The sequence below is a fragment of the Vanessa cardui genome, chromosome W (assembly GCF_905220365.1).
Source record: "Vanessa cardui chromosome W, ilVanCard2.1, whole genome shotgun sequence".
Classification (NCBI taxonomy): Eukaryota; Metazoa; Arthropoda; class Insecta; order Lepidoptera; family Nymphalidae; genus Vanessa; species Vanessa cardui.
Genome location: NC_061153.1, coordinates 10540038 through 10612126, shown reverse-complemented (window position 1 = coordinate 10612126; position 72089 = coordinate 10540038). Strand labels below are relative to the sequence as shown.

The window sequence follows — 72089 nt, the reverse complement described above, 5'->3', positions numbered from 1 at the left end:
GGAACATATTCCACCACGCTCTTCCAATGCGGGTTGGTAGAATATACATGTGGCAGAATTTCTATGAAATTTGTCACATGCAGGTTTCCTCACGATGTTTTCCTTCACCTCTGAGGACGAGATGAATTATAAAGACAATTAAGCACATGAATCATCTCGACTCACTGAGATGGCCCAGTGGTTATAACGCGCATCTTAACCAATGATTGCGGGTTCAAACCCAGGCAAGCACCACTATATAAACCCCTTAACTTATCCTAAAAAGGAGAGGAGTCCTTAGCCAGCAGTGGGAAATTTACAGACTGTTACTGTTACTGTTGGATTTCATTATTTCTCTCAGGATATATAAATCATGACAGATCATTAACAATAAACTATATTGGCAAAATTGTAAGTAGGCAGTTCTAATATTGCTCAAAAGTTAGAACACCTAGGTCTTAACCAAACTATTATAATAAAAATAAGTATGCGTTATAAATTTTTATAAATTAAAAAAAACCGCCTTCAAAAATGAACTAAAAAGAAAAAAATAATCAGTTACATCCATATCCAATTTACGATTTTTAATCACCTCTCAAAGTCGGTGCCAACATTGCTATATATGCATATAGGTACATAATACATACATACAAAAACTAAATCTATTTATTGTATAGATGACACCATTAGACAAACCTTACTATCGATACAAATTAAATGATTTCTATATAGGAATTTATTTACTTTGTTGGCACCGCCTTCAAAAGGTGATTAAAAAATCGTAAATTGGATATGGATGTAACTGATTATTTTTTTCTTTTTAGTTCATTTTTGAAGGCGGTTTTTTTTAATTTATAAAAATTTATTTACTGCTTTTCAGTGTTGTTTTGTTATTTATAATTACAATTGGTAGTGTTTGTCATTCACTTTAATGCCGTTAATCATTGAGGAGTTCTCCTGGTAGTCCACCATCAGCTAGACTTCATCATAGGCATGTTTACTAACATCAATTGCTTGACGACTATCTTAAAGAAATAGAACTAAGCCCGTAAAATAGTTACTTACTAATAGGTTCTGATTACTAGTTGTGGTCTTCATCATCAGTTCCACTTCATCAAATGTCACTTTTCGTGAGCATATGACCAAGGCACTTTGAATAAAACCGAAATCACTATAGGTGTGCCTATAAAATTTGAGGAGTTCCCTCGATTTCTCCAGGATCCCATCATCAGATCCTGATCTCCTGACAATGGGACCACCTGTTAAACATGCCCTTTCAAACAAAAAAAGAATTGTCAAAATCGGCCCAGCCATCTTCGAGTAATTCGGTAACATACATAAAAAATAAAAAAAAAAAAAAAAAAAAGGCCCCGACGAATTGAGAACCTCCTCCTTTTTTTGAAGTCGGTTAAAAAATACAAAAACGCAAACTAATGCTACAGATTTTTTCGTTTCTAAACATAATAGCTTAACTATTCTGCATCAAAATATAGCTGGTGCCTTACACAAACAAGATTTTCTTGAAATCGCATTTGGTGAGCTTGAAAATAAAATAGGTACTATAGATATTACATATATGTTTAACCGAAACATTCTTAAAGAAAGGACATGAGTCAAATTTTAGAATTAAAAACTATAAATTAGCAAATTATTTTTCGCGTCCTAATGTAAAAAGAGGAGGTTCCTGTATATTATTAAAAAATAATCTTGAATTCTTGACAATTCACATCCCTAATATTATATATGAATTTGAATCATGTGCCATAGAATTATCACAATATAATCTTATAGTATTTGTATATATAGAACGCCAGGATCAAATGTAAATATGTTTTTTCGAGAATTGGAGTTAATTATAAACAAATACAATAGGAATTTAAAAAAACAGATAGTTATTTGTGGAGATTGGAATATTGAAATTATGAAAAAGACGAAATTGTCGAATCGATTAATATCAATATTAAACAATCACAATTTTAAAAACCATATAGCTAAACCGACAAGAAAAGAAGCATGTCTTGATTTAATAATAAGTAATTTAGAAAGCAATGTTTACGCAAATCTTCATTATTTAGCTTTGTCTGACCACGAAACTGCTCAAGTTATTAAGTTTGAAGTAAAAATAAAGAATGAAATAAAACATGATTATAAATTTTGGTTTGAAGAAAGAAGAGATTATGGAAAGGACAACATAAAAAAATTTTTAGATGCAATGTCAGCTTTATCTTTCAATTAAATTTATATCGAAACTGATGCAGAAAAGGCATTTAATATTTTTTATGACACTATAATTCTTTTTTACAATTTATGTTTCCCCAAAATATACGTAAAAATTTCAAACAAAAAATATCATAATAAATGGCTTACCAGTAGTCTTCGACGTTGTTGCGTTAAGAAGCGTTTTTTTGTATCTTAAATATATTTCGTGTAAGAGTAATAAAAGAAATAATAAGAAAAACTATCGGAAATACTCAAAAATTTTAAAAAAATGTATTCAAAATGCACAACGTATAGACAATAATCGAAATATAAGTAAAGCTAAAAATAAGTGTAAATCAGCATTACAAATCATCAAAAATAATTTCAATCACGACAATAAATGTAAAACAATACAGAAAATAAAATACAATAATAAAGATTATACAAATCAGAACCAAATTTGTGAACATTTCAATAGATTTTTCTTAAACATCGAAAATTCCTTAGCACCTGAAAGAGCATACGGTTACAATATCCCCTCCAATTCTAAAAGTTTGTTTTTAACCCCACTAATAATATAGATATTTATAAAATTATTTTATCTTTAAAAAACACGAATGCAACAGGATATGATGAAATAAATACAAAAATTTTAAAATATAGTGCTAGTATTATCGCCTTCCCTATTTGTCATATAATAAATTTATCATTGCAACAAGGACACTTTCCAAATCAACTCAAAGAGTATTTGAGTTGATTTGGAAAGTGTCCTTGTGAAGCCTCTTTTCAAAAAAGGAGATGCTACAGAAATTAATAATTATAGACCTATCACATTGATTCCAATTATATCTAAAATATTCGAAAAAATCATGTATGATAAAATTTTAAATTTTATTGTTTCTAGTAAATTATTAAAATCCGAACAATATGGCTTTAGAAGAAATAATTCTACAACAAATGCGTGCTTTTCTCTAGTTAAAAGTATTACTGAATGCATAAATGCGGGTATCATCCCGGTGGCCCTATTTCTTGACATGAGTAAAGCCTTCGATCACGTAAACCATAAAATTAAAAAATACTAGATAAACTGTATTTTAACGGCATTAGAGGAAATGCAAATAAATGGTTGGAATCATATTTAAAAGATAGGAAACAGTGTGTTGTACTAGATAGTATATTTAATAAATATAAAATAACTCATAGATCTGATTACACTAATAAGAATATCGGAGTGCCTCAAGGTAGCATATTGGGACCCTTACTATTTATTTTGTATATAAATGATCTTCCTGATCATATAAAGCAGGAATGTATTCTCTTTGCTGATGATACGACTATTCTAATTAAATGTCAAAATCATACGAATTTAAAAGAAAAACTAAAATCAGCTCTTGCAAAAGTAATTCATTGGCTTAAAGCAAATAATTTAAAAATCAATTTAAACAAAACTAATTTTATAACATTTCAAACTTATAGAAGTATATTACAGGCCATTAAAATTAATTTTGACAACACTGATATATTAGAAGCTAATAATACAAAGTTTTTGGGCATAATAATAGATAAATATTGTAACTGGAAGAATCATATTGAAAATTTATGTACCAAGATTGATAAATTTATATATGCGTTGAGGCGTATAAGCCAAATAGTTTTTATTACAGCTGCAATTACAGCTTACCATGGATATGTTGAATCTTTGCTAAGATATGGTATTGTAATATGGGGTAATTCTGTGGACTTGCATGTTGCATTTAAGACACAAAAAAAATGTTTAAGAACTATTTATAATATTAATTTCACCGAGAGCTGTGAACCCATATTTAAAAGTCTAAATATATTACCCGTTCCTTGCCTATACATATATGAAATTAGTATATTTGTTCATAAAAATATTTATTTGTTTAAACGAAATTGTGATGTAATAAATACGCGTAGCAGATTTAAGGACAAACTGTATGTTCCACCTCAACGATTAGCTTTGTATCACAACAATGTATATTGCATGGCCATACGCATTTACAACCACCTGCCCAGAAATTGTAAAGAATTGTCTCTAAATTTATTTAAGAATTTTTGTTTTAAATTACTTATTGATAAACTGTATTATAGTATAAATGAATTTTTTGACGACAAATTTTAAATTATAAATAATATTTTAATTTTATTTGAATTAACCGACGAAGAACTATTTATTTGTAATGATGATATTGACAATTATTTATTTAAATTGTAAAACTATAAACTTTATATTTGTAATTGTAGTAAATTGATTAATAGTATTCTTATTTTATTCAAAAATATTTGCACCCCAAATCGGCAGAATATGTTGGACCACTGTAAATATATGAAATACCTTTTTTAACCCATATTCGAGCAAATAAACTATTATTATTATTATTATTCTGCTTTAGATCAAGCAATGAACATCCTCTTGAGGCTACATCAGAGGGGTTATCTTGTGATTGTACATGATACCAATTGTGATTACCAATGTCTTCCAGGATCTTAACCACGCGATTCCTCACGAAGATATGTCATCGGGCAGGATCTCCAAAAAGCCAAGACAGGAGTATAGTAGAGTCTGTCCAGCTAATAACACTGCTCCACATAGTTCGAGACGGGGTAAGGATTTGGCCTTTATTGAAGCTACACGTGTTTTAGCTGCGATGATTGTAGTTTTTACATCGGCTGTCTCTGTCATTACTGTTAAATAGGCAACTGCTGCATATGCCTGATTGGATGCATCGCAGAATCCGTGAACTGACACATTTTTCATTAGGTTTTCAGTTGTTTGGAGCCATCGATCTATTTCTATATCAGGTAAGTATATAAAACTGTTTCGCAGGTCTATCCATTCGTCAGCTGTCGACTGATCTACTTCTTCATCCCAAGTCAGTCCTTGCATCCACATCCTTTTAATAAGTAATTTACAAGGTAAGATAGAAGGTGCTAACCAGCCAAGCGGGTCAAACAAACGTTGAATGTCGGCGAGAATTGTTCGCTTCGTGATTGTATTAGACAAGGTAGGCAATGTTTAGGGTATATTGAAATTTATCTTTGCCCATATTCCACTGTAGTCCTAGTGCTCTGATACTGTCATAAATTGTGATGTCTAGGTTTACTCTTGAACTTCTTTGATTAGGTTCGAATTGTTTCAGAAAGTCTGCGTCGTTAGAGTACCACTTTTGTAAGACGAAACCTCCCTTTCGTAAGATCATGTCAATATTCCTTGCAAGCTTTATAGCCTCGGGTAGAGTATCACTTCCAGACATGAGATCGTCCATATAAAAGTCTTGTTTGATTATAGCGGCTGCGTCGGGACAATTATAGCCTTCATCTTCGGCAACTTGATGTAACGTTCTGACTGCTAAGAAAGGAGCAGAAGTAGTCCCGAAGGTTACTCTTAGAAGACGATAATCTTTGACAGGATCAGCTGTGTTACTTCGCCAGAGAATTCTCTGTCGATCGCTATCTTCCTTCGTGACTAGAATTTGGCGATACATTTTTTGTATGTCTGCGACGAAACACACTCTTTTCATGCGCCATCTCAGAACTAGGCTTCTCATGTCATCTTGTAATTGTGGACCAACTAGTAATTCATCATTGAGTGATATTTGATTATATCCTTTTTGTGACACATTAAAAAGTGTTCTAACCTTAGTTGTTTAGGTAGACAGATGGATTGTTTATTTCGTGTTGTGGTACTTCTTCCATATGTTCCATGTCTTTGTATTCTTCCATAACCTTAATGTATTCCTCCTTCAAACCTCTATCTTTTTCAAATCTTTTCTCTAATTGATTTAATCTTCTTAATGCTATGTCTCTTGTTTTTCCTTCTGTTGATAGCAATGTATTTGTTTTTGTTGGTATCTTCACACTGGAAGGTACATTGTCTTCTGTCCTGGTGATGGTAGCTTTATACAAGGTGACTGGTGAATTACTATCGATACTTGAGGACGTGATATTTGACGATCATATATGACAAAATAAAAATTAATATAACATAAATATTAATAAACTTCTAAGTAAAGTTAACCAAAAGTTATGTAATTAATTACGCATCGTGTGAACACCCTAGCTGCGTTATCGACACAAAACAGTTATGTAGGTAGGTACATTTAGTTATCGCGCGGTAGTTTACCTATATCCAAACGCCGCGCGCCGCCGCGTGTTAACAGGGTAGCAGGCTACCTTTGATAAACAAAAATGATCCAATTCCCTTCATACTTTAATCCCGGTTTAGGACAGGCAAAAATACCAAGATAGTTCATTCGTTTAAGCAACCAATTTATTGACTAGGTAAATGGTGTGAACTTGACACAAAAAATAATATGAACTGTTTACCTATCTTGGTATTTCCGGCGTATTTAAAAATGGAATCATACTTATTTACAACAATTGTCAATCATTAAACTGCCTATTTACCTACATAACTACACTAACCTTAACAAATGTTCAAAGTGAGCTCCTTCTCGTGTGATACACAGTTCGGCACGTTTACGCATATTGTCTTTCACACGATTTAATACGAATGGGTCACTTTTAATAGTTTCGAAAGCACTAGTGATTTTTAATTTCAACTCCTCTCTGTTGACATACACTGTAGCATGCATTTGTGTATTGATAAGCCATACTTAATTACTAATAAGTAATAACGGGTCACACGCACACACGACAGATTAGGTATACGCGTAAGATCGATCGCAAGGCGCGCGCGCGGGAAGACGGAAGTACAGACCTTACGGCGGCGCTCGCCCGACTAATTAGCCACGGGCCGGGGGTTGGGGGTAGCGGAACACGCGTGCGGCGGCGTGGTGTTGTATCAGCACGCCGCCGCACGCGCCGCCGGCAAGGCTGGGAACGTGTCCACACTTTTATTTATTTATACGGAAATTTGGTCAAAAATTAAGTACCTATTTTTTTTACATAATTCGAATGAGAATCATGTACCGAGTATTCTCCTTAAATATTGATAGTAATTAACCAGTTATCCTGTATATCTCTTCACACTTTCTTTCTTCTGATGTAGGTAGTTTTTTTTTCATCTATATCCTTTTCCCACATTTGCTTTGACATATCATCCAGGTCCAGATTCAGGTGCATGCTTATAATTTCATCTCTATTAATCTTCTTTTGTATGCTTCCAAATAGAATCCAACCCAGGCTGGTATTTTGGGCACATGGAGTACCTGGGGGACCCTTGATTACTTCACTCTTCATAATTTGGGCACATACATCAACACCCATGCATGTCTACTCGTCCTGGTTGGTTAAAGCTTGGATCTGCCAGAACAAGACCTTCCAAGTGCAGCCAGGTGTTTGTCGAGATGCTTTGTGTTGGTAATTGCTTTATGAGTCGCGTTGGCATAACTAAGTCTTGATGTTGATTTTAAATTCTTCATCATATCTCGAGAAGATATGAACTTCAGTGGCATGTTTCACATTCGTTGTTGTAGAGCCAACACCAGTGATGGTTCCGTTGACACGCGTTCTCTTCAGACGTAATGACTGCGCGGCTCTCTCGCTTATGAATGTTGCTTGCGAACCGTTATCCACGAGCGCTTTAACTACGGTCGCGTTTCCATAGTCGTCTGTTATTTTTACTAAAGCAGTAGTCAGTAACGCTATGCTTGATTGTACACAGGTGCCTTGTGATTCGATGGTTGTGTTCACTTGTACCCTTTCTTCATTGCGTTGTGATGATATTGTCGGTTGTATAGATTCATGATTACCCAAAGTATAATAAATTTCTAGAAGTTGGCGATAGTTTTGAAAAATCTCCACAATGGCTTAATGTGTAACCCTTGCATTTTAAGCACACTTTAAAAGGGCTTGTGATGTGATAGACTCCTTCTTTCGATGTTCTTTTTTTTGATGTAGATGTTGGTGTGACTAATTCTAGAGTGCGAAATTTTGATTCTAAGAACTTCTTTAAATCTTCCCAGGTGGGCAACTCTTCTGTATTTTCTCTATAGGAAAATTCTTCCCACTGTCTATGTGACTCCGGGTCCAATCTCTGAACAACCAGAAATATTAATACAGGATCCCAGGAGTCGGTGTTGATTTTCATATTTTGTAAACTATTTAAAATTTCCGAAGTAGTGTCTAGAATAGTTTTTAAATTTTTAGCGGACTGTATATTTTGTTTCTTCTGCGAAAAGAGTCGTTTTAACAGAGAGTTTATATTAAACGTCGGTTTCCGTATCTGTTCTGTAGGGTATTCCAAGCGAGCGAGTAGTTGTCCGTTGTTATTTGTAAATGTTTTAATAAAGCTGCTGCTTCGCCGGTAATACTGGTTTTTAAATAGTGTAGTTTCTGAACTTCGCTAAGTATTTTATCTTGATGCACAAGTTAAATAAATAAATCTTGATAAGTTGGCCATTCTTCATAACTTCCCGAAAATGTCGGTAGTTGTATCCTCGGTAACATAGCCATTGCATGAACGGAATTATCCGAGTTACTCGTGTCATTATTTTCTTTGTTAATTTTTCTTTCAAAGTCTGATTTTAATGCCAACATATCCTTTAAATAGCCTTGCAAATATAAGTAAACATCTTCTTGCATATAAAATTCCTCATTGACAAAATACGGTAAAATTCCACGTTGCTCTTTAATTGCTGGCTGGTTGTACATTTTATAAGATTTTGATGTGCTTCTTTAAAAATATTCCAATAATCTGCGATACTTTTTACTCTTGATTCCAAATATCCTTTCGTAAGTCGTTCTTTAGTACATTTTATCAAATTAATTTTTGCCTTCTGTAAAACTTGCGCCGTATCTTCTAGAATGCTAGTAATTTGCTCCGGAGTGTTATTAGCCATGTTTCAATAACGTAAGAATTACTTGAATATAACTTGAAGCGTCGATTTGCAAGTAAACAACTTCTTATCGCTGATGGACTCCGAACCCTTTTGTTCGAGCGATCAGCCTTTTGTGTAGTTAATTACAGGTAAAAAAAAAACTATCCGGCTCGATTTTCGACCATATGTATATGCAATTAAGGCCTACTGCTCTTTGTATGGGCTTAGAAAATTGAAACGAGGTGTTGCTCGGGACGTGGTTTATTGGCGACTGTATTAAAAATATAATTTAAATCTATTAAATGCTTACACACACTAACGCATACATCTCACATTCATACGACAATGTTAGTGGCGTAAACACCTATATTTTTTAGAATCCTCCTAAGTAAAATGAAATGAAAAAAAAATTGGTTGCCTGTAAAGTCGGTATACGGGCGAAAGTTTTACGTGACAACGACTTTGAGTGGTAAAATAATTTTAATGTGAATATTCATTCGTATAGTAGGAAGAAGGATGAAATAATAGTAACAATTTAAAACATTTATTTATACAAAGAATCTCGTACTGAATTTCATATCAACAAAATTTTATTTTTTGCCTTTACACATATATACGTATTTATATACAAATATTTTTATGTTTGTCTCTCTCGCTCTTAGGCGGGCTAACCATGCCCGAGTGGAAGGGTCGCGTGCCTCTCACTCGCTCTCATTGTGAGCGCATAACGTGAGCGGAGCGTAACGCAGTTTCTTGAAGTGTCACCCGGCAAACCAATTTATAAGACGTTGTCACGTCAAAAATATTAGACTACTTAAAAGTCGATCTTTGATTATATACTGTAGTTATAATTATTGCTATATTTGGAGCCGGTGTTAGCCACGGACATGCGCCTCAGCAATCAAAAGAAATAAGCTATACGAGCCCCTTGAATGAGCCCCAGTATATTATCCTATAAAAGGTAATTTGTAAAAACATACATCTTTAAGTATATCGTATTAGTTTTTTGATAGATATACTATGGCGTTTTCTTGGCTGAAGGTTTTTGCGGTTTTTTTAATAGATAGTAATGAACAATATAGTAAAGAAACACTAATAATTTTAGAAGTTTGCAATGAGATGTCATTAATAAATAAATTCTGTAGTATATTTAGTATCAGTATTGTACCCGTGCGAAGCCGGGGCGGGTCGCTAGTACAGTATATTTATTTTACACAACACATTTAAACATGATTGCATTTTAATTTAATACAATGAACATTACAATTAATACAATAATCTTACCTCAAATGATTTTCGCCATCAAAACCCCAAACGAACCGAGAGTAAATCTATCGCGACAGTCGGTGCTAGACGTGCTTTCACTCCGTTTCTTAAATCCTAAAAAGTGGTATAAACTTGTTTATTTTAATTTAAACTAACATCATTGTATTCAGCATACTTCGATCTATTAAAGTAACACATTATTAAAATCTAATGGCGATATAAGTAATTATTCATTAAAAGTTGAATAAATTCCGTTGATCGTGTTTGAACTGTGTGTTAGAAGTGATGTGTCATAGTGCTTAAACAATAAGATTTCTGAGTAAATGACCTATCTTGACCCATTTATAAAACAAACTAAGTAGTGGTATCCTAATTCACAAAGATACTGTGAGCACTCAGTGACTCTGTGGCTTTTGCTTCAGCTTTGTGTCAACACGCTCAAGAGGCCGACAAAGCCCGAAAGAACATCGACTTAACCTTTTCTATATTTAATAAATAAAAATTTCTAAAACGATTTGTTCGGCTTGCAATAACGTTATTACCTCAGATGACTCGCTGCAGTGTTGTCAATGTCTATTACAATATAATGTTGGAATAATACAAAAACTCTCCTCACAATCAATACTTTATCTCTCCTGAAGTGGTTCGCAATCAAAACTGATACAAGATTGATTATTTTTGCTCGATCCTTCCAATTCGACGATTAAAGTAAGAATTACCATTTCTAGGCTTACTCCTAGTATTTAATGTTTACACGCCCCTCCTCCGACTGTAGCAACATCCAGTTTTGATTTATTTAAAAAAACAATTTAGTTTAGTCAAAACCGAATGTTGACAATCAACGTAAATTTGAACACCTATTTAAATCGAATTATTTATGCTGATAATACTTTAATACATTAAAACAATAAAATATGATCATATTAAAATAAATATGCTAACAGCTCGGCCATCAATGTGGCTGTAGGTTTGCACCAAGGGTCGGCTCTAAGTCCTTACCTCTTCCTGCTGGTTATGGACGCTCTAACGGCGGACATACAGGAGGCAACGGAAACTGGAGAATGTTGGCCTGAAAATCAGTAGAACGATGACTGAATACATGTTCTGCGATTTCGGCGGTCTCTTCAATCCTGAAGCCATAGCGCTTGATGGCGCAGCTCTTCCAGTCTGCTCCGACTTCCGGTATCTCGGTTCACTCATCCAAAGCGATGGCGAAATAGATCGAACGGTGAAGCACAGGATTAACACAGGATGGATGAAATGGCGGCAGGTTACGGGAACAATTTGTGACCCCCGTATTCCCCTTAAACTTAAGGGGAAGATCCATAGACCATGATCATACCTGCTGTCCTATATGGATCTGAGTGTTGGGCAACAAAAGGGATGACTGAAAGACAATTGCATGTTGCGGAGATGGGAATGCTGAGAGGAATGTGTGGTGTTACGCGAATGGATAGAGTAAGGAATGAGTACATAAGAGGAAGTTTGAAAGTGTCACCGATAGCCGAGAAGTTATGTGGAAGGCGGCTATCATGGTATGGGCATGTAATGCGGAGGAATGAGGGACATATTGTGAGGAAGGCCTTGAGCATGAATGTGGATGGATATAGAGGTAGAGGACGACCAAGAAAACGATGGATGGACTGTGTGAAAGACGATATGGTTAGGAAAAATGTTACTTGTGAGATGACGTCTGACAGAGAAATATGGAAGGAGAAGACATGCTGCGCCGACCCCAAATAAAATTGGGAAAAGGGCAGAAGGATATAATAGCTCGGCCATTAGACTTCCGGTACGTCCCCGTACCAACAGATATGAATAATTTGAATTTAATTGTACAGGTATATGTAGGGATAATACACTCCTATAAGGCCCTTGGTATTTAGCTAAAAGTTTTTTGATTTTCCATTGTTACTATTAATGACTTATAGCTTGCTACTAGATGTTTCGGAATAAAACTCGCAACAAACTATATAATTATTATATATAGATAAATATTAATTACAAGAGGAAAGTCGCGAATAAGAAATAAGTACAGTAGGCTGGTACACGAGAAAATTAGAAGAGAAAATATTTATAGGGTAAGAAAGTTAAAGAAATACTAATAAAGATAGGGCACGATAAAAACGGACACAGGTTCGATGCGGGGAAGCGATAGTGATCTACTGCGGCGGCCGTGGGTCGACTGATGCTCCGCGGTCCGTTGGCTCCGCCCATTTTTGCACGTCACACACTGGATACAATAGCGAGATCGAGAGGGCCAGTTTGCATCGCTCGCAGCCCGTCGATAAGCGGCCGCCACAGACTCTTTCAACTCTCACTAAGTCACCTACTCTATCATGAGGCGCTGGTTTCCTTTTTTCCATCAAAACGACTTTTATCCTTTATTTGTTGTATTTTTATACGGTCTCCGCTCTCCTTATTGTTTCTGTTCTCCTCATGTTTTATATTTCTTCAGATGACGCAATTATATTCATATCTTCCAAAACGTCATTTAATATTGATTCGGATATATTCATAACCTTATAACCAAAAAGAAGGTCACAAGGACTTTTTTGTGTTGTCCTATTTATTGTTGTATTAAGTCCTATTTGGACGAATTCATCCCATGTTCTTTCATCTCTTCCATGTGATTTTGTAGCTAGCGCGTCTTATATTGACCTATTGTATCTTTCGACTTGGCAATTTTGATCTTAGCGTTGCAACGGCGTTTAAAACATGCTTAGATCCCAGTACCTTGTATAAATTTCTTAAAGGCCAGGCTCGTGAAGCAAGAGCCACGGTCTGTAATAAGCCTTGTCCGTGTGCCAAAATAGGTTATGTGATCTTTCATTGTTCGCACTGTAGTTGTTGCCTTTGTATTTCTTACTGTAGTAATGTTCACAAACTTAGTGAAGCTGTTTATAATCACTAGCAAGAAGCAGTTTCCACGTTTATTACGAACAAAAGGGTTCAAGATGATCGGCGTGCACAGTGTGAAATGGTCTATCTACTCGAGGTGTAGGGTGAAGTAATCCTTCCCGAGGTCCACCGTGTGTTTTGTGATGAGCACATTCTAGACAAGCATTTACACTTTAATAAATCTGCGCATCTTAGGAAACCAATATGATGATTTTATTCGAGCTAACGTCTTATACAAGCTGAAATGGCCAATGTCATCATAGTTCTTCCTTAAAATTTGCAAACGCACTGCTTTTGGTACAAACTACCGTAATCCATCATTTGTGTTACGATAGACTCTACCATTCTTCAATTTAAAATTCTTTGCCACGTCAATATTTTCGTTTTTGCTTGAATTCTTGAGAATGTTTTTGATTGCTCATTCATTCATACGTCGTTGGTGGCAGCACAGTGTATCAAGTCGTCTCCGTAAAATAAAAGTTTTTAAATAGTTCCCGAAGTGTTATATAAGTGAATTTGCTACTATTGTGATTTAAAGTAGTCATTAGCATAGGACAATTGTTATCCACTGATAAATACAAGTAATTATTACGGTATTTAAAACTTTTCGGCAAGACTGTGATCAGTGTTAGTTTTTTTATTTTTGTGGATGGATCGTTTAACTATGAAAAAATTATAGAACAGTATTTAACAGTAGTATAGTTATGAACTCGAACTAAACCAGAGCTGAGCAAAGGAGAAAAACCTATAATGAGTCTCACATTCGCCCAAGCTGCAGCAAAACCGAAACCTTCCCAAACACCGAACCACACGTTAATCATCTCCTCAAAAGATCCTAAGGAGACTAGTGATAACGTGATCACAAAAATACGAGCCGCCCTGGACATCAAAAAAACAGGAGCAAGGGTCGACAGAGTCAGAAAGGCTAGGGATCAGAAAGTCGTAATAAGATGTGCGTCCAAGGAGGACATGACAATAGTAAAGAGCCGTGTTCAAACAGATAAACACCTGAATATCAGGGAGCCTGCAAATCAAAACCCCCTCGGTTGCGTGCGCGGCGTCCTGGCATGCTTCGCCAACGACGAAATAGAAGAACACATAAAATCTCAGAATAAACACCTTCTGCACGGAGTTGGCGAGGCAGACCTAAAAATGAAGGTCCGCTATAAAAAGCGAGCTAGGAACCCGCATGAATGCCATCCGGTCCTCGAGTTGTCCCCTGAAGTGTGGAGACGGTTAACGCAAGCCGGGAAGATTTACGTTGGATTCGGCCGATGCTCGGTAGAGGATCAGTTTCCCCTCATCCAATGCGCAAAGTGCCTGGGTTTCGGTCATACCACAAAACAATGTAGAGCTACGAAGGAGACCTGTAGCTACTGCAGCGGTGAGCATTCAGGTAAACTGCACACGAGCAAAAAGGGACAGCTTGGAGTTGGCGCACACTGCTTACAGTCCAGAGTGCCAGGAAAAACAAAAGTGGGACCATATAGCGAGATCCAGGGTGCAATACTGCTAAAGGCTCCATTGACATTAACACACTGGTCCCACCTCGAAATCCCAAAGAAGCAACGGGCAGGATCTTGTTTATACAAGCCAACCTGCAACGCTCGAAACTAGCCACAGCCGAACTACTAAAAACAGCTCAGGAAAAAGGGATTAGCGTCGCACTTGTCCAAGAACCCTATGTAGGACGGACAGGCGAGATGAAATACTACCCCGGCACTAAAATTATCCAGTGCACCCTGAACCGCCAAAATCCCGTCAAAGCCGCAGTAGTCGTCTTCGGTGACAAGTTGGAAGTTATTCATGACCCGCAGATCGTCACAGAAAATGTAGCGGCAGTATTTCTGCAGGCGGGACAGCTGAGGCTAGGTTTAATCTCGGTCTACTTAGAGGGGGACCATGACTTGCACCCTTACCTAACCCAAATTAGGGCAGCCACACAAAAGATCTCAACCAAAAATTTGCTAGTGGCAGGAGACGTGAATGCTTGGAGCCACTGATGGGGCAGTAACTCCGAAAACCGTCGCGGAGAGGAATTCCACGCCTTTATCACAGAAATGGACCTCCACATCCTAAACACCGGCAACGTACCGACCTTCGAAACATATCGAGGAGAAAGGTTATACACGAGCTGCGTGGACGTGACACTGACCAGCCAATCCCTGGTAGACAGAGTGGAGGACTGGAAAGTGGATAGAGGTCTCATAACATCAGACCACAACGCAATTACCTTCAACCTGCGCTTGGAGAAAGCCTTAGTACCCTTGAAGCCTGTCTCCACGCGCAGATATAATACCAAGAAGGCAAATTGGTCGGACTTCTCCACTTTTTTCAGAACCAAGCTCTTCGAAAGTGAAATCACACTGGAACGCGTCTCGAGCCTCACAAGACCTGAGGAACTGGAGGAGGTATTAAACATCTACACATCGGTTATCTACGGTTTGTGTGAAGACACGATCCCGAAACTAAAGGTGTGGAAAGGCAATCCTAGACCACCATGGTGGTCAGCCGTCCTAGAAGATCTTAGAAAGGATGTGCTCAGGAAAAAACGCCGAATACGTAATGCTGCACCCAGCAGGAAGAAACTCACAGTCGAAGAGTACGTACAGGCCAGGGAAGATTATAAGAGTAAAGCGTGCGAAGCAACTACTCAAAGCTGGAAAGAGTTTTGCTCGACCCAAGACCGAGAAAGCGTCTGGGACGGAGTCTATAGGGTGATAAGGAAGACCTCGAGAAGACGAGACATGCTGCTGAGAGACTCAGCTGGTGAAACACTGTCACCAGATCAGTCAGCTAAGCTTCTCGCGGAAACATTCTATCCAAACGACTTTGTCCTTGCCGAAATAGAACAGCAAAAGACCACGAGGGCAATCACAGAAGACAAAACTCCAGCGGAGATTAAAGACCTTTCGAAAGATGACCCACCTTTCACAACCGCGGAGCTGGAATTGGTTCTCTCGAGTCTCAATCCAAAGAAAGCTCCAGGTCCGGATGGGTTAACGTCCGATATATGCACCGCAGCAATAAATTGTAACAGGGAGGTATTCTTAGCATTAGAAAACAAGTGAAACTATTTATAACGGATGAATCGCGTATATTAATTATTTTTAAACATCCCGACGTTTCGAGCACTTTGCAGTGTTCGTGGTCACGGGCAGACTAAGATGACATTTGTCTATTTGAAGAACAAAGGAAATATTATTAACAACTACCGCCAACGATTTCTCAATTGATATCTTGAGTAACGTTCCGGTTGCACGCAGAAGGCACTAACTGTATCTTTAGGTCTTGCAGTCTGTTGGATTTGGGATTTTAAATTTTTAATAAGTGGATCCCAGGTGTTAGAAAGTCTCCAACCATCTTCTCTATTGAAGTTCGGATGTTTTTGAATTTCAATAGCCTCGCGTATCATTCTAGGAATGAATCTGTGTTCTCTAGCGAGGATCTGTGGTTTATCAAATCGGATAAAATGGTTAGGTTTATCCAGAGCATGTTCACAGACTGCAGACTTAGAAGAACGCCTATTTTTGACATCTCCTATATGTTCCTTGACCCTGGTACCGATACTTCTCTTTGTTTGGCCTATGTAAGATAAACCACACTCACATTCGAGTTTATATACTCCTGCAGTTTGTAAAGGAATATTACTCTTGATAGGTCTCAAGAACTGGCTCACTTTCTTATGAGGCTTGTAAACAGTTTTAATTGAAGCTCGCTTCAAGATGTTGCCAATCCTGTCTGTAACTCCCTTCACATATGGTAGAAATGCAGGTTGTCGCTCAACTGTGGGTGGCTTGATACGGCTTCTGCGATGCTGGCGAGGCACGGGCAGCTTGTTCTGGTGGAGTGCAAGCTTGACCTGACGTAGCTCGTCCTCTAGGTGTTCAGCATCGCAGAGATGGTGGGCTCTCTGAAACAAAGATTTGCCAACGGTAGCTAACTGGCTAGGGTGGTGGTGCGAGTCACCATTGAGGTATTTGTTGGTGTGTGTGGGTTTCCTATAAACTGTGTGACTTAATGTATTGTCAGGATTCTTGATAAAAAGGATGTCAAGGAAAGCTAAAGAATTATTTGCCTCTAATTCCATAGTAAATTGAATGTTTTTATTTATAGAATTAAGATGTACTAAAAATGCAGATGTCAGATCACTAGGTAATATTGTGAAAGTGTCATCTACATACCGTTTATAAAACCTAGGTGTTATAGGTCCGGAGCGAAGAGCCCTCTCCTCCAGGTCTTCCATGAATAAATCGGCGACCACGGGGGATACTGGAGAACCCATGGCTACCCCGTCAACTTGTACATAGAATTCTTCATTCCACAATAAATAACCAGATGTGACAGAGGCAGTGATGTAACAGCTCTGCATATTCAATAGGCATGTTGTGTGTCTGTAGTTTCCTCTTGACAATTTCGATGCAGTCTTGTATGGGTAAGCAGGTAAACAATGACTGGACATCAAAACTAACCATTGTCTCGTTGTTGGTTAATTTAAGGTCTTTGATTTCACCAACAAACTGGTAAGAATCCTTGACATACGCCGCAGTGTGTCCTCGGAGGGGTGATAATGCCCTTGCTATGTGTTGAGCCAATCTATATGTTGGTGTATCGATTTGGCTTAAAATAGGACGCAGCGGAGCACCAGTTTTATGGATCTTAGGTAACCCATACAGTTTTGGAGGCTTTGCACATGTAGGCACGAGTGATTTTTTATCCAGATTTAGTTTCTCTTGATGTTTTGATATTAATGCGGATGTCTTTTTAAGAATGTTATTAGTAGGGTCTTTAGTTACTTTTTTATAAGTTTTTACATCCGATAAAATCGCGGAAATTTTCTGGTTATAATCACACGTATCCATCACAACGGTCGCGTTTCCCTTATCTGCTCGGAGGACTGCGTCAGGGTCTTTATTGTTGCGTAAGTTCTTCAGTGCAATAGATTCATCACGAGTAAGGTTTCTTTTCGGTGGCCGGCTTCGACGTAAAACACTCGAAATGTCCTGTCGAATAGCTTCCGAGTCTTCCTTTGTGATGTTATTTTTGAAAAGACACTCCTCCACATTGCAAATAATGTCTTCAAACGGTATTTTGGATGGAGCCGGTGCAAAATTTAGGCCTTTGTTTAACACCGCAATAGTCGATTCATCTAAACTTTGTTTGTGCCTATCGCTATCGTACTTCCCGAAACAGTGGAAAGTTGCCCATGTTTGCATTCTCCGCAAACCAGGAAAAGAGGATTACACCCACCCTAAGTCCTACAGACCGATCGGATTATTACCAATCCTCGGTAAGATAGTAGAAAAACTTATGGTGGGCAGGCTTCAATGGCGCTTACTCCCCACTTTGCACCCGAGCCAGTACGGATTTATGCCACAGCGAGGAACGGAAGACGCTCTTTACGACCTAATTGACTATATCCAGGAGGAAGTAAGATCAAAGAAATTAGTACTTCTGGTATCACTTGATATAGAGGGCGCCTTCGACAATGCATGGTGGCCAGCCCTTAAAAAACAGATGGTGCGCAAACATTGCCCACGCAACTTATATGCCTTGGTGGCATCCTACCTACAGGACCGGAGAATAATAGTTTACTACGCCAGAGCGACTAGCGAGAAGGGAACCACGAAGGGATGTGTCCAAGGGTCCATTGGCGGACCCACCTTCTGGAACCTCATCCTCGATTCACTTTTACAAAAAATGGCAACAATGGGGGTGCACTGCCAAGCTTTCGCAGACGACGTAGTCCTTGTTTTCTCCAATCACCATACCAGCGGGTTGCAGACTACAGCTGAATCCACCTTAACGGCCGTACAGGAGTGGGGCGTCGAAAACAAACTGAGCTTCGCAGCGCACAAGACCAACGCGATGCTTATCACCAAGAAGTTAAAATTCGACACTCCAGTGATCCATATGTCCGGTACTCAGCTGAGTCTAGTAACCGAGATCAAGCTGCTGGGTCTCATAATAGACTCCAAACTCTCCTTTAACGCACATGTGGTCGCTACCTGTAAAAAGGCGGCAGAAATCTATAAACAACTAGCACGTGCAGCAAAGGTGTCATGGGGTCTCAATGGAGAAATAGTGAGAACCATCTACATGCCAGTTATAGAGCCTATTGTCCTGTATGCGGCTAGCGTATGGTCTCCTGCAGCAGAGAAGTTGACCTTAAAGAATAAGCTCAACTCGCTCCAAAGAGGCTTCGCCTTAAAGATATGCAAGGCGTACAGAACAGTATCTCTCACATCGGCACTAGCCCTTGCGAACTGGAGCGGAGGGTGGGTCCTTTGCAAAACCCCCACCTATCGTTACTCGAAACAACTGAGTATGTGCGCTTGGAGAGCCTGGACTCACAAGCCCTTGAAAAACATCATATAGTTGGCCCCCTTATCTTCACCGATGGCAGCAAGATAGACGGAAAAGTCGGTGCTGCTCTAACATGGTGGGATCAAGGAACAGAATCCAGATACTCCACGTTCCGTCTGGAACCGCACAACACAGTCTTTCAATCGGAAATGTATGCACTCCTCAGAGCTATCAAAATGGTCAAGAAATCGAAGTACCGTTCTACCAACATCTTGAGCGACTCAAGATCCTCGCTTGACCTACTAAGGTGTCCATCGGTAACACATCCCTTGGCCCTTGAAATAAAGGAGTGCATACGAGAAATCCAAGAGGAGGGAAGAACTGTTCGGTTTTTCTAGTTAAGGTCCCACGTAGGAACGCCGGGCAATGAAAGATGATGAGCTAGCCAAAAAAGCGGCTCTCACAAAAAAGACGGCACCTGACTACGATAAAGTCCCAATATCGTATGTCAGAAGGCAGATACGAGAGGAGACTGTCAAGAGGTGGCAGTTGCGATACGAATCCTCACAAACCGGAGCAGTCACTAAATTATTCTTACCAGACATAAAGAAAGCCAACAAATTGGTAAGAAAATCGGTACTAACACCAGTCGACACTCAAATTCTGACCGGTCATGGGGGATTCGCGGCGTACCTCCATCGATTTAAAATCAAAGATAGCCCTTCTTGCGTCTGCGACCCCGAATGCGAGGAAACCATCCTCCACATAATTTTAGAATGCCCAAGATTCGGTAGAAAGACTGGAACTAGAAATTAAGATCCAAACCAGACTAGGCCAGTCCTCTCTCTAAACCATCATGGAGAAGGAGACCACAAGAACACCGTTCCTCGCATTCGCCAGAAAAGCCGCCCAAGTAGCCGCAAAAAGAAATAGTTCGTCCGCTACATCATCTTTAACCCCCCCACAACCACAAACTCAAAACACAACGCTCTCACCAGCACAGACCACGTCACAAAACACACAGCACAACACTATCACTACAAACTCATTGTTGACTTCCCAGCCAATCCAGACCCGGGCCACCATTAATACCCTTAGACAGAAGCTACAGGCTCTCCCAAATACTCTTCGGGGATTGCTCGTAAAGAGAGACCAGCCCACCACGTCCAACCAACCCACTCAATACACTGCGTTCACAGAACTGTTGCAAAACGTGGGTGAACGCGGTACACCGGGCATCAAAATTAAAGGACTGGCTCTCTTTATGAGTTTAGATACAGAGATGGTGGGCATTGGATTCTGTCGCCCGGAAGGCTCAGATCGCTTGATAGTATCTCCTGGAGTAGCCTTACTCATTAAAGGGAGCACTTCAAAAGTGAGCATTAAGCGCACCACCATCGACGCGCTAACAATCCAAATGCCGGGGGCCTTGACCTGTCGACTGATGCGACTACGAAACAAAGTGGTCGCACTCTTCGAACGGGAAGAGGAAGCCTCCTTTGTAATGGCGTGCGAAATGCTCTCGAGGTTGGGTGAGTTGGACCATGGAGGGACCCATGTACGATAAGCGTGGACGCCATGAGAATCGGCTTTCAAAAAGGTGACATTGCAGTCCGCTATGGCTGCCTGTTAGCCTCGAAAAAACACGAGGTCATCGTATATGAGGATAGGGGAGAAAACCTGAGTTTCCTGAAACCAGAGGTCACAACACCTTTCCCTACCACAAAGCCGGCCACCATCGAGTCCCAATTAAGCGGATCTGAGCGCTTGCAGTTAAAAATAGCGGCGCAGAGAACAGCCCAGGCCCCGAAGAGCCCTCGGGACAGACGGCCGAGTCCTGTACCCACAGTGGCGGCGGTGACATGTTTAATCCGCGATCTGGTATCTCCAAAGAACAAGACGTCGCCCTTACCTCAATCAGACCCTGGGCCGTCGGGATCACCGAGTCGACAGGCGAAGGCAATGAGGGAATTCCTAATGGTCGAACATCCGGAAAAGCCCAAAACTACTCGCGCCCACCTAACAAGGGCCGATAAGGGTCAAGTTATACCACCAAAGCTGAAACCAACGTCTAACCCTCGAGACCATGCAGTGAATGCTTTCCTAGAGTTCCGGGCTATTGTGACGGCCACCCGCGAGGTCCACTTAGCCACCTGTAAAAAGATCATGCAGACCTACCGACGCGGTAACGAAAAGCTGCTGGAGGTGGAGCTCGAAGAAGCCGGGGCGGCCATATACAACAACGACACATCCCAAGTTATCAAAGGGAAAATGTCGGGGCGGTACATGGCAGCCTACAGCGCTGTAGATGGATTCGGTGGCCTGGTTGATGCGGAGGGGCGAAAAGACGCATTCCCTAGGTTCTTGATACACACAGGAGACCCAGTGGTAGTAGTGGCCAGATGCACGAGAGTAATGCTAGACGACAGGATACTCGTGATGGCAAAGTCCGTCTCAGAAGGTCCAGGCGTCGACGCACCTCTCATGGGTTGGGAGTTGCCACAGATATCGTGGATAAACGGGGTACCAGGATGCGGAAAGACGACTCACATTGTCGGGAATTTTGATGAGGATAACGAAGTGGTAATCACCTCAACAATCGAAGCAGCCAAAGATCTGAAAGAACAACTTACACACCGATTTGGCGAAAAAGCTAAATCAAGGGTACGAACTATGGCATCCGTGCTAGTAAACGGGTTCAACGAGAGCACAAAGTGCAACCGACTGACGGTCGACGAAGCCCTCATGAACCACTTCTGAGCCATAGTAATGGCGGCACAGCTGTCTGGAGCTAGTGAGGTGGTCCTTATCGGAGACATCAACCAGTTGCCTTATATCGACAGAGAAAATCTGTTCGAAATGAGGTACTGCCGGCCAAGCCTGACAACAAACATCACCCGCGAGTTATCCTGTACGCACCGAAACCCCCTGGACGTCGCATACGCCATTAGTGAGGTTTACCATACCATCTACTCTGCAAGCTCTATAATCCACTCCCTCAAAATGAAGAGATTCACTGACGCCAACATACCATCCGACCAAACCGAAACCCTATATCTGGTCCATACGCAGGAGGAAAAGAAACTCCTGATGGACCAGGGATATGGAAAAGGAGAAGGATCAGGCGTCATGACCATCCACGAATCTCAGGGACAGACCTACGGCGACGTTATCATAGTCCAGTCGAAAAATGTGAGGCTCCGTATTCACGAAAGTGTTCCTCACGCAGTTGTGGCAATTACTAGACACACTAAAACCTGTGTCTACTACACGGACGATGGTGACGACGCTATCGGCAGATTCATCGGCCGAGCGGCGGGTGCGCGTATATAAACGCGACATCAGAGTCGCCGAGGCCGTGCTCTCTCTGATCAAACGCGGACCAGGACCCGCTGGATTGTAGTAATTCGAACACATATATTGCTATATATTTTTATTTATATATTATTTATTATAGTTTATATATTATTTATTATACATTAGTATATATTATTTAATAAAAAAAAAAAAATCAGTGTGGGCCACGTCCCCCAAGAAGACGACAAAAATGATTTCCAGCGAAGATCTGCTGATGTTTAGTATAAATATAAAACGCCAAAATGTAATTGAATATAAAATGTAAAAAAAGGCACGGGCATCTGCGAGTCTGTGGATGTTGTATTTTAAATAAAAAAAAAAAAAAAAAAGATCTCGCTTAGTAAGGGTTGTCCTTAAGGCGTTGCAATCTGTATAAATTTTGAAGGGTTTTCTAATGAGATGTACGCGAAACCGGTTTAATGACGTAATAACAGCAAGTCTCTAATTCAAATGAATGTATTTTTTGCTCATCTATAGTTGTTTTACGGCTGAAATAAGAAACTGGACGTAATAAACCTTCTTTGTCCTTTTGTAACAGAACACCTGCTACGCCATTCTTGCATGCATCAGTATGAAGTTCGGTATCAGCGTGTGGATCATAAATGGCAATAACTGACCTGTTAATAAGTGCTTTTTGAGAGTTTCAAATGCTGTTACTTGTTCTGAGGTCCACTCCCACTTACAATTCTTGCGTAGAAGGTCGGTTAAGAGTCGTGCTATAATAGCAAAGTTCTTAACAAAACGTCTGAAGAAACTAGCAAGGCCCATAAATTGACGTACCTCGTGTTGATTTTTCGGGGGTACAAATTTTGCTACTGCTTCTGTTTTTGTACTACCGGGTTGAATGCTATCACTTCCTACCTCGAAGCCTAAAAAGTCAATTTTTTTGTAAAAGAAATTACATTTGCTGAGATTTAACGTGAGTCCACCTTCGCAAGAGTCCTAATACTTTTCGTAGACGTGACATTCCTTCTTCGAAGTATGAGCTGGAATAAGGATGTCATCCATGTAGATCATGGCAAACTTTACTTTTGCATCCGCTAACACTTTATTGATGGTGCGCTGAAATACAGATGGCGCATTAACTAGTCCAAACGGCATTCGTAAATACTCGAATTGTCCATCGGGTGTTACAAAAGTTGTTTTTGGTTGAGATTCCTCAGATATTGGTATTTGGTAGTATCCAGATGCGAGATCCAATGATGTAAAGAATATATGACCGGCAAGGAGATCCAGTTGATCTTCGACACGTGGTATTGGATAATGATCTTTCACTGTTTTCCGGTTCAAGGCTCTGTAATCAACACATAGTCTTTTTCCCCACTTTTCTTTTTCACCAAAACAATTGGGCTAGCATATGGTGATGACGATTCCTGAATAATATTTGAATCTAGCATTTCTTGTATCATGCCCTGAACTTGGGTTCGCTCTGTATGTGGCAGCCGATAAGGACGATATACGACTGGATCATAGTCTTTCAATTTAATTTGCATTTCAGTTACTGTGGTAAGTTCTAAGTCTTTAAGTCCTGTCGAAAAACGATCACTAAATTCTTCTAATAAAGTTTTCAATTGTGCTGTTTGGCTTGTAGTTATTGATCATTGCATTGCCATAGTCAACAACAACAAGAACAACAATTTATTTATTTAGTTCATATATAAGTTCATAATCAAAGTAAAATCTTAAAATAAATTATCAATCTAATTTTACCATTTTTGTGAAGGTCTTTTTATTCTCATATTTGACTATAGAGTTTAAATACCTTCCACTATCGAGAGTGCAATCTCATGGCAACACCAACAATTTGGATCTTCAGATTTACTTGGAATGTTTTACTCTCGTTGATAATGCACAAATTTATATCTTACTACAATGATTGTACACTTTTGGATCCCTGATTTCTAAACTAGATTAAACTGTATTTTAGAAATCAGTTCTAACTCATCGGACATTTAACATAAGTAAAATATAAAAAAACAAAAGAAACAAACAAAGAATAAGGTCAAACATAACATGCTCATAGGGTTAAAGTAAAGTAATACAATAAACAATTATTTTGTGTATCTCTGTGTGTGTGTGTATGTGCGTGTGCGTGTGTGTGTGTGCGTGTGCGCGCGCGTATGTGTGTGTGTATGTGTGTATGTATGTGTGACTGTGTGTGTATTTGTGATTGTCTCATTTAAATAAGCTTTCGAGTTTGACATATTCCAGGTTATTTAGCCACGCTAATATGGCTCTTTTAAGTTTAAATTTATTAAATGTTATAACTTGGTTATTTGCAATATCTCGGATAAACTTATTATAGAGGTATGGACCATAGTAATGGAAGTGCTTCTGTGCAAATTTACTAGATGTAGTTGGTAGCGGAATTTGAAATAATCGTTTTTGGGACGTTTTATGTGATATTGGAATATTAAAGTGGAACCTACAAAAGCATCTTAACACAAACAATTTCCTTACACTCAGTACTTTGGCTTCCTTGTAAAGTTCAGTTGTTGGATGCCTTAGAGGAAGTGGTAATATAACTTTGAGGATGGTTCGTTGTGATCGTTCTAATTCTAGCAGGGCTGACTTGTACGCGCCTCCCCACGCACAGATGCAGTAACATATGAGACTTTGACATAAGGCTTTATAAGTAGACATAAGAAGTTTAGAACTAGCTACTGTCCGCAGTGATTTAAATGCGTAAATTCGTCTTCTTGTACGCTTAGCAACGCTTTTAATTTGACTGTCCCATTTCAGTCGACTATCTATCACGACCCCTAGGTACTTTGTTGTTTCGACCCTAGTCAAGATTTCACAGGAACATGTTTCTGAGTTATCATTACAATTCTGTGTATGGATGGTAATCTATAATTATTATCAGGTCGAGTGGCGTTGGTTTTACTGAAACATTAGTAGTTCGTTTTCTTAATATTTAGTCTTTTATTAACTATTTTTTCAATAATCATCAATCATAATATTAATAGATATGACACAAAGAAGAGCAATAGGCCTGTAGTTATTGGGTAGTCTTTTATCTCCGCTTTTTAGTATTGGACAAATAAATGACGTTTTGAATATCGTGGGAAAGATCCCGGTTTCGAAGCTTAAATTAACTAAATGAGTAATAGGTTCAATTAAGTAACTTTTGTATTTTTTAATTATTCCTGTAGGTATTGAGTCGGAACCAATAGAGTTGCTAGATTTTAGATTTAGTATTGCTTCCTCTACCTCAAATGGATTTGTTAAAAATAATGACATTGATGTGTGGGTTCCCCAGACACCAGTGGTTGCTTTGCGGGCTAGATTAATTTCTGTGTCACCAATTTTATTTAGCTTAACTTGTGCAAGGTCATACCCTACTGACGCAAAAAATGAATGTATTGCATTCAAGGAAGCTCTTTTAGGTTCAATAAGTCAATAGGTGAGGAATTCCCAGGGTCTAAATTGCAAACATCTTTAATTATTTCCCAAGTCTTTTTTAGATTGTTAGAGTTTTTTTCTAATTTATTTACATAATATTCCTTTTTTACATATTTTAATATTTTATGACACATATTTCGTATCTAGTGTAGTATTCTTTTAACTGTTGGTCTTCCATATTTTTCCTTAATTTTAAATGAAGTTTATTACGTTTGTTGATCAACCTTATGATACCTACTGTAATCCACGGTTTTAGCGGTTGTTTACTTTTAGACAGTTTCTTAATGACGGTGTTCTGCTCAATAATATTTGTCAGTTCACAAACCAATAATTTTGCTGCTTCGTTTGGATCTTTTATTTTATAATAATTATCCCATTGTAGTGATTTTATGGCCGCTTCTATTCCTAAGTAATTAAGCCTTTTTTAACGTACGCATAGAATCATTCCTGCAAACTTTAGTGTCTTCAATATATAATAGTATAGGCCAATGGTCTGTTTCTCGAAACAGAGTTTCTCAAAAACAAATGTTTTGCAGTATTTATTACATTTAATCATAAAATGATCCAAGCATGTGTTAGAAATAGGTCTAATAGGTAAATTAATTGCTTGTCTTAGGTTAAACAACGCCATTAAATTCAGGTAGTCCCCTACGAATTTGGAAGAACTATCTGGCATTAAATTGATATTGATATCCCCGGTACATATAATACTTTTAGTATGATATGTATTAATATATCATATAATGAGCTTAAGTATATATTTATATTTGGGAAGCATGGAGGCCTGTAGGAACATACTATCGAATAGTCATTGTTTATTGTAATGATTAAGCAGTTCCCTTCAAGAATATGCGGTTCATATGCATTACAATCAATACTTTGACGAACATATACAACTACTCCATCGTTTTGGTTTAATTTATTTTTTGTAAAAAACATATTATAATTATTTATGTTGGGTGGGTTAGTCATTGTGTCAGTATTAGTTCTACATTCCGTTAGGATAAGGATATCTATATTAACTTCTAAACTCGATACGAACAGTAATAATTTGTCTAAATTATGATTAATGCTACATATGTTAATCGTTAGCAATGTGAGTGAATTACTTCTTTTACCGTCCTCCCAAATGAAAGATTTAAATGTTGAGGGATCCTCTATGCCTACACATTCAATATTATTCACTTGGTCGAGTTGTAAAGATATGTTGTCAGTATTTAATTTTAATAATAGATCTTACGCAAAAGTCTTTAAAAATTTCCAAGTAGGTATTTATTACTATAATAATAATTTTATGTAATATAAATTTAAGAAAATATATTAATTTCATTTTTTGATTAGTTAGGATTCGGGTAGAAATAGAATTTCTATAGCGATAGTGTAAACAGTTTTTTATGATATTAGGATGTGGTCCAAGAAATGAGACTATAGCGTATTGCAAAGTTATAATAAATATTAACAAGTGTGCGGGATTCAACGAGAAACCTCGATAGAAAAAAAAAAAATACGACGTGTATCAGTTGAACTGCTATATTTCGAATGACGATTAAAAAAGATATAACTTAATTCTATGTAATGTCAATTTAGACAACGACGCAATGCGTATTTCTGCCTTTTACTTGTCGCAGGCGCTTAAACATACCCCCGGGCGTTGAAAGCTTGGCTTTTAACAGCTATGATGGCAAAAGCAATGGGCAGATCCTATTAAAGGCTCTTCTGATGACACCAGTAGAGTCCGAATATCTGCCACGCGAACAATCCCGTCCGAACCAGGGTGGACTGCTACAACTCTTCCATGTCTCCACTTTAAGGGGGGAAGATTGTCCTCCTTTACCACAACTAGGGATCCCAACTCAAGCCCATCCTTACATGAGCGCCACTTGGTCCTCTGTTGGAGTTCAGCTACGTACTCCTTACTCCACCTTGTCCAGAAATGTTGGCGCAACTGTTCAATCCTCTGGTAGCGAGTTAGTTGGCTCATTGAAAAATCCTGGAGATTAGGCTGTGGTATTGAGGTGAGGGGTCGTCCAATTAAAAAATGTCCTGGCGTAAGCGGTGTGTCGTCATCAGGATCTGAAGACAGCGGTGTCAATGGACGGGAATTTAATATGGCTTCAATCTGCGTTAACGTGGTGTAGAGTTCCACAAAAGTTAAATTACTACAACCCAACACTCGCTGCAAATGATATTTGGTTGACTTCACACCAGCCTCCCAGAGTCCGCCGAAATGAGGACTATACGCGGGTATAAATTTGAATGAAATTCCATCATTAGCCAAAGATTCGCTTAACGAAGCTGCATTAGACTTAATAAATTTTGATAAGTCATTATACGCACCAACAAAGGAGGTACCGTTGTCTGAAAATATACTTGCGGGCTTTCCTCGTCGCGAAATAAAGCGATAAAAAGCAAGTAAAAAATGATTACTGGTTAAGTCACTTACTAATTCTAAATGAATCGCCTTGGTGGTAAAACAAATGAATATAGCAATATACACTTTCACTAGCCTACATCCACGACCCTGGCGACTAGCGCACATTATAGGGCCAGCATAATCGACGCCTGTATTACGCCTCGAACGGGTAACCAGGAAGAAGCCGCTGCCGTGGTAAGTTTCCCATCAAAGGAGTAACTATAGCTCCTTTCATTCTACGGCAACGTACGCATCGATAAAAGCAAGCCTTTGCTAAATTTCTTCCACCAATAGGCCAATAAGTCTCCCTTATTGAAGCCAGTAATAATTGTGGGCCCGCGTGCATTAATCGTCTATGTTCATAATCAAATAATAATTTAGTAAATTCGTGAGCGGACTGTAAAATAATAGGATGTTTTTTATTATATATAAAATTAGCATTATCGAGACGTCCTCCAACACGCATTAATTGGTTATCATCTAAATAAATATTAAATTTAAGAAGAACGCTCCTTTTCGGCAAACTAAGTTTATTAATTATCAATTTGTGCTCAGTAAATGATTCACGTTGACTTTGAAAAATCACTACATTTAATGCATCCTGTAAATCTGATTCTGTAAGAAATTTATCATTTACTGAAAGTTTCTTACACATTTTAATAAATCGAAGCATATAAGCAATGGAACGCACAAGTCTAGTGTATTTCGAAAAACGTTTAAAATTAATAAATGAACTACTGCTTTTATCAGTAACTATAGCATTTAACGAAATATCATTACGAGTTTCGGGCAAAGTCTCAACCTGTAGGTACTTATAATGATTAGGCCAATTACACCTATCTAGCCGTAGAAAGTCCGGACCTGACCACCACAGATCAGAATTTTGCAGGTTATTAATATCGGTTCCACGCGATATTAAGTCTGATGGGTTCTTATCTGTGGGAACATGTTGCCATGTACAGTTACCCGCCCTTTCTAGAATTTCAGCAACGCGATTGCGTACGAAGTGCTGAAGCCTAGAAGGCAACATCTGCAACCATCCTAACACAATTGTCGAATCAGTACAGTAATAGGTCCGGCTAATAGTTACTCGAAGTGAACCTTGAACCTTCTCATACAGACGCGCTCCTACTAATGCGCCACACAACTCCAACCTTGGAATAGTTGTAGGTTTGAGAGGCGCCACCCTACTTTTAGCCATTAATAAGCGAACCAAATACTTACCCTCATGATTATTGCTTCGAATATAAGCGCACGCACCGTACGCGCGTTCAGAAGCATCGGTGAATATGTGTACTTCTAGTTCCTTATATGAATTGCAAATAACATTACGTGGAATTCTAAAATTATTTAATAAAGGCAAAGATTTCATGATGATATTCCAACGTGAACTAATATTTGTGTTTAGGGGTTCATCCCATTCATTCATCCCACAAGGAGATAAAAGCCCTAATGGATCAAACATCCGTGCAATCACTGAGAGTAAATCTCGTTTAGTATCTACATTAGAAGCCAAATTCATGCTTATTGGAAATGTAAGCTCATCAGAAGTGGTATACCAACTGAGACCTTGCCAGAAACGTGATAAACAGACCTAACATTATTGTTACAATCCGTAATTTTAGTAAAATTACAACGAATATCACTCGAGAGCATCGTGGCATAATTATGAGACGTAGGACCGGCGACTATCCAGCCTAGGCTAGTCTCGCAAAGTACTGGTTTACCAGAGCCTAATTTAATTCTTTGCGATCCTAACAAGTCCCAAAAGATATCAGCGTCAATTAAAATGTCTACTTCACTCGGCTTATAAAAGGTGGGATCGGCTAAACATATATCAGACGGAATATTCAAACTATTAATATTAATTTCACGGCACGGTAAAATATTTGTAATAAATGGCAAAACGAAACACTGCATTTTGCAAGAAAAATTATCATTTAATGACGTCATATGTACGCGACACATTTTGCCCACGTGCGAAGATACGTTATTTATTCCGCCAATCATTCTGTCAACCTGAGTCAACGAAATATTTAACAAATTACATAAACTTTCTCTCATGAAACAAGACGTACTACCGCTATCGAGTACTGCACGAACTACATGCGCACGATTTTTGCTATCATACACTTTGATTAAAGCGGTGGACAAAAGCACGTCGCTTTGCTTACGCTCAGCACACTGCAAGGCAACGCTTGCTGACAACACTACGTTATTTAAGTCACAGGTGGCTGACGTAGATGGAGAAATTGAATTAATATTCGAATAATCAGTGTTATTCTGGGTTTCATTACTACTATTAAAAGTATTTCTATTATCCGAAGTGTGTAACAGTGTATTATGTCTACGTTTACATACCTTGCAACCTTGCTTCTTACAACGCTTAAACAACAAGATTAAAAGACATACCTGTAACATTCCGCTTATTTGTGTTCGGTTTAAATTATTTGTATAAGGTTGAGTGTAATGTGAGTAAATATGGGTGTGGGTGATAGATGTGTATGAGAGTTTGAGTATTATTTTGGGGTGATTGTCATATGATATTTGGAAAGTAGTTTTGATCACCAAGTGATGTACACAATTTAGTCAAATATTATTAATTTTAGAAAGCTCGAGTTGTTCTTCATTTTTTATGTTTATAATCTTCTCTCCGTCCTTCTTTCTTATTAGAATTTTACCACGAGAAATCCAACAGTATTTTATTCCTTGTTCCTTGGCGAATTTTCTAGTCAAGTAATATAGTTTTTTGTTTTTTTGACTTAAGACTTCGGATATATATATTGGCACTGATTCTCCTGGAAGGCCTATGGTTGATGTGTTTAGTTTGTTGTTTGGGTGTTGCTTGTTATAAGCTTTGTTCGCCTTTATCATATTGTCCTTTTGAATAACACTAGTAGTAATAGTAGTAGATAGTTGAAGTATCATATTCCCATTATTTGTTTTCGAATTTACTCTATATAAGTTTTAATATCTGTGGTAGGAATTGTGATTTTTAAGGAACTACATATTTGCTTCAATATATTTTCGAGGTCTTGATGCGATTCCCTTTCAGTCTTCGGAACATTTCTTATTTCCACCGTGGTTTTATTGAGCAACCTTTCGATATTTTAAAATTTTTCTTCCAGTGTTTTTATATATGTATCCTTTCCTTTATTTTTGTCTTCCAAACATTTAATTCTTGTCTCAAACTCGTCATACTTTTTTGATAGGAATTCGAAGGCTTTTTCAATTTCTTGGTTAGTCTGTTGTATTTTAGTATTCTGGACTTTTACATCAGCAATATCTTTGCTTAGTTTTTGAATATGCTTCAAAAACTAAGCAAAGATATTGCTGATGATGATGATGATGCGTCGTGGTCTTGTTTCCATTCAGAAAGCATTGTTTTTATATCCTCTTCCAGATTTTTATTACAGCTAGATTTGGATTTATCTTCGGGGGTATTCAAGCGACGCTTTTGTCTTCTAAATATATTTAATATCTTAGCTTCATCATTTTCTGTTAAGGTGTTTGTTTCAGTTTCAGACGAATATGCATTTGATGCACTTGTAGGGGAACGCGACATCTTAGTAATTATACGTAATGTCGAGAAATCGCTAACGCTTTGTTCATGGACCAAACGCTATATATACGTCACTATTATTCACTCGCGATTCACAAGTGCGGCGACAACAAAACTATGACTGTCGGACGATTGCTGTCTTTTTCTGTTAATTACTATATTCACTAGTATGAACCTTAGTACGTAACAATAAGGACGAATGTTCAAGGATGTTCTCAATTATGATTATTAATTTTAAGATGCTTAACATGAAACACGTCCGTTCACTGTCGGTGTCCGAGAGCGAGGGTGAAGGAGTCGTTCATAACGACGCAACGCGAATTATGCCGTGATCTAGACCCTTTTTTTAAATCTTATATTTTCCGCAAGACTCGTGTCATCAGTGTCATCAAGCCTAGAAAAAGAGCGATGTTGTTCACATTCATCTTCACGCTCCCTCATCATAAATCTCTCAGATTGGATGCGAGGTCTATGCCCGCGTTCAATACCACGTCTGGGGGATTGTCTATATTAGCGATCTCTCAGACGTTGCTCGTGCTCTACGTCTGATGGACCATATTCAACAAAATAGGCCGAGCGTTGCTCATGCTCCACGCCTGACGGACTACGTTCAACCAAGTACCTCGGGCATTGCTCATGCTCCCCGCCTGAGGGACTATATCCAACAAAGTCGTTCGGACGTTGCTCATGCTCCCCGCCCGAAGGACTACGTCTAACTAAATAGCTTGGGCGTTGCTGATGCTCGCCGCCCAAACCATGAGACCTGTGGTATCGATATTTTGGTAACGTCTGGTATCCTTCGCCGTTTTGTCGACTTCTTTTATTTCTTGGACGTGAACTTTTGTTATTCTTTTGGTTTTCGTCCATAAGGAAAACGTAACTTTTGCTCCGTGAACGTCTCCTTTCACATATGTTCATCGAACGTCTTGGCATGTTAAAATCATTCTCTTGCAATAATTTGGTCTCCATCTGTGGCTTAAAATACTTATATTTTAGTTTCGATGAAAATAAATAAGTAATTAAATTTTAAAGTTATTAAATTAAAAGAATAAAGTATATTGAGCCTTTAAAGGTGCATCAATGTTAAACAAAATACAATATTACACATTACGTTAGCTTATAAATAATATATGTATTTATAATATTTTATAGATATTCGTAAAGAAAATTTCACCTGATTTAAATATATTGATATATTACAACTATATTTTAAAGTATTTTAAACTTCAAACACAAAAAAAAACCAACAAAAATGCAAAAAAATAAAAAAACACCCAATCATGCATAAAATAAAATAAAAATAAACACTTATTAAGCGATACATACGTAAGCGGGCTTTACGGCCGATTTCGAAATAAAGTAATCTTGTTCAATCCCCATTTCTGAGATGTTGGAATAATACAAAAACTCTCCTCACAATCAATACTTTATCTCTCCTGAAGTGGTTCGCAATCAAAACTGATGCAAGATTGATTATTTTTGCTCGATCCTTCTAATTCGACTATTAAAGTAAGAATGACCATTTCTAGGCTTACTCCTAGTATTTAATGTTTAGACACCCCTCCTCCGACTGTAGCAACATCCGGTTTTGATTTATTTAAAAAAACAATTTAGTTTAGTCAAAACCGGATGTTGACAATCGACGTAAATTGTAACAACTATTTAAATCGAATTATTTATGCTGATAATACTTTAATACATTAAAACAATAAAATATGATCATATTAAAATAAATATGCTAACAATCATTACAAATGTTTGAACATTAAGACCAATAAGTTCTCAAGTCTCTCTATACAAGTTCGTTCAACCTGACAGTGTCCATCGTGTACTAACATAACTCGACGTAATAGAACATGTAATTTAAATACACCAGTTCGACAAAGTCAGATACCATTGGCTGATGAATCGATGAACACATCATACGATATGAGTTCTCCAAATCATAGTATTACTAGTCATCATCAAGAAGGTGCAGTTACAATGGAAGTAACTTGTTGGATCAAAAGCTTACAACAACAATAACAACAGCCTGTAAATTCCCACTGCTGGGCTAAAGGCCTCCTCTCCAAGGTTTGGAACATATTCCACTACGCTGTTCCAATGCGGATTGGTGGAATACACATGTGGCAGAATTTCTATGAAATTTGTCACATGCATGTTTCCTCACGATGTTTTCCTTCACCGCAGAGCACGAGATGAATTATAAAGACAAATTAAGCACATGAAACAGCGGTGCTTGCCTGGGTTTGAACCCGCAATCATCGGTTAAGATGCACGCGTTCTAACCACTGGGCCATCTCGACTCTTTGGATCTGATGGATCTTTGGATTTGGACTGGATCAAAAGCTTAACTCCTCTCTAAATAATTTAATGGATAATTTCCGTACAATGGTTAAGGAAGAAGTGAGGACTTATGTTAAATCTGAAATACCTACTATTGTACAGAGTTTAAAAGACGATTTTACTGCCACAACAGATTTTATTTGTGAGAAGCAAACCAAGCAGTTTCCGGTACTCCGCAAGCAAAATCTGGAACAACTTGCCACCGCCTATCCGTAGCCTGCAAAACATTAATAATTTTAAAACAAAATTCAAGACCCATCTGCTAAATTTACAAAAGCAGACATAGATCTAGTGTATACATAATTTATAGTAGGTACTACTTGTATATACTAGGTAGGTACTTTTTTCTTTATTATTATTATTGTTTTTTTATTATTATTTATTTATTTAATGTTACTAAACTCAACTAATTTTTCTAATTCAACAACCTTTTAAATATTACGTATAGTATACCTAGGTATTTAATATATAATTATTTTTTTAATTTGATTAACTACTTGCCTATCGGTTATGGCCATCTTGCAATATGGAAGTTGCTCCTTACTTGAACACGGATGCCGGATTGCCTCGACTCGCCTATGATGTTTCACTCCCTGAAAATACATACAAAAATACGATTACAATATTAATATGCATATTTCAAATCAAATAATATATAACACAAACAGATTCTTTGACTAAAAATAAGTTGATAATTAAATTTTATATATAATTAACAGATATACTAAATAAAATAATACATAACATACCTTACAGTAGCACAGGACATTTGCATTATGTGTTGCTGAATATCGTTTAGTGTATAAATATGGAATAATTTTCTCAATTAACCTATGGTAGTTCTTTTATGTTGCTTTTACTATGTTTGTTGTTCACTTTTTATTGTTTTTTACAATTAATATAAGCAAATAAAATTACTTTAAGGTAGTAATAACACGTCACAGAATAAGTAACATAATAGGTTTATAATGACGCAACGTGACGCAATCTACACGGGCGTGCGGTGACGATCACACTGACGTCGACGGTGTTCCGTTATGTCCACGGACCACGTCCACGTTGCGGCCGCGCACCCCCCGCCCCGCGCGTTTAAGTTGATACTGTCATTGCGTGGCAACAAGGGAGACAGCTGAAAATCAGCAGAGGGATAAAAATCCCTCATAGCCTGAGCTGTCTCCTTTTGACTGCACACAAGTTTTATATTCATTATATATATTTTTTTATTCGTTATTATTATATCTTTCTTTGTTTATGTTTTTTTTTTTTATATCAATTTTTTCTTTATATGTGTGTATGTCAATAAATGTTTTTTCTTTCTTTCTTTCTTCTTTCAATTTTAAAACTGAACTAGATAATGAAACTGCTGCAATAAAAAAATTAGAGGCTGTGAACTTAAGTCTTCAACAAGAATTGAATGCCTTGAATAGTCCATTCGAATTAATTGATAGGATGACCCGAGCCCGAAATGTTGAAATACAAGCTGTACCAGAAAGCAGAAACGAAAACTTAGTGATAATATTTAAAAATCTATGCGAAAGCATCAATTTAAAATTGGACGAGGCGAATATTATCTCTTGTAGAAGAGTTGCTAAGTTTAGCAGTAAATCAAAATGCCCACGAAACATTTTGATCACATTCTCAACTCCATCTTTAAGAGACCAGGTACTTTTAGCATGTTATCGTTTTAACAAAAGACATAAGTAACAGGATGAAACAATACACAGTAAAGAATAGACAGGACATGCATGTTCGGACGAAGTCTAATGGGTAGCCAATTTAAACGAGAACGAAATTGTGATACGTGGTCGAATTTGCGTAATCCAATTATAAATCGAATTAAGGTATTTTGAAGTCTCTCAAGTTTATTTAATTGGTCTTCGGTTAAGTCCACAAAGCTTGTATCAGCATAATCCAAAATAGGAAAGAGAAGAGTCTGTGCGAGCATAATTTTGGTAGGAATTGGAAGAAAATGTCGAAGACGATGCAAAGAGCTCAGCGCGACGAACACCTTCCTGCTGATTTCATTCACATGACGAGTCCAGCTAAGAGTGTTATCAAGAAAAACTTCGAGGTTTTCAAATGAATCACAATAAGGAATGACAATATTGTTAAACATTATCGATGGCAAGGAGGACCAGTCCACTTTAGATAGTTGTTTCCGGCTGCCAATAATTATGGTTTGAGATTTGCTAGGGTTGACATTAAGACCAAAAGATTTACTCCAATCAAGAATTATATTGAGGTCGTTATTCATTCTTGTGATTGCCAACGGAAGATTCTCTACAGTCGACTGAGTGTAAATCTGGACATCGTCTGCATACATGTGGTAGAGAGAAGAAAGTTTGTGAGTAATAGTGTTGATGAAAATAGAGAAAAGTAACGGTGACAAAACTCCGCCCTGTGGTAGCCAGCATAAATATCGCACCACGATGTGTAAGTATCATCTGTGCGAATACGTTGCCGACGACCACGAAGATAACTGTGAAACAAGTCTATGGGGTAGATTTATTATAAATAATTGTTACTAGGTTTTAAGGTATTCATATATTGCTTTGTCTCCGATTAAACGTTAGACTGAGTGGACGTATTTCATTGTGATCTCTAATTCCAGTGTTATATATCGAGTTGTGTGGTATATACTACGCACATATTTATCAGTGGCGACGAGTCGGTAAAAAGACACACGCATTAGTGTTAGAAGTGAATAAAAATGTCGGTGGGAAAATTAGAACCGTTTGATCTTCACAAAGACGATTGGAATTTGTACATTGACCGTTTGGAGCAATATTTCATCGTCAATGATGTTAAACCGGCAATAGCGACATTGATAACAGTCATTGGTAGTGACGCCTATGAGCTCATGGTGAATCTTTGTACACCTGAGAAACCGTCAGCAAAGACCTACGATGACTTGGTGGATATAATGCGACGCCATTTGCAACCGAAACCGAGTGTACTCGCGGGGCGCTTCAAATTCAGGCAACGAGTACAAAGATCTAACGAGTCTATAGCGGAATATGCAGCAGAATTAAAGAAAATGACAAAATACTGCGGTTTTTGTTCTAAAACCTTGTCAGAAAATTTAAGGGATCAGTTCGTATGTGGTCTGATAAGTGAGCATACTAGACAGAGGTTGTTTGCGAAAGACAACATAACGTTTGATTTGGCGTTTAAATTAGCTATGACCATTGAAGCGGCGGAGTCGGACGCTGCATTGGTTGAAAACCGTACCAGGCGAAGAGATGACGTTTTGCCAGTGACGGAATCATCAGTGCATAATTCATCGGCGATGGCATCAAAAAGCTTTAGGCGACAAAACTACAGATTAAAAGAAATACGAAGTGATCGTAATGTAAACATGCGAGAACCGGATTTAGGCGGCGGCGCAGATACCACAAGCGGAGCGTTTAATGACAGGCGGAGCGGACGCAAAAATAATCTCATGAACTCAAGAAAAGGAGAATTAGCTCAAGTATGTGACATATGTGGTGGAAATCATAGTGACAATATGTGCAAATTTAAATTGTATGTATGTCGAGTGTGCAATAAACAAGGATATCTAAAGAAGATGTGTCCCAAAATACGCGGAGCTGTGACCTTTCATAACATTTTTTTTTTTATGGAATAGGTGGCAAACGAGCAGGAGGCTCACCTGATGGAAAGTGACAACCACCGGTCATGGACATCTGCAACACTAGGAGGCTTGCAGGTGCGTTACCGGCCTTTGAGAAAGGAGTACGCTCTTTACTTGAAGATTCCCATGTCGTATCGGTTCGGAAAAACCGCCGGCGAAAGCTGGTTCCACAAAGTGGTTGTGCGAGGCAGAAAATGTTTAAGAAATCGCGCTGTTGTGGATTTTCGGACATCAAGATGATGCGGGTGAAACTTAGAATTTTGACGAGATGTCCGAAGGTGAAATTCAGCAGCCGGGATTAATCCGAACAATTCCTCGGAACATTCTCCGTGAAAAATTCGGTAGAAGATGCAGAGTGATCCAACATCTCTACGCAAAGCCAAAGGATCAAGGAGATCAGAAAGGGCTTGATCGTCGATAACTCGAGCCGCTCTACGTTGGATGCGGTCAAATGGAAGGCGCTGGTACTGGGGAGCACCCGCCCAGAGGTGAGAGCAGTACTACCAGACCAGAACGCACGTGTTGCTGATGGGAAGCGCACCAGTCTCTCGCCAATTCTGCCAATGTACTTCGACTTCGCCTCAGCTATCGCGTTTTTGAAGGACCTAGAGGCAGAGTTATATTCCTTTCTGAATTTGCTGGTGTTTGCATCACGAGACGCCGATGCGTTAGCCCAGTCTTGGTAGCGTTCCCATTTTCGGCGTGAAACCGTCTTACAGAAGCAACCAAACCAGGGCTGGGACTTGCCACCAATGGCCACCGCAGAATATGGAATAAAAAGTTCCATAACCTGAAGCACCACATCGGCGACAGAGTCAGCAACAACGCTCGGATCATCCATCGAGAAACAAACCCGCCCCCATGGGTAAGATGCAAAAAAAGGCCGCATCACATCCCAATCTGCTGACTTGTAGTGCCACACGCGACGACAGCCCGCGAAACGAGGTCGTGAGTACCGTGTAACTGGCACTGTACTCTGGACGAGACAGTGGTCCGACGAGCCCAGAGGGGTATCGACGACAATCTTATAGCCGTCCGGATGCGAAGTCAGCAGAAGGTCCAACAGAGAAGGTGTATGATCCTCCACATCCGGTATTCGCGTTGGCGAGGTGATCAGTTGTGTCAAATCATAAGCCAAAGCGAAGTCGAGAACAGATCTACCCGCATGATCAGTGGTGCGTGATCCAAGCCACTCAGTATGATGGGCATTGAAGTCGCCCAGAATAATAATCTCTGCGGATGGAGTCTGCTGCAGCACGGAATCTGTAGCCAATTGGACGTGCTCAACCAGTCGGTCGGTTTCGGCATTACCGCTATGGGACCTATAAAGGCACGCGTAGATTCGCGGATGGTCGTCGCAGTCTACGCCTAGCCAGATAATTGATAGCTCCTGCCCTTCAAGGCTGCCGAGGCGTCGAGAGCAGATATCATCTCTGACGTAAACGCATACCCCAGCTCGTGGCACAAAAGTATGTTCCAATTTGTACCCGGGGTAAGAGAGAAAAGACGTATCGGCAGGAGAAGATATCTGGGTCTCGGTAAGAAAGAACAAGGCCGGCTTCGCCGTCTCAAGGAGAAAGTGAACGGCATTCAAGTTGGAGTTGAGTCCCCTTATGTTGCAGAAGTCCACAGCGAGTGTGGTAGGAGTTGCCTTATGATGCCTGCTCTGCTTGCCCCGAACAGTGGCGAGCGCAAAATTGCCCCCCGCAGAATTCGGAGGGCAGCCTGGGCATCCATGCTCAGGTGGTGTACGTCCTGAGCATGGATGCCCAGAGAGGGATTCTCCACCGCAGTCGCTGATGGTACCCTCCTGGGGTAATGTCACCAAATTCTGCACAACCATGTTTTGGGGGGAGAGGGATCGGGCCTCCGGAACTCTCACTTAGCGGACGAAACGCGGTAGCATAGCTACCACTTCACGCCGATTTTAAGTGAGAGAGTGGTACTTCCCCGGGCGTGCCGGCCCATTCGACTGCAACCGAGAGGTATGCAGTGTGGCACTACCAAATACAAAAAGATAGTAATTTATCTTTAGAAAGTGAGGACAGTAGCAGTGAGGAGGTAAATAATTTTTCCATAAATAGTTGTTAAAAATTTTGGACCATACACTATTAACATCTGTGTCGACAAATGTATACTTTGTATGGAAATAGACACAGGCAGTGCGATTTCGTGCATTAGTTATGACTGTTATCAACAATTTTTGTCGAATAATAAGATTATTAAAAGCGATTTAGTATTAAAATATTATACAGGGGAAATCGTTAAACCAGTGGGGAAAATTACTCCTTTAGTTACATATAAAAATAAATGTAAACATTTAGATTTATTTATCATTAAATCCGCCACGACTAATCTCCTTGGGCGACAATGGATTAATGAGTTAGAAATTGAATTGCCTACTGCAAATTGTAATAAAATAGATTCGACTTTGTTTAATTTTGAGGAATTCAGTTCCAAATATTGTGAGGTGTTTTCGGACGGGCTGGGACGTTTCACTGGGGAAACGGTTGGTTTCCGACTGCGGCCGGACGCGAGGCCGGTGTTAATGCGCGCGCGGCCGCTTGCTTATGCGCTGCGTGAGTCGGTGGAGCGCGCGCTGGATCAGCTGGTAAGGGACGGAGTGATCACGCCGGTAAATACGTCTGACTAGGCCACACCTATTGTACCCGTTATGAAAAAAGATGGTAATAAATGTTTAGAGGTGGATCGTTTTCCTTTACCGCGGGTGGAGGATTTATTAGCTAAGTTACATGGTGGTATTAAATTTACAAAACTCGATTTATCTCAAGCATATGCGCAACTAGAATTGGACGATTCAAAAAAATATACGGTGATCAACACGCATAAAGGTTTATTTATGTAAAATAGGCTTATATATGGCTTAGCGTCTAGCCCAGGTATTTTTCAAAGAAAATTAGAGCAAATATTTGCAGACATGCCACGGGTAGGTGTTTTTCTAGATGACGTCATAATTACTGGGGTAGACAACCGATCTCATTTAGATACACTTCATGAAGTTTTTAAGCGATTAAAAAGTTATGGTTTAAAAATTAAAAAGGAAAAATGTACATTCTTTGCCGATACCGTGACGTATTTAGGTGTTGTAATTGACAAAGATGGGGTCCATACGTGTCCTAAAAAGGTTGAGGCAATTAAAAATGTTAATATACCTACCAATGTATCGGAGTTGCGTTCATTTTTGGGATTAGTCATGTATTACGCTAAATTTAAGCTTAAGCTTAAAATAAGCTTATATAAGCTTATATAATATGAGTATACAAAATAAGTATGACTATTGTTAAATATGACTATTAGCTAAGTACTCTATTTACATGTGGTTTGGCACTTTAAAAAGAGTGAAACTTATTATCCTTTATGGGTTATTAACATAACCTGTGTTAAGAATAATTAGCCCAACCCTAATGGAAAATTAAAAATAACATTAAGTACATACATAGCAGAGTCATTTGAAGAAGTTAAAACAATTTTAAGAAATAAATAGCAAAACAAAAACAAAAAAAAATACGAGGGGCAAAGTAAGAAAAGCGCCACGGTTGAAAGCATGAATGAGTGTGTGTGTGTTGTGTGTGATGTGATGAGATGTGATGTGATGTGTGTATGTGAACGTGTGTGAGGATGTGATAAGATTATGTAATTTGTAGATCATCAAATTATACCTAATATAAGTATGATATTAGCACCGTTATATAAGTTATTGCAAAAAGATGTTAAATTCCAATGGGATACACAATGTGACGTGGCTTTTAATAAAGTAAAGCAGATCCTTATTTCTAGTAAAGTTTTAGCGCATTATTCCCTAGCCTTTATATATAGACCATTAATTTTAACAACGGATGCGAGTAGTTATGGAGTAGGCGCGGTTATATCTCATTTAACCCCGCAAGGGGAAAGACCGATATCATATGCATCTAGGGTGCTTATCTCCGCCGAAAAATCATATGCAGAGATAGAAAAAGAAGCCTTGGCTATCATTTATGGTCTCAGGAAATTCCATCAATATTCGTATGGTAGAAAATTCACCCTACGTACCGATCATAAGCCGTTGGTATCGATTTTCGGAGATAAATCGGGTATACCGGTTATGGCAGCTAGTAGAATTCAGCGCTGGGCTGTAATATTAGCAGGTTATGAGTATGATGTTGAATATGTTAGGAGCAATAAAAATGCCGCCGATGCATTATCGAGATTACCAGTGGGTTAGGAAAAACGTAAAAGAAAAGACTTATGTTAATTTTGTTCAAGATTTTTTACCGGTTACGCGAAAGACGGTGGTGGAACACATTGATAGGGATGATATACTTAAAAAGGTTATACTCTATATACACTCCGGATGGCCAAAGAACTGTGATGATCAAAATTTAACACCTTATTTTATACGTCGTAACGAATTATATTTAGATGCCGGCTGTGTAGATGACACCGTTAATCTTAAAGGAAATGCATGTGGGTCATTTAGGGGTTGTTAAAATGAAAAGCATTGCACGAAGTTGGTTATGGTGGCCGGGCGTGGATGCAGATATTGAACGAACCTGCAAAGAATGTGAAACATGTACTATGGAAAACAAGGCACCAGTCCGAGCTCCACCAAAGCCGTGGCCATATATTGCGGAACCATGGTCACGACTACACATTGACTTTTTAGGACCCCTACATGGTAAAACCTTTCTCGTTTTGATAGACTCAACTTCCAAATGGTTAGAGATATTTTATATGCAAACAACTACTGCATCAGCAGTTATTAGGGTTTTACGGGAAACTTTTGCAAGATTTGGGTTACCGAAAGAGATAGTGTCAGACAACGGCCCTTCTTTTTCCAGTAGAGAATATAGTAATTTTATGGATAACAACGGGATTAAAGTAACATTTACACCTGTATACCCGTCGAGTAATGGAGCGGCAGAAGGAGCGGTTAAGTTGTGCAAAAGGGCTATAAAAAATCATTAAGGGATGGCTGTGAAGTAGAAGCGGCATTACAATCTTATTTATTAGCATATAGAAATGTTGAGCAAAGTACCACTGGTCTTTCACCAGCAATTATGTTACAACGCAGGCGTATTAGGTCGAGACTCGATTTATTACTTGGGGAGAGAATGATAGAGGATAGGGTGCAACAAGTACAAAAGAAACAGGAACAACGAGTAACGGGGATTACTAGTGAGTTTAATCCAGGTGACACGGTGTGGGCAAGGAATTATGGGGAAGGAAAGAAGTGGTTAAAAGGTAAAGTTGATAAATGTTTAGGGTCTCGTAATTACTTAGTGAGTAGGGATGACGGTCCACCGATCAAAAGACATGTAGATCAAGTTAAGAAACGTTGGGGAAATTTCGATTTACCAACGTCAATTGTAACACAGTCACGGGCACAGTCAAAAGATTCAGTCGAATTATTAGTGGTCATTCCGTGCCCGAAGCAGAAACGAGGCCGCAGTCTTCTAGCGAAAAGTCGATTGATGTACCACCGTCATGCCCCATTCGCCCCAACGCGCTCCCAGCGCGTTCGAAAACCCGTTAAACGACATGGGTTTGAGTTTGACTAACAATAAGTACTAACATGTACGTTAGTACTTATTGTTAGTATGTACCTGTTGTTATATTTTTTGTTGATACGTTTACGATATTATCACTAATGTATTTACTTTCACATATAAGAATAAATAAGTCTAGTTTATATGTTAGTATAAGTTTAGTATAGGTTAAGTTTCATTATTTTCTGTAAGGTTAATATTTGAAGGGGTTAAGAAATTAAGGGTGAAGGTGTGATATATGTGGGGTAGATTTATTATAAATAATTGTTACTAGGTTTTAAGGTATTCATATATTGCTTTGTCTCCGATTAAACGTTAGACTGAGTGGACGTATTTCATTGTGATCCCTAATTCCAGTGTTATATATCGAGTTGTGTGGTATATACTACTCACATATTTATCATACAGAAGATACGTTAAGAGAGCGCAGCTGACTAAGTAGGACATCAAAGTCAACACTATTGAAAGCATTGCTGAAATCCAACAAAATCATACCGGTGAGCTGTTTACTGTCCATACCTAATCGAATGTCATCAGTAACTTTTATAAGAGCAGTAACCGTACTATGTCCTGGGCGAAAACCAGATTGGCAAGGATTGAGCAAGTTGTTCTTGGTTAGGAAGGGATTTAATTGGAAATGAATTCGTTTTTCAAGAACTTTCGACAGGAATGGTAATATGAAGATGGGACGAAATTCAGAAAAGGAAACAGGATTAGCTTTCTTCGGCAGTGGTATAATATTAGCGCTCTTCCATGCTTCAGGAAATACACAGCTTGAGACACATTCATTTAGAATATATGTGATCATAGGAGCGATAATATCAAGAAGAGGAATGATCATAGTACGGCTAAGATTATCGCTACCAATGGCATTAGATGAGACGGACAGCACGCTCTTCTTAACATCACACACAGTGAACTGACTTAACACGAAAAGAGGGTAAGAAGGAGTTGAAGTAATAGAAAGTGAGTTAAGAGTACGTGATTTAGCTCAATTATCAAGTGAGTTGTGTGACTCAAGAAATTTCCAAACTCTGTGAGAGTCGCTGTTCTCGACTGAAGCATGAATATGTCGTCGTTGTGCATCCCTACATAATGTATTGCAGCGATTCCTGGCTTTTACATATTTACTACGATTATCGTCAGAATTATTTAATTTAAATTTACTTTTGGCAACGTTTTTCCGATGCATACTTGTTTTTATATCTTCAGTTAGCCAGGGAGCAGGAAGGTGTTTTAACTTCACTTGGTGAATTGGCGCATGAACGTCGTATAGTTGAGTGAGCATCGAGCAAAAGACATCAACCCCTTGTTCAATACAAGAAGCCGACTCCACTGCTGACCAATCAATATCTCGGGCATCAGCACGTAATTTTTCAACAACCATTCCAGCAAAATTACGCCGCAGAAGTATCTTAGGTTTAACTTTAGGAAGACGCAGTTTATATGAAAGAAAAATTAAATCGTGATAAGAAAAAGGCATCGGCAGAATATTGACCGTGCTTGGAGACGAAATCAGGAGAAGACACAATCATAAGGTCAAGAAGAGAAGGAGAGGAATTTGAATAATTATGGGTCGCTGTAAGGGGAAGAATGTGCATATTGCACGCTTCCCAAATAGATACAAGCTTATGAGCCCTACTGTCATCCTTCAGTAGACACGTATTGAAGTCGCCCATTGTGACCATAATTTGGGACAAATGTTTCCACAAGGGCTTCGAAAGAGGAAAAGAAATTCTTTAATAAAAAAACGCCAAGCAAAATTTTTGTCTGGTTTAGAGAAACTTCGATTAGTAAGTGTTCAGCCGAATCAACAGGAGGTGGCTGACATGACGAACTTACAATTTTAAAAGGAATGTAGGATTTAAGATAGATCCACACCTACACCAGTCCTGTTGCTACGATCATTACGAATGAGATGGAATCCTGGCAAAGAATACTATGTAGACGGTAAACAGGGCTTAAGCCATGATTCTAAAATCGCATTAATATCACAGGACCCAAGAGGCAAGAATGTCAGGATAATGGGCTGGAATACTTTGAGCATTAATGTGTACTACGTTAAGATTTTTCACACAATCAGAAAAGACAGAATTAAGATTTGCGTTAAGTGGAACGGAAGAAATTGCACTTTTAAGACTTAAGTCACTCAATGACTCATCATCAGAAGATACCGACAGAAATGCATCACTATTAATACTACAATTTGAAGACATAGTAATAACAAATGTATAATAATAAAATAAATAAATAAAAGTAAGGGTAATAAAAATATAGAAATATATAACTAATAACATTAAAACTAACTTAACAACTAGTTATCCGTAATTACTGTAACTGTGCCCGACTTCCACCAGCAGCATGAAAGAGATCAAAAAGTATAACAAAAGACAGTCTAAAAATAATTGTTTAGAAAATGAAAGTTTTAAAATTAAACAGAATTACAATCTAAAAAAAATAAATAAAATAAAAAGCGAATGTTATTATTGTTTCTAAACACTAATCTACTTATTAGTAAGAACATATCTTAAGAAATAATTGATAAACATAAAAGCTAAAACTAAAGTAAAATTGAAGTATAATAAACAAAGTTAAAAATATGATAATATTTATTTCCCAGCTATGGAAAAAATAATATTATGATTAAACAATGCAATAGATCAACGAGGCCTGCGACGGTAATTAAAAATATTAGATAAGCAGTTGCAAATAAGACGTGAAAAAGTGAACCCGCATCGCTCGTTGATAGTGCGACTTATATTGCATATGATTAAATTTCAACCTTAGTGATATAGTCATAGAGTTGTTTTAAAATAAAAAAAAAATAAAACAAATAATAAGTAAAATAGAAAATTTTAAATACTATTGTAACATTCATAGCTAAGAAGAAGAAGAGGTGAAAAGTTAAATGTAATTATTTTGTATAGGGCTTTCTGGGCCTAACATTTGGTTTCGGGGTGGTCGAAGCCACTGAGGTTTGCTTTCGTATTCCCACCTGCGAAAATGCGATGCCGACTCCGCTGTCACGACGTGACCTGCATTGTTGACCTTGCTAACCACCTCCGGAATAACATTAACTTCAGCCAGTGAGACGAGCCGATGGTGCTTGCCGTCAGGACCGACCACAACAACACAACCGTCTTTCGTCCAGCTGTGCGATACCCCAAACCGTTTACGCGCAGCAACAAATGCTTCATGCCGCCCCTTCGTCAGAAATTCGGATATTGTAATACCGCTGCCCTTTAATTTGGATTTGACCAAGATGGCACGATGCTTGTCACTGTTATTTGGACGACCCAAGCGATGGCACCTCTTAATATTGCAGACTGTGACTTCTGCCAAGGATAGCCGCTCATTTAATATATTGCACACAATCTCAGCTGGATCTTCATTATTGACCTGGGGCACACCGTGTACAAGCAAAATATTTCTTCTCGACCGAACCTCCATGTCCTCCTGCTGTCTGGAGAGTATTTGAAGCTGCACCTGCAGGTTCTCCAGCGCCGTCATCACGAAAGTTCGGAATGCACTAAATTGCGCATTTATATTAGATGTCGGACTAGCTGCAAGAATGGATTCCGAACTTTCCTCTGGAACTCATTCATTTGAGCTGTGAACGTGGTAGCTAGCTGCTCAATCGATTTTTGGAGCTGATCCATTGTACTTGTTGGTGTGAGTGGTAGTGATGTGGCAAATTTTTGGATAAGTTATTTAGAATTGTGGTTAAACAATTATTTCAAGGGATGTAAGGGGGCGCAAATTACATCTTAGCGCCCCAAGCCAACCTCACCTGCCCGTGGTGCATCCTGCCAACTAGCAAACGAGGCCCTGGCGACCGAATGATGGCGGTATAACCATCAAAATAAACGTAGCTAAATACCACAGGCCGATGACGGGCAGCAGCGTCACCGGTGCGAGTAGCTACGTTCTGCGATCGCCAACACGCCTGCCCAGCGTGGCGATTATAGGCAATATCCTCTATATGCAGCACTCACACAAGCCACGGCCCCCAGTTCCCGGCAGCCCCGCTATTCCTCGTCATGGTGGCGATGATGGTAACGGCGGGACGGGGGGTGCTAAGAATCACCGGGCTACGGGAGGCCACCACAACCGACTGACCCTTGCGACGTACAACGGACGCACGCTACGGCTTGACTCGCGGTTATGTGAAGTCCGGAGAGAAAGAGAGGACACCGTAACCCTCGATTCGGGCCACCTAATGTACTTCCGAGAGGGAGACCAACAATCCCAAGGTGGCGTTGGGTTTCTGGTAAATAAGTCCCTAGCTGACAACGTTGTGGAAATCTCCAGTGTGTCGAACAGGGTTGCGTACCTCGTAATAAAGCTCACCGAGAGGTACAGCCTCAAGGTAGTGCAAGCGTACGCACCGACCTCGACACACTCGGACGATGAAGTGGAAGAATTGTTCGATGATATATCGAGGGCCCTCCACTTCACCACGAAAACCCACTACAACGTCGTCATGGGGAACTTTAACGCTAAAGTGGGAGTACAGAATTGCAGCAAATCGGTAGTAGGACCCCATGGATTTGGAAGTAGGAATCATAGGGGGCAAATGCTTGTCAACTTCCTTGAACGGGAGGGGCTCTTTTTGATGAACTCCTTCTTCAAGAAACAGCCCCAAAGGAAGTGGACGTGGCAAAGCCCCGACACTATGACCAAAAATGAGATAGACTTCATCATGACAGACAAGAGGCACATATTCAGAGACGTCTCTGTGATCAACAGGTTCAATACGGGTAGTGATCACCGACTTGTCCGAGGCTCTCTGAATATCGATTTTAGGGCCGAGCGCGTCCGTCTGATGAAGTCCACGCTCCGACCAAAGCTGCTCCAACCCATTGCGGGATCTGAAACGTTCCAGTCAAACCTGGAGAACCGATTCACTGCCGTGAAAACCACAACAGACGTAAACCAGACCCTAGAAAATGTAGTTCGAATTCTCAGGGAAGAAGGTACAAGATTTTGTGACATGCAGCGTAAGGGCAGGAAGTCCAAACTTTCAGAAGAGACCTTAGGGCTAATGAAGAAACGACGTGAAAACCCACCTGTCACTTCGTCAGAGAAGCGGCAACTAAACCGAGAGATCAGCAAGCGCGTACGACACGACCTCCGGTGCTCCAATACTCTTACGATTGAAAGAGCAATCGAGCAGAATCGGGGGTCTAAGGTGTTCGTACAATCTCTTGGAAGGAGCCACCTGACGAAGTTGACCACATCAAGTGGAGAAGTCGTTTCTTCCAAAACGGCAGTTCTTTCGGAAGTAGAGGACTTCTACGGCCAATTATACGCATCGCATGCACCTCGACCTGATCCCGAAAATGAGGATTCTAGAGCTACATTAACACGCCATTTCTCAGAAGACCTGCCTGAAGTCAGTATTGGCGAAATCGAGATTGCTCTTAAACAGCTTAAAAATGGAAAAGCCCCTGGAGAGGACGGTATTACTATAGAGTTATTAAAAGCAGGAGGTAATCCGGTACTCAAGGAACTCCAAAAGCTTTTTAACTCTGTCCTCTTCGAAGGGAGAACTCCGGAGGCGTGGAGTAGGAGTGTGGTCGTCCTGTTCTTCAAAAAGGGAGACAAAACCCTGCTGAAGAACTATCGTCCCATATCCCTACTGAGTCACGTCTATAAGCTGTTTTCAAGAGTGATCACGAACCGTCTTGCGCGAAGATTCGACGAATTCCAACCCCCAGAACAGGCCGGGTTTCGGACCGGATACGCCACCATAGACCACATCCACACAGTGCGGCAGATTATACAGAAGTCCCAAGAGTATAATCGGCCCCTGTGTCTTGCATTTGAAGGACTATGAGAAGGCCTTTGATTCGGTTGAAATCTGGGCTGTTCTGGAGTCCCTGCAGCATTTCCAAGTTGATTGGCGATATATCCAAGTGATGAGATGTCTCTACGAAGCCGCCACCATGTCCGTCCGAGTACAGAATCAGCAAACAAATCCCATACCATTGCATCGAGGAGTGAGACGAGGGGACGTTATTTCCCCCAAATTGTTCACTAATGCAATGGAGGATATGTTCAAGACGCTGAACTGGAAAGGACGTGGCATCAACATCAATGGCGAATACATCTCTCACTTGAGATTTGCGGACGACATCGTCATCGTAGCAGAAACGCTGCAGGACCTACAACAAATGCTGAACGATCTGGCTGAGTCTTCTATGCGTATCGGCCTACGGATGAACTTGGATAAAACCAAGGTCATGTTCAATGAACATGTTCTACCGGAACCGATTGCGATACACGGTACCGTCCTTGAAGTTGTTCAAAAATATGTCTACCTTGGGCAGACTCTGCGATTTGGTAGAAACAACCTTGAGGACGAGGTGAATAGAAGAATTCAGCTAGGTTGGGCAGCGTTTGGAAAATTACGTCGAATCTTTACATCGTCGATCCCACAGTGCCTTAAGACGAAAGTCTTCAACCAGTGCGTCCTACCCGTCATGACATACGGAGCCGAAACGTGGACACTCACGGCAAGGCTGGTCCACCAGTTTAAAGTCGCTCAGCGTGCTATGGAAAGGGCTATGCTCGGCGTTTCTCTGCGGGATCGCATCAGAAATGAGGCGATCCGCCAGAGAACCAAAGTCATCGACATAGCCCACCGGATTAGTAAGCTGAAGTGGCAGTGGGCTGGCCATATTTGCCGCAGAACCGATAACCGTTGGGGGAAACGTGTTCTAGAGTGGAGACCGCGTCTCGGCAAACGTAGTGTAGGACGTCCTAGGGCACGGTGGAGTGACGACTTACGCAAGACGGCTGGCAGGAGCTGGATGCGAGTAGCCCAAGAACGATCTCAGTGGCGTGCAATTGGAGAGGCCTATGTCCAGCAGTGGACGGAAATGGGCTGATGGATTGGATTGATTGAATTATTTCAATTTGAAGCTAGTGGATAGTTGAACTCACAGGTACATTTTAATCATTATTAAACTAGTTAAAATCAATATTAAATATTATTTAAAAACGAGGCTATTTTTTTATTTATCACCAAAATGTAAGGCGTTGCACGCAGCTACAAGACTTAAAGCAAAATAACTTAAATACCGGTATGTTTACGTTAAGTTAGGTCGTATATATGTGCGTAAGAACGACAGAGCCGATTGTATCTGCATTAAAAATATGGACTGTTTAAATAAACTATCTTAATCATTGTTATGTTATGTTCAATAATTAAATGTCAATCGGAATATTGAATGTAAGCTTAATATATGTATATAATTGATTATTTATTTATTTAAAATGTAAAATACTTTATTGACCAACAACATAAGTTGTGACAAAAGGCGGACTTAATGCCTGAAGGCATTCTCTACCAGTCAACCTTTAGGCCAAACAGAATGTCATGAAGGCGGTAACAATAAATTTTATAATAAATACGATAGTAATAATAATAAAACAAGAACATAGATGAAATATTGTATATATGCATAAGAATACACATTTATAATTATATATACATATATGATATAAAATAACAGAGTCGTAATAGAAATTATAAAAACACAGCGTAGTGAGAAAAAAAGAGAAAATTAAGAGAGGTTTTTAATAAGATGATCCTGTAAACGACGCTTGAAAAATGCCTTAGTAGGAGCCTTTCTAATTTCTACCGGAAGTTTATTCCATAATCTGACAGCTTGGACAGAGAAAGCGTTGGTTACGAAACCAGAGAAGTGACAGGGAAAAGAGAGAAGGAGAGAATCAATAGAGCGTAGCTGTCGATCGTGATTGTCAGAGAGAAATTTGAATTTATCCTTTAAGTAATCAGGGGAAAGAGGGTCAATAATAAATAAAATTTTAACAAAAAGAAAAACCGACTTCAAACAAAACACTATTTTAAAACAAATGAATATGCACGAAAAAGTAATAAAAATAATTGCGTATTCAACATATTTTTTAGAGTCTTCCTAAGTTAAATGAAATGAAAAATATTAGACTACTTAAAAGTCGATTAACGATTATATCATGTAGTTATAGTTATTGGTATATTTGGAGCCGGTGTCAGCCACGGTGCCTTTGCCCCAACAATCAAAAGAAAGAAGCGATACGAGCCCCTTGATTCATCCAGTATATTATTGTGTAAAAGGTAATTTGTAAAAAACATATTTGTTAAAGTATTCTCGTATTGTTTTTTGATAGATATACTGTAGGATTTTATTGGCTGACACCGACTCCAAATATAACAATAATTATAATTACATGATATAATCGTTAATCGACTTTTAAGTAGTCTAATATTTTTCATTTCATTTAACTTAGGAAGACTCTAAAAAATATGTTGAATACGCAATTATTTTTATTACTTTTTCGTGCATATTCATTTGTTTTAAAATAGTGTTTTGTTTGAAGTCGGTTTTTCTTTTTGTTAAAATTTTATTTATTTTTTGATTTTAAGTGAAGCTGATGTTGACTAACAAATTTTTTTTAATATGGATAGATTAAGCGTTCCGTTTATATGAGTCAGAAACTACTTCGAGGACAATTTCAAAGGAAACTTGCGAATAAAGCAAAAATAGACTTTCGAAAATGCGGATTTAATACGTCACGCGGCGTAAACTACAAGGATCCCTCGAAAGAGCTGTAATCGAACTCAGCAAAAAAACTTTGAAAAAGGCCAACTATATTTCGTACATCATGTGACATCACATCACATACACAAAATTTGATTAAAGATAGTGAGAAATTCTGCCCCATATCGCACCCTAACTGCGAGCCGTATAGGAGTTCCATCACTACATAGTATAAAACAAAGTCGCTTTCTCTGTCCCTATATCTTTAAATCTACGCAACGGATTTTGATGCGGTTTTTTTTAAAAGATAGTGTGATTCAAGGGAAAGGTTTGTGTATATAATACATGAACAATATAGTAAAGAAACACTGATAATTTTAGAAGTTTGCGATGTGATGTCGTATATAAACAAATTCTGTAGTATATTTAGTATCAGTATTGCACCCGTGCGAAGCCGGGGTGGGTAGCTAGTTGATTATAATATTCGACTATGATAATAACATAAACATAACCACATTACGGAAGGTGACTTAAATATCCAAATAACCTATAAATAAAAGATTCGACCGAGTATCGCTAACGTGCTCCTCAGAATTGTTCCGTTCCCTTCCGTTCCGTTACTTTGTCATGGATCCTGTGCTCAGAACCTTACCAAACTTTCACCAAATTACCCTTGAAGTATATATTTTATAATAAGAAAAGAATTATCAAAATTGGTTAACGTGATTTTCAGTTATTCACCTATTTGTCGCGCATATACATAATGCAAATTTAAGACTTATGTCGTTTTCACATGGATACCATCATTGGAAAAAAAAATAAAAAAAATGGGACCCCACGGGAAGCACTACCTTTCAAACAAAAAAAAAATTATCAAAATCGGTCCACCCAGTGAAAAGTTATGAGGTAACAAACATAAAAAAAAAAAAAAAAAAAAAAAAAAAAAAAAAATACAGACGAATTGATAACCTCCTCCTTTTGGAAGTCGGTTGAAAAGAATAGAAAAAAGAGTACACAGTAGCCGTAAATCCCTGCGTTGGCGGATAGGGAGCCATTTGAGTTCGGCTCGACAGTGGGAAATGTGGTCGAACTTTCGAAGGCAGAAGATGAAACGCAGGGAATTATTTATGAGGCGATCGAGTTTATTTAAAAGAAATTCATTGAGATCGACATAACACACATCAGCGTAATCGATGATCGGATATATAAGGGCTTGCACTAGCAAAACTTTGGTTTTAATAGGGAGAAAATTTCTAAATCTATTGAGACACCTTAAGGTGGCGGTGACCGAGCGACTAACTTCATTAATGTGCACCTTCCAGCTCAAAATTGAATCAATGTGCAGTCCGAGATCTTTAACATTTGGAGAGTAAGGTATGATATTGTTATTAAACACAATATTTGGCAAAGAAGAAATATCGCACTTGGAAATGATACGCGAACTACCAACAATGATCGCCTGACACTTAGCTGGATTTACCATGATACCATATTTATTAGACCAGTTATATATATAAGTAAGGTTTCGATTAATTTTATTTACAGCTGAATCGATATCCTCCAACTTAGTATGAATATAGAGTTGCAGATCATCGGCGTAGAAATGGTAAGAACAGTCGATGTTATAAGTAAGAAAATTTATAAAAATAGAAAAAATAATAGGAGAAAGGATGAGAAGTTAAATGAAATGAAAAATATTAGACTACTTAAAAGTCGATTAACGATTATATCATGTAGTAATAGTTATTGGTATATTTGGAGCCGGTGTCAGCCACGGTGCCTTTGCCCCAACAATCAAAAGAAAGAAGCGATACGAGCCCCTTGATTGATCCAGTATATTATTGTGTAAAAGGTAATTTGTAAAAAACATATTTGTTAAAGTATTCTCGTATTGTTTTTTGATAGATATACTGTAGGGTTTTATTGGCTGACACCGACTCCAAATATAACAATAATTATAACTACATGATATAATCGTTAATCGACTTTTAAGTAGTCTAATATTTTTCATTTCATTTAACTAAGGAAGACTCTAAAAAATATGTTGAATACGCAATTATTTTTATTACTCGTGCATATTCATTTGTTTTAAAATAGTGTTTTGTTTGAAGTCGGTTTTTCTTTTTGTTAAAATTTTATTTATTTTTTGATTTTAAGTGAAGCTGATGTTGACTAACTAATTTTTTTTAATATGGATAGATTAAGCGTTCCGTTTATATGAGTCAGAAACTACTTCGAGGACAATTTCAAAGGAAACTTGCGAATAAAGCAAAAATAGACTTTCGAAAATGCGGATTTAATACGTGACGCAGCGTAAACTACAAGGATCCCTCGAAAGAGTTGTAATCGAACTCAGCAAAAAAACTTTGAAAAAGACCAACTATATTTCGTACATCATATGACATCACATCACATACACAAAATTTGATTAAATATAGTAAGAAATTCTGCCCCATATCGCACCCTAACTGCGAGCCGTATAGGAGTTCCATCACTACATACTATAAAACAAAGTCGCTTTCTCTGTCCCTATATCTTTAAATCTACGCAACGGATTTTGATGCGGTTTATTTTAAAAGATATTGTGATTCAAGGGGAAGGTTTGTGTATATAATACATGAACAATATAGTAAAGAAACACTGATAATTTTAGAAGTTTGCGATGTGATGTCGTAAATAAACAAATTCTGTAGTATATTTCGTATCAGTATTGCACCCGTGCGAAGCCGGGGTGGGTAGCTAGTTGATTATAATATTCGACTATGATAATTACATAAACATAACCACATTACGGAAGGTGACTCAAATATCCAAATAACCTATAAATAAAAGATTCGACTGAGTATCGCTAACGTGCTCCTCAGAATTGTTCCGTTCCCTTCCGTTCCGTTACTTTGTCATGGATCCTGTGCTCAGAACCTTACCAAACTTTCACCAAATTACCCTTGAAGTATATATTTTATAATAAAAAAAGTTAACGTGATTTTCAGTTATTCACCTATTTGTCGCGCATATACATAATGCAAATTTAAGACTTATGTCGTTTTCATATGGATATCATCATCGGAAAAAAATAAAAAAAAATGGGACCCCACGGGAAGCACTACCTTTCAAACAAAAAAAAAATATCAAAATGGGTCCACCCAGTGAAAAGTTATGAGGTAACAAACAAAAAAAAAAAATATAGACGAATTGATAACCTCCTCCTTTTGGAAGTCGGTTGATAAACAAAGGAAGAAACTTGTTGGTAAAAACTTAATTCTAAGACTTTTGACAAGAAAGGAAGAATGGAAATGGGTCTGTAGTGATTTAACTGGGAGGGGTTGGAAACTTTAGGAAGAGGAATAACATAAGCTCTACGCCATAGTACAGGGAACTCTCCTGATGAAATAGAAAAATTTACAATGTGAGCTATAGCTGGCAGTATATAGTCTAGAATAGATGTTATCATATATCGATTAATGCCATCAACACCAGTAGCATTAGATGTGATTGACAGTATAATTTTACGAATTTCTTCATCAGACACTGGAGAAAGGAGTCGAAGTCGTTAAAAGAAGGAGAGGCCATGGATTCAATTTCTGAAATAGTACGTAATTTAATATTAGGACATAATAGAGTACAAGAAGAAAAATGTGAGTTTAAACTATCAGGAGACAATGAAGGCAAAGAAAAATTATTGTTACGCTTATTTATGCCTAATGTTTGTAGAAATTTCCATATTGAGGCCGGAGACGAGTTACTTACGTTAATATGACAATAGTGGCGTTTGGCTGTTCTTACCATTAAGTTACACCGGTTGCGTGCAGCCTTATATAATTCCCAATTTTCATTGCACCTGTCATGTTTATATTTGCGGAAAGCACGATCACGACGAGACATAGCCATACGCACCCCTTTAGAAATCCAAGGAGCGGGCGGTCTTCTTACCTTGACAGGACTCATTGGTGCATGTTCATCAAAAAGTGATGAAATGGATGTATTGAAGTGAGAAACTTTATCATTAATTGTTGATGAATTATACACCAAAGACATGTCAAGCGATACTGCATCATTTAGTGTTAATATTTTATCAAAATGTAAATAGAATTAGATCTAAATTGAATGAATTTTATCTAAATAGTGTACTTAATAGTGATTATGACGTCATATGCTTAACTGAGATGAATTTAAATTACAGTGTATTCGATATGGAACTTTTTGATTGTCGTTATAATGTATTGAGAAGGGACAGATGTGAATCGAACATAAGTAAATGTGAGGGCGGAGGTGTACTCGTGGCGGTTAAAAAGCACATAAGTATCATCCGTCAATTATTGTGGGAAACTGAAGTCGAGGACCTCTGGGTTAACGTTATATTTCCAAAAAACAAAAAGGTGTTGATATAGTACTACTATGTATATGTTATCTTCCACCTGACCTACCGATAAATATAATTGAAGGTTTTATAACAATTGTCAAAATGTAATACTAAATAGTACTAACGATAGTATATTGATTGGTGATTTTAACACACCTTCGCTAAAATCAAAATCAAAAATCAAAATTAAAATATACTTTATTCAAGTGGACTTTTTCAAGCACTTTTGAATCGTCATATAACAATTAAGTGAAGCTACCACCGGTTCGGAAAGTAGATTTTTGTGTGCAATAAAGTGTTTATAAATAAATTAAAAAAAAATAGATTCTACCGAGAAGAACCGGCAAGAAACTCAGTAGTTACTCTTTTTCAACATTAAAAAAAAAGTACAGTCATGTTAGTTAATACAATTATTTAAATTAATATATCCTGCCTGTAAGTCAACAGGTATTAATTCCACGTTTTTTTATCATCTACAAAATCTTGGATCGAATAATACGCCTTTTTTACCAATGTATTTTTTATAAACGATTTGGATTTACGAGACGGCAAAGTTAAAAATGTCTGCGGAATTTTATTATAGAAATGGATACCTTGCCCCAAGAAAGATTTATTGACTTTGCGGAATCGGAAACTTGGCGTTATAAGCTTATCCTTACTTTTAGTGCATATACAATGATTATCACTGACTCTTTCAAAGTGATCAATGTTACTGTGTATATACATGATATTGTTGTAAATATATTGCGTTTTTTTTTTGTTTGTCTCATATATAAATAAACAATTTAATATGAGATAAAATAGTCAGGAGGCGATCGTTTCATTCCCAAGATGTGCTATCGATCATAAACTTATTAATTGTATACCTTTTGCACACAAGCGTTCCTTAATATTTTTTTTTTAATTTGGCAACAGAGGTATTTTGAACGCTTTCTGGGATGCTGTTGTAAAACCGTATACATTGCCCCACAAAGGAGTTACTGACTCCCCACAAAGAAGTAACAGGAGTAACAAGTTTGTGTTTGTTCCTTGTACCAATGTTATGAGTATCACATTTTCTCATGAAATCATTAATATTTATTCGTACATACATAACATTGCAGAATATATGTATATTGAGAAGCAACAGTAAATATCTTGATTTCTTTAAATTTATTCCTTAACGATTCTTTAACTCCTAGGATATAGATTGCGCGAATAGCGCTCTTCTGTAGCACAAATATGGTATGGATAGCGGCTACGTTGCCCCACAGCACAATACCTGAAAGTAACTGAAATATACTAAGCGAGCCGTATCAACATCGGTACATTATCTAATTTGGTGTACTAAATTTCACAATTTTAGTTTTATTATTATTTAGTCTAAGATTGTTTACGCTAAACCAATGAACTATATCAGCTATAGCATTGTTTACGTCGTCGTACTGTACCTGATTTCAATTAATTTTAAAAACTAAGGAGGTGTCATCAGCAAACAATACTATATCATGTTTGTTCCCAACAAGAAAGGGCAAGTCATTTATATATGTGAGAAACAGAAAAGGTCCAAGAATTGATCCCTGAGAGATCCCCATACTAACTGAGACCCCTTTTTCCTTTAACGTCAACCCTCTGAATTCTATTGTTAAGATAAGAAATCAGAGGGTCGAGCGCACAATCTCTAAAGTTTCCTGACCAGAGTCTCATGTTGAACACAATCAAAGGCTTTGGATAAGTCACAGAAAATCCCTAAGGCATCCCGTGACTCTTTCCAGATATTATTGATCTTCATAGATATTCTTAATAAGCTCGATACCAGCGTCTGTAGACGAGCGACCCCTCGTGAATCCAAATTGTTTACTATGAAGCAGATTATGTTCGTTAAAGTGTTCGAATAATTGATTTAGAATTATTTTCTCAAATATTTTGCTCAGGGTAGGTAGAATTGAAATCGGCCTATAGTTGTTGGGGTCTGAAGAACTAGATATCCATCACCCACCTTTGGCTATTGATTTTGGTGCACAAACTGAGAACCCCAAAAATCTTAAATTGAATAAGCCCAAAAGGCTCAATTTCTATAAGTTTTTTTTTTTTTTTAATTTATTTATCAGAAAAAAAAACAATATTACAATACAATGTGTTGATTAGCACTATAAAAAACCACAAAGGTTTGTCCCTAATGCTAAAATTTCACTGCGCTTTATATAAATTAGGCAAATATCATAAATAAGTATTTAAAACGATCATTCTTAAGACTGTTGCAAATTATAACGACGACTTACTTAGAGATTATCTATAAAGTAGTTCTTCAATATATGTAGACTTAATATTTTTTTGTGTTTATTTATTTTGTATACTGTGCGGTAGGTCGTTAATTAATCGAGGCACTAGGTAAGCTGTTGTCCTCCGGCCGTAAGTATTGTTAGCACGTTCCGTGCGCAAGTGACGTCGGCCCGTGTTTGTATAGGATGTTCCACTTTTTGTCGTAAATTTGAGTTAAAAAAATTGTTTTTTAAATAAGATATATTTAAATTGTTCGTGAACTGGTAATGTTTTACAATGTTTGAATAAACCTAATTCATTGTTATTATATTGACGTTTAATAGAAGATGACACAATAGTTTCTAAAATTTTTAGCTGTAGTTTATATATCTTGTTTAAATATAATAGGTTGGGGAAAAAGTTTCTTCGTATTTTATATGGAAATTCAAAAAGTTTTTTTTATCGTTTATTTACATTTGACTAAAGTATGTAGGTGCCATTTTGTTCCATAACTTTTTGCCATCTTGTTGGTAGTGACATGATCCCATTGCTGTAAAAATTTTGGGGCTTCTGATCGAAAAACTGCGACAAGTGGTTTTGGCAGTCCTCTCGTGATGTTAACCTGACACTGCCTAAGGAATTCTGCAGAGACCGAAACAGATGAAAATCTGAAGGTGCAAGGTCAGGACTATACGGCGGATGCATTAATACCTCCCAGCCAAACTCTCGTAATTTTTGTTGAGTGGCTAAAGATGTGTGAGGTCTAGCATTGTCATGGTGAAAAACCACACCCCTTCTGTTGATCAATTCTGGTCGCTTTCTCTCAATTTCTTGCTTCAATCTCATCAATTGTTCGCAATACAGTTCTGAATCGATGGTCCCGCCGGGCGGTAACAGCTCATAATGAATGATGCCCTTCCAATCCCACCATACACACATTATTACCTTGTTGCGAGTTAATCCGGGTTTTGCCACAGTCTGTGAAGCTTGACCGGCCTTTGACCACGATCTTTTTCGCACGTTCTTGTCGTATGTGATCCATTTTTCATCACCAGTTATCAGCTTCTTCAAAAATGGTTCGGTTTCATTACGTCGTAATAAATAATCACAAATGAGTACACGGTTCATTAGGTTTCTTTCAGTGAGTTCATGAGGCACCCATATATCGAGCTTTTTTGTGTACCCAGCTTTATTCAAATGAGTCAAAACCGTTTTGTGGTCAATTGCCAGTTCTTCGGCTACATCGTAACTACTAATATGCCGATCTTGCTCCACTTTTTCAAAAATGGCATCAATTTTGTCCGTAACAGGGCGACCAGAGCGAGATGCATCTTTGATATCAAAATTTCCGGCTTGAAAACGCTTAAACCAAACTTGCGCTACTCTCACAGATACTGCATTAGGTCCATAAACATCACAAATATTTTTCGCGGCTTGAGTTGCATTTTTAACTTTTTTATAGTAAAATTTTAAAATGTATCGAATTTCTTCTTTAGATTCACTCATTTTAACAACAACAAAAACAAATGAAAATCACACAAATTCCTAATTTGAATTTGGAAGTGCCTTCTTTAAAATTAAAACTTTTTAATGATACCAAAACCAGCCAGATACAAATGGTATAGCCAAAGAGATTTTATTACAAGTTCATACATACTATATGCGAAAAGACTTTTTGCCCAACCTAATATGTTGAAAGTACGACCGTAGCTACTTAAACCGTATTGAACGTATGCTTCAGGTAACGCATTGTATAGCATAAGTCTTACTTTGTAAGGAATTGTTACAAACTTCGTCCACATGATTACTCCAATTGAACTTGTTATCAATTGTCAGTCCGAGATACGTTTGCTGGTCAACTACATCTATAGGTGGGCAAGCACAGTTATCATATTTACTAATGTGCAAGCAGTCGTGATCGTGGGCTATTATATTCATGTTAGGTGTTTGTTTGATATAAGGTGATTTTATATGAAGTAGTTTAGTTTTAGCAATGTTTATCACAAGGCCTGCATCATGACACCATCTACTCAAGCTATTGAAATCAGCCTGTAGTAGCTGACATGTTTTGTTTGGATCACGATCCGCAATCATTAAACATGTGTCATCAGCAAACTGATAACATGCGCATTGCCCAATACAGTTGTTCATGCCATTTACATAAGATAAAAAATACAACGGCCCTAGAACCGATCCTTGAGCTGTACCTTCAGTCATCTTAATAGCATCACTTTTTATATCATTAATTTTAACTGTAAATGAACGATTATTAAGGTAATTTGTGCACCAGTCTAGTAATGGTCCACGTATTCAGTTTATGTTTTAATTGGTCATGATTTAAGGTGTCAAAGGCCCGCGAAAAGTCAATAAAAAGGACCAATATATGTTTTTTATCATTTAAGTGTCTATTTATGTAGTATGAGTTTCTTCGATGTTTTTTTTTTTTATTATTATTCTTTATTGCACAGATCAAACATGTACAAAGGGCGGACTTAACGGTATTACAGCATTTTCTGCCAGCCAACCCAGAATAGTGCAGGAGAGAAGTCAGTAGGGTGTGCACAGAAGTTAAAGAAAAATTTAAAATATATACATAGCGATAGACCCCTATAAATATATATAATAATAATAATAATACAGTAAATTAATTAAATCGATGTTATACATAATATAATATAAAAAACATAAATATACATATACATAATATACATAAATATGCACAAACATATACATATATAAGTACATAAATATTTAACATATATACATAAACATATATATATGAATCCAATCACTATTTTTCTTATGGCGGCGAATATATTTTATTTTGCGGCTGAAGTTTCTCTGCATAAAGTTGTGATGTGATTGTACTATGAGGAAACTATTAAGTTCTTATGAAACTTGAAAATGTACGGGTAAATAAGATATTTAAATAAGAATTTTCTAAATAAACATTCTACTAAAGAAGTTATTTATCATTTATATATTAAAAAACGGTAGATTAATTTAAATGTTTCAATAAACTTGGACTATTATAATTTGAGAATTAAGATTTTTCTTAACAATGGCTGTGGGTTTAGTTATAATAAATTTATTTATTGTATTTAAAAAGCTCAAATTATATTTATATGTAATAGAGTAAATATTTAGTATATACACGTCAAACTTAAAATAGTCTCTCCTGGTTCCCACCAGACGCAAAGCTGCCCATAATGCAGGCTGCATTTCCACGCTGTACGGCAATGGACAACCTCTGCGCCAGGTAGGACCCGGAGTGACTGTCAAATCCCCTCTCTCTAAGGCGATAGCCAATCTCCCTGATTAAAGCAAGGGCATCTGACCCCCAACATCCTGACGTCTCGAACGCTAGTGGCACAAATAAAAATCTTTTACACAAGGAGGCATACTTCTCCCGCTTTTTCGCTGCCGCACTCTCAGCAGCTGCCCCAGCCGTCCGTGTTGTATGAGCCAGGTGAGACACTGCAAAGGTATTGACACAGGTAGCATCCCACAACAAACTCCTCCCCCTTTGCCATGGGACCAATGTCAAACCATCTGGTCTCTTGTCATCGGAGCGACAGAGACCTGGTGGTTCCAGGACGCATGGAACATTCGCCGAAAGCAAGGCCCTCCGAACAATGTCATTAAGAGCGTGGTGTCGGGGAAATCTCCCCGAGCATCGTCCGCAACTCAATGCGTGATGCCCATTGGCACCCACCATGGACCCGCAGATGCATCGGTGTGGTTGACAAACATCGCAGCCCAGGCGGAGAGCCACCGCCATACGCAAAGAGTCACTGTCAAGAAGAGTCCCAAAGTAGGGGGAAGGCAAAGCCTGCAACCAAGCTCCAGACTCCGCCCTCGACACCGCTCTGAGTCTGGCCAGATCCACTCCACCAGCTGCACTGACAAGTCGGTCGAGCTCAGACTTGGACCCCACATCGTCCCAAGCACGCTGCCTTTCTGCAAATCCAGGAAGGGGTACATTTGGGAAGAGCGTCTCCCACTCCGCTACTCCCTCAGCAGCAAAAGGTATGATAATCCTGCCTCCATCGGAAGATAAAATTTTAGAGACAAGACTAACAACCCCATGCGCCGATGCGAGAAAGGCAGGCAGACACACATCCCTCACTCGTCGCACACCTAGACCCCCAAACCGTACAGGCAAAGAGGCTTGGCTCCACTGGGTGTCATTCAACGACACATTCAAGATGTTTTCCACTGTACACTTTAAGGAGCCGTCAAAGGAAGATATATCTTGAGGGAACAACCAGACAGGAGACGTCCTTAGAAGATAGGTAATCTGTGGTACCGCAAAACACATTCTCAACAGAGCCAAGGCTACATGCGCAGAGATCTTTGTGAGACGGTTCTGAGCAAGTAAAAGAAGACGTCTCCCGGCTTCAATAGCCTCGGGAACTGCTTCCGGAAAAATAGGTGAACCCAGAAGATAAAAGGTATCACGAGACAGCTCCTTGAGGCCAGGTAGAATGGAAGAGAAAAGAGAGAATTTATTAAAGAGGCCGGCTCCACATTGAAAAAACTCGCACTTATCTGAGTTAATTTCTAACCCTAAGTCTTTAAAGAGAGGAATCAAAGTTAGGATATCTTGCTTCACGTCTTCTGGCTTTCCCCCAATAGTACCATCATCTAGGTACCAAATATTAAAAGGAGATTTTAAAGACAAGATTGCCTTGTGGATTGCCAGGCTGAAAATAAGTGGTCCAAGTGGATCCCCCTGCTGTGCACCAACTTGGGAGAGTATGAGGGAATTCTTGTAGAAGAGCTTAGAAGGGAACTGATAAACCTGTAGAAGAAATGGATAAAGAGATGGAATATTTCTACTGACCTCATCCAGGAGTACGTCCCTTTCCACTGAGTTGAACGCGTTCTTAAGATCTAATTTTATCACTACACAATCTGCGTTCCCTGGCTCTGTTACAAATGCACGTGTTGCGTGTATTGCTCCCTCACATCCCATTTGGGTTCCGAACCCCAACTGGTGCGGCTGAAGGTATTTGGCCATATCCTCTCTAATAGCACGACACCCCAGCTTTGCCACTAAACGACGGAAAATGCTCCCCACTGCAATTGGTCTAATGCCCCCATCTTTTTTTGATAGCGCGCACAGACTCGCCCCGTACAGATATGGACAAATTTCCGGATTTAATTGCCCACTAAGAAGGAAGTTACACAAATCAACCAAAGATTCAAGCAAACGTTGCCCGTTGTCCCCTGCAGAATTTGTGATCAGCTCTTTTAAATGAACCGGACGAATACCATCCAAACCGCCCGCTGAACCATTATGAAAACTGCCCAGAGCCTGGACTACGGCTTCCTTTTTGACTTTTAATATTTGAATGGGTTGATCCGGTGCCAGAGGAAAAGCTACTGGACGCGATGGGGATGGATGTTTGGACGTCAAGGAAGCTAGAGTTTCGGGACCAGACGGTGCCATTGTATCATCAGACATTAACAAGCGCACTGCCCCCCTCAAGTCACCCTCAAACACTTTTGACTCGATCACCTTTTGGACTGAAGACGCTCTATAGGACACATCTCCATCGACATCATCGGGTGCGCCACAGGATGTTATGTTGGCCTTCACTTTGGACGTAAGGTTACCCGAGCCCTGCAGAAGTGGTAATTTAAGCGCAGTATAAGAAAATGTAAGCAGTGTACACCAATCTGTTGTTCCATTGGTCTCAATACACCTTCCTATAATTTCGCACAATCTACCGGCTGCTAGGTTCCTCACTCCCTTAGGAATATGCTTTAGCACCCTTACAGATCTCCTAAGTGACGCTAGACTATCAAGGACATAGATAGGAGGCTGTGAACTTAGAGATGGTGCACTTATACCGTCGTCGTTGGGTTGAAGTGACTGCTGCGCGAGAGCGGAGCCAGCAGGGAAACGAGCCACATCCTTATGTTTATGCCCAATATGTATTTTAAGCCCATGAGAGCTAAACGTTCGCGCCGAGCCGGGGCAATGAGGACACGTTAACCTTAGAAAGGGGGAACTCATGTTTTAAAAATATATATACAATAATCATAATGGAATTCGACTACGAATACAATCAAAATATTTCAGAACACAACTATTAATATTGCCATTTAAACTATTTATAGTTGTAAAATTAATAAAAATAAATAAACAGACATAATCGTGACCAAGGTCCTAAAAAAAAAACTTATATAAAATTAAAAAAATTAATTAACTGAACTTAAAAAAAGGTAAATAACAATGTAATGAGAATTAAAATACATCAAAATTAATCAATACAAACAAAAAAAAAAAAAATTTAAATACTAAATGTGAATAAAATATATAATGAAATTATTAAAATGTCAAACAAAGTTATGAAATTTAAACTTTTTTTTTTTTTTTTTTTTAAATAAAAAAAAAAAATAATAACGATAATAATAAATAATGTGAATAAAATATTAAAAAGTCATGTCATACAATGAAATAATTAAAATGTCAAACAAAACTATGAAATTTTAAACTGTATGTGTTCCACTCGGGATTACAAGCATTACTTGAGACCCCTAGACCAATAGATTAATATGAAGTAACGTGTAATTTATCCTCTAGCTCTTGAACATTCGTTGGGTAGTTTATTCAAAGTTCTGTTCAAGCTACCCTCACATTTATTATCACTTCCTTATAACAATACCAATTTTTACAATTAATTTTATTCCGTCACCTCACCTCGTCTTTAATGTGGTTCAATTGTTCCTTTTCACGTCATTAGCTCACGATTTTATCGATTTTATTATCAATTTTTGATTTTGTTAAGTGTTTGTCACGTCATGTATATTTGAACGTCCCTTTTTGTCGTCGTCTCCGGTTAATCCATTTGGATAATGTTACCACAGATGGATTACACATGTATATGTATTTTTAACACAAGAATAATTACTAGTACGCACTTATATAATTTAAAATTGTATTTTTGTGAAACGTTGACTATTGTGCTTGCGTGCAGCGCCCTCTTCTAAATGTATATTCAAAAATTGTAAATCGAAAATTAATGAAATGTATACTTAAGGTCGGAATCGAACTCAGTCACGCCGGTGAAACCTTGCATCTCAAACATATACAGCCAGATGATCGTTATGTGGTGGAGCGAAATTTGTTAATTGTATCTTCGGGCCTTGATTTTTTGTTGGGTAGTTTACGTAGTTTTGTTTAGCTACCTTCACTGCTTTTATCACTATTTTTTAATAATTCCAATTTTTACTATTAATTTTATATTATCACTTCACTTCGTATTCACTTGTGGATTAAATGTCAGCATCTATTTTATTAGGAAGGTCATGGATTTAAAGATTTAATTTATCAGTTCTTCGTTTTCTTAAGTCTTCGTCACGTCGTATATTTGAACGTCTTTTTTATTACTTTTCCCGGGTGTCTCGTTGGGATAATGTTATCATGAATTAATTTCACATATAGAAGTATTTTCAACACTACAACAACTACTAATTTGCTCTTTTATAATTTCAAAGTTTTATTTCATACGGAGCGTTTACTATTGTGTTTGCGTGCAGCGCCCTCCCTTTATTGTATTACTTTGTTTTATTCAATACTCATCAAATTATGATAATCACTCAAATCACTCATCCAATTATGATAATAGTATTGATGAAAGGACATCACATAGTATTGACAGACGACAGATAAAATTCTTTTACTTGGCGCTTGAAGGAATCGCGCGATGGAGCTCTACGAATAGAATCAGGCAAAGTGTTCCAAAGCCGGGCCGCAACTACAGAGAAAGAGTTGGAAACAAAGCCAGATTTATGGGAAGGTATGAAAAGGGTGAGGAATTGAGAGGATCGTAAGGGCTTATTATGAGTAGAGGAAAGAAGAGAAAATTTAGAGGATAAGTAAGTGGGAGCATTAGGGTCGGTAAAAATGGAGTAGAGAAGACATAGAACCCGAGTATATCTACGTTCCCGTAAAGGAAGCCAGTGTAACTGTTTCCTAAAACGAGAAACGTGGTCGAATTTGCGTAAGCTAAAGATAAAGCGAATACCAGTGTTAAGGAGAGGATTACGTTGTTGCAGGAGTTCTTCCGACAGATCTAGATAGCAGGAGTCACCGTAATCAAGAATTGTAACCAAGAGTGTAGTAACAAGCTGGATTTTAGTTTCCATGGGCAAAAAATTTTTTAAACGCATCATGGAATGCATAGTGGCGTAAAACCTACGAGAAACTTCTTTAATATGTTTCACCCCAAGTGAGTTTACTGTCAATGATAATCCCGAGGTCTTTAACACTACTGCTGAACTCTATTGGTATATTATTATATCTTAGGCAGGGCAGAGTCAGAACATCTAGCTTAGCTAACTGTCTCCTGCTGCCTATAATGATGGCTTGACACTTGGATGGATTGACAGTGATACCATATTTAGCGGACCAAAGAGAAATGCGGTGGAGATTATCGTTTAGGGAGTTAATAGCCGCGGCAAGATCATTGACAGCAGAGTGTTCGTAGAGCTGCAAGTCATCGGCATACAGATGGTAGTGCGAAGTTAAAATTTTAGTGATAGCGTTTATAAAAACAGAAAATAACAGAGGAGATAATATGCCGCCTTGAGGAACGCCGGCACTCACTTCGCACCAATCAGATTGTAGCTGACCAATGCGTGTGGATTGCCTATGTTCAAGAACCTTATGAACTTTATTACGAGTTTTATTATAATTTAGTCTTAGTTTTGAGTCATTTGGTGTCTTTTTCCATAAACTAAATAATTTGTCGCGTTTATTGCATAATTGATTTATATTAGTATCCATCCATGGCACTCTAAATAATCGCCTACAATTATTTTTATAAGTGTTATTTTTTTTGGAAGCTTCGAGAGCATTATAATATGAGTTGTAAATAAAATCAAGAATTTGGTTTGGGGTATTCATATCATTGGTTTGTGTCCACTCAACTTTTTTTAATTCACTATATAATATTTTATTATCAATATATTTTTTTAGATCATTTTTTTTTTAGATCATCATTAGATTTGTTTTCATAGTACTAACGCAGGTAAAAATAATGGCTCGATGGTCCGCCAGTACTAAGTCGATCGCTGCGCAGTATGGACTTAATGTTCGGAATCGAGCAAGAATGTGATCAATACAAGATTTTGTGACGATTTTTTTTTAATTCGATTCTAGTATAATCCGTGATTCCACACAATAATCCATTTTCGCTCAGTGTTTCGAGATATAAGTCTTTGTATGAGGAAATGCATGTTAAGTCTATATTTGTGTCACCGATAAGAAGAACATTATATTTTTGATCATAGTTTGAAACATACTTGCGTAATTCATTAACATAAATAGTTCTATTTGACGATGGTGGTCTATAAATAGCACACACAATTATATCTTGGTTCTGATTAATTTTTAATATTCCGGTTAAGTTTTCAAATGTATTACTTTTGTACTGGAAAGAGGTGAATTTTAAGAAGTTTTTTGTGTAAATAATAATGCCACCACCTTTTTTATTTACCCGTAATTGTGTGTGCATATTATAGCCCGGTACATTATATAAATGGACAATATTTTCCGATATGCCAACTTCCGTAATAATTATCATATCAAGAGGAAAAGAACAATTGTGGATTACTTGAAGCAATTTAGTATAATTTTTAATTAATGATCTTATGTTAATATGTAGACATGAAAAGTTAAGTTGCCTATTTATTGGCAGCTGTTTACAAAAATGGTCAACAGAAGTACAATCATAGATTTCTTGGATTACATACATGTTTAAAAATTTAAAATAATATATATATATATATATATATATATATACAATAATAATATATATAGATAGATAGGCTGGTATGCTAATTAGTGTAAAAAAAAAAATATTTTTGTTTTTCGATGTTCTCAATGTCTTTTAAAGATCTAATATAGTAGATTTTACTATTACTTGTTTTCCTAGCACATACCTTTCCATCTTTACACCATACAAATTGAAAAGTTTTACCTAATTTCTGTTTAACGTTATATAATAGGGTTTTCATATGTTTAGTTAAAGCTTCTCTAATGAACACACGATCACTGGCCTTTTCTTTAGCAATTTGCGGTAAAATTTGACCTACGGAAATGTTCTTGACTTTATAGCAAGATGCATGTAGTAAATGGATAGCGCCATTTACTACATGCATCTTTAGACTTCATTTCTACTAGAATAGTGCAGGGCTTGTCTTTTCCACCTGGGACACGTTGGGATGACTGGATCTCGTTTTCATCAATCTCGAGTTTTGAGGTTATGGCGTTTAATACTTTACCAAGTTCTGACGAGGAAAAATCGGGTAAGCCCGCTATTTCGATGGTCGTAGACAGTGCATTTTGTTCGAATTGTTTAAAATCTTGTTCCAGCACAGCAACACGAAGTTCTAAATTTTTATTTTTGTTTATTAATTCCTGATTTTTATGTTCAAGGTCCTTAATTTTTGTAAACTGTTTTGGTTACTAATTGATTTTTCCATAGTATTAATCTGGTAACTTAAAAACTCGAGTGATGCTTCTAAGCTGCCAATCTCCTCTCGAAATGTTTTTTTAAGTTCATGACTTATGTCTTGAACAAGCTTTCGTGTTTCTATAATAGGATTTTTTTTTTTTCCTGTGGCAACACTTTGAGATACATGTCTTTGTAACTTCTACCAAATTTAAATTTTAAAAATAATATTTTATTATCACTCTTTTAACTTGATAGACTGTACAGTAATATATTTTAATATTTAATAATCAACTGTAAAATTAATTCATTGAGTGCAGTGTTCTAAGTGTATAATATTTTGGTGTTGTGCTCGTCAGCTGACATTTCTTTGTTTGTTTATTATAAACGGCTTGGCTGTTGCCACATACACAAATAGTTAATTAAATATCACACTTCCAACGTTAAGCTTTTATATTGTTATTTTACCAATATGATGACCCGTAGTACCAAGGCGCGTCAGGCGGAGGAACAACTCCAGCTGACCCTCCAGGAACTAAAGGTGTCTAGAATACAGTGTGATCAGTTACTAAAAGAAAGGGATGACAGTGAACAAGAGTTTTTGCAGATTATTAATAAAAACAAAGACTTGAAATTTGAATTGTCCAACTTGCATTCACAATATATGGACTTACAAGAACAAAATGATAATCTGCAACAAATAGTCAATGGGTTTGACAACTGCAGAGATGAGTATGAGAAAGCCCTCATACTCACTCAACAATTTAAAAACAAATTACACAAGGCCGAACAATATATATTACAGTTAGAAAGACATAATTTGGACCAAAAGGCCACCGAAACCCAGTGTCTATTTGATGAACTGGTGGGTAAAGCACATACTTTAGTGTCTCAAGTCACCAACAATAATAACATTTCAACAATAGATCTGACTGGTGATGACACGGTGACTTACCAATCCGTTATGAGTAAAAATAAATTAAAGAAATATTTAAGAATAAATAGATACAAAAAAAAAAACACAAAAGTTATTAAAATTGAAAAACCAGCTCATAAATTATAAAAAAAATGTATAATGAAAGAAATGCACTTAGAACAAGGTTAAATGTTTACACAAAAGAAGTAACACAGATAAGGCAGAATTATGAGGCTGACATTAAAACTCTGCAGGATGAGATCTGCTTCTTACATGGGTCTTTAAATACTGTAACAATAAAATATGAAACAGCTCAAAAGGAGATCTCAGGCCATATTGCTGCCATGAACGATCTCCTGGAGATAAGCAGATACAACTCAGAACGCTTTGACTCACTGTCAAAGTACTGTGTTTGTGATTGTCAATTGCCTCCACGGGATTGTTCAGGACTAAATATTGATATTACGTCCCCGGCTGTGCCTGCTGTAACTGATGTCAGCCCCATTCCCCACAAAACACCTTATATTTCTTCCAGGAGCTATACTAAAATATATTGTGATGAAATAGGAAGAAATATGGGTGTTTTACTAAATAATTTATGTAAAGGACAATTAGTTACTAATTATTGCATGCCAGGTGCATCCTTTTCTCGAATTATTGATAGTATTTTAAATAGTACTCATTGTCCTAACACCACTTTAATAATATTAATTGGGAGAAGGGGAAATGTAAATAAAAAGAATCTAGAGAGATACTTTACTGAATTATTTAATTTAAATGTTACAAAAGTGATACTTTTTACATTTCCTTATATAAATCAGTTGCCACAGGAAAATACTATTAGACATAAATTAAATATTTCATTGTATACAATGTGTCATAATAATTATGTAAATATTGAAAACAATAATTCTAAAATTAATTTAATTGATATAAATAATATATTGAAATTTAAATCATGTATTTTGACTAATGATAGGTATAACCTATCAAATTTCTATAGGAGACAAATAGCAAATCTGCTATATTATTATATTTTTACAAAACCAACCAATTTCTTGGTTGACCAGACCACTGCTTCTATTGAGCAGTGCAATAAAACATTAAAAATTAATAGTTTGGAATGTGTTCCAAATAATTTAAATTGAATCTTAAGACAATAGAGGTAGTCTCTGGCTCAAGTAGTATTAATTTACCTAAAAGAAATTCATCGTTAGATAAATTCCTAAATTTTAATGTTAGAAATAAACAAAATAATAATAATAGTAAACTTGTAAACCTGGTGCACCAAAACATTCAAGGAATGCTAGGAAAAGATTTAGAGATTGAGTTATTCATAAACAGCAATGCCATTGATATTTTATGTTTAACAGAACACTGGCTTGTAAATTATCAGTTTATGTTTAACTTCAGTGGTCACCAGATGGCTAGTCTGTTCAGTAGAAAAAAAGCTATACGCGGTGGCTCATTAATACTTATTAATAAAAATTTAAAATTTAAAGAACGTAAGGATGTTGTGAGCCTTTCTATTGAGCAGACTATTGAAATAGCCTGTGCAGAGCTTGAGCATGTCATTGTTGTATGCGTATACAGACCTCCTAGTGGGTTATATGAAGCATTTGAGAAATTTATTAGAAAACCATAGCACAAGTATTAGATTCAGATCATTATTATATTCATATAACCTCAATAACTTGTTCCTAGAACCAACTAGAATCACTGAATCCACTGCAACATGTATTGACAACATATTTACCAATTGTGTTCCAAATCATAAATGTATTATAAATATGTTAAATTCAGATCATTATGGACAGTTGGCTTCATTCAATTT

General features: G+C 37.8%; 1 pseudogene; it reads right to left on the bottom strand.

Moving 5' to 3' along the window:
• Nucleotides 1-44120: 44120 nt before the first annotated feature.
• LOC124542598 lies at nt 44121-47379 on the bottom strand (annotated as a pseudogene).
• Between the last annotated feature and the right edge of the window lie 24710 nt (nt 47380-72089).